General features: G+C 45.4%; 2 protein-coding genes across 2 annotated transcripts; one reads left to right on the top strand and one right to left on the bottom strand.

The window, feature by feature from the left end:
• The first annotated feature begins 19,446 nt into the window (after window positions 1–19,446).
• On the top strand, window positions 19,447–25,035 carry LOC136541356 (casein kinase II subunit alpha). The gene is made up of 10 exons (XM_066533202.1): window positions 19,447–19,947; window positions 21,886–22,015; window positions 22,173–22,367; window positions 22,706–22,863; window positions 23,304–23,394; window positions 23,510–23,575; window positions 23,910–23,992; window positions 24,092–24,155; window positions 24,244–24,312; window positions 24,648–25,035. The coding sequence occupies exons 1-10, from the start codon at window positions 19,862–19,864 to the stop codon at window positions 24,702–24,704; spliced, it is 999 nt and encodes a 332-aa protein (XP_066389299.1). The 5' UTR covers window positions 19,447–19,861; the 3' UTR covers window positions 24,705–25,035.
• A 1,335-nt stretch (window positions 25,036–26,370) lies between these two features.
• LOC136544961 (uncharacterized protein At2g23090-like) lies at window positions 26,371–27,863 on the bottom strand. The gene is made up of 3 exons (XM_066537018.1): window positions 27,672–27,863; window positions 27,518–27,554; window positions 26,371–26,775 (listed from the first exon to the last, which is right to left on the bottom strand). Exons 1-3 carry the CDS (start codon window positions 27,746–27,748, stop codon window positions 26,656–26,658), a joined length of 234 nt encoding a protein of 77 aa, XP_066393115.1. The 5' UTR covers window positions 27,749–27,863; the 3' UTR covers window positions 26,371–26,655.
• Window positions 27,864–72,089: the final 44,226 nt, after the last annotated feature.

The raw sequence follows: 72,089 nt of genomic DNA, 5'->3' as shown, positions 1-72,089 counted from the left end.
CTTTGCGCATGGACTGCTACCGATGAGTGGCGGCTGCCCGGCAATGAGGACGTGCCATCGCCTCCTGAAGGCTATGTTGTGTCCTTCGCTCACTTCCACGAGCGGGGATTCGCCACCCCCGCCCACAAGTTCCTTTGGGGGTTGCTAAATTACTACAACGTGGAGCTGCAGCACCTTACTCCTAATGGGAACCAGCACATTGCGGCGTTCGTCGCCCTATGTGAGGGGTTCTTGGGGATTTGTCCCCACTTTGACCTGTGGTGGCAGTTCTTTGCCGTCACCCTCTTGAAGAAGCGGAAGAAGAGGCAAGAGCTGAACGTGCCGATGGGATGCGCCGGCATCTAGCTCCACAACAACTGGGTCAACGAGTACCCACCGATGCGTCTGTCAACCTCCAACAAGGGATGGCATTCGTATTGGTTCTACGTCAGGAGCAACGCGGCCACCCCCTTGTCAGAGTTCACCGGGCGCCTCATCGAAGAGGTCCCAGAATCATGGAGGAAGTGGGGGTTCTAGGGAAAGATAAGAAGAAAATCTAGGACCATCTCACTGCTGTCCGAATCCTGAAGGAGAGGGGCGTGAAGGGGTCGGGGATCATTAGCGCCTATCACACGCGGAGGGTGGCGGCGCTGATGAAGCATGCACTTCCCCTACACATGATGGCGCCCGGGATGTCACTCGAGGGGACGGTTCTCCCTGAGGGAGCGCTCTCTCCCTCCGAAGTAGCACAGCGCATCAAGGAGGCGATGGAGCCTTCGCGGGACGACACCAGCGCCGTTCTTGATTTTGTGTATCCGGTGCCGGGGCATCCCCCAATGCGGCCAAAATCGGGGTACATTGACTTCGTAAGTTCTTTTCCCCCGTGCCTCCTTTTTAATTGAACTCCCAACCCCTTGATGCTGATATTGAGATAGGGGAACCAGCCAAAGAGACTCGTCTTTATGGATTGCCCGGTCCCGCTGCCGAAGGACCTGCTTGTGGCGGCAACAAATCGCACCACCACCGAGTGGCAGAAGAAGGCCAAGGAGGATGAGAGCAGGAAGAAGCAATAGAAGTTGTGGGCATGGGAGCGGGGTGAGGAGACAGACAGTGATGACACCGATGATGACAACGATGAGGATGATGAGGTAGTTGCCGACCCTGAGTGGGATGACCTGGTGAGTGAGGCTACGCTAACAGGTACATACTCGTCCGTGCAGGGGCCTTTCCCATTCCACGTAGGGGAAAGCATGTCTGCGGGGCCGGTGGAGATGTGCCGAACCGTCGGCCTACCCCAGGAGATAGCAGGAGTGTGTGGGTCTACCACCGTGCCTAAGGTGCCAGCATAGGGGGTGGCCCCATCGCCACACCTCAAGAGCTATCAGGGGTGGGTGGATCTATCACCACGCCTGAGGTGTCGGTGGAGGGGGGTGGCTCTACTGCCGTGCCCCCGGAGGCAAGGGAGGTGGATCCCTCTGTCCAGGGGTAGGGGGTGGGCTCAAAACAGTCCTGCCCCAATGAGGTAGAGCAGAGGCCTGGGGGTTCGTCCCTCAAACATCTCCACCGCCCAACAGCGCCAACATAAGTCACCAGCTTCTCTGTTTTCTCTGTTTTTCTCTATTTTTGCCTGTTGTCATCGTGACTCATGCCTTTTGTTTCTTCTATAGCATTAGGAGATGGGTAAGACGGGGCACTTCTTTAGCGCTGGCGCCCAAGAAGAGCATCGCCATTTAGGCAAGGCGGGGGCCATCACCTGACATCGCTCCTGTTTTGGGCGAGAGCGGAGCCGGCGTCGCAGCATCATCGGTCGGTCAGGCTCTGCTCGTGGTGGTGCCCATGCCCTCGGCGAGTCAAGTGGTCAGCGAGGCTGAGGGGGCACCCTTGGAGGTTGCCACGCAACCGGCAATGGAAGCAATTCCGCTGTCGATGTCGGAGCGGACGGAGCTGCCGGCCGCACTCGTTGCGTCGACCATTGTGGGCGTGGCACAGCTGGACGAGGTCCCACCGACAGAGGTGGAGGTGATGGTGGCTATGATGGATGGGTCGCAGCCAGAAGCTACGGTGGCGATGCCTGAGGTAACAGCGCATTCCGTGCTACCGATACCCAAGAGACGACGCCCGTCATGGGCAGGATGGAGGGAGTCATGGCCGAGGGACCCTCAGACACCATGGTGGTTGCCGAGGAGACCAGCATGGAGTTGTCCTTGGTCCTAACACTGGGGGGCAGCCACCTGCCCTGGTGGGATAAGCCCCTGCTCTAGTGGGTGAGTCCACGGGACCCATCGTCGGAATTCTTCACCCTCGATGATGCCACCGAGGGCATGGAGCAGGAGAGTCTCAACGAGGGGATCACGGTCATGCTGGAAGCTCTAAACCAGGCCTGGGGCGCCCTGCAAGACATCATCGTTCCCACCGGACGGGTATTCACTTAGTCTTGCCTCTCGCTCTCTTCTTTCTTCATCTATTTTTGTTTTCTGACCACCGTCTTTTTCCAGTCTCTTATTGCTCGTAGCAGGGAGAAATCCTAGTTCCTTCATGAACATAAGGTGAATTAGGACCACCTCGTTAATGAGGCATGGCTACATAGGGATGTGACCGCCTAGCTCCGACAGAGGGTGGCCGAGTTGACTCCCCTTGTCGTGGAGGCGGACAATCTTCGACGGCTGGAGGCTGAGGCCCATCGGGACGTGGAGAACATGGAGAAGTCCTTTGATGAACTATCTGAGAGGGCACAATGGAATGAGGAGGAGGCCGCCAGAGTGCAGAAGGAGCGGGACGAGCTGCTCCAGCGGGATGCCGAGACCCGCCAGCGGATCATCGACCTCCTAGCCGAGGCCGAGAAGGAGCGGGATCTCAGGCTAGGAGCCGAGGAGAGGTCTATGGCCCTTGAGCAGAGGGTGAAACTAGACACCAAGGCGGTCGCCTAGCTATGCAAGGAGCGAGACGAGCTATGCCATACTGCAGAGAGGCTCCGCTCGGAGCGTGGTGCAGCCCGTGGGGAGCGTGACTAGGCCATCTGAGAGCCCAATAAGGCGCTGCAGAGGATCAGCTCCCTCTAGGCCGAGCTTGGGACCGCGAAAGCCTAGAAGCTGGAGGCTGAGGGCGCTGCTACTGGACTGGCCATGGATCTCACCGAGGTGAGGAGTCTTCTTCAGGAGAAGAGCGACGAGCTTGATGTCCTAAAGGTTGCCCTTGACGTAATCTACGACAACCTACAGGTGGTGCAGGTAGAGGGGACCAGCTCGCTCGTGGCCCATGCTGTAGATATCACGGCGCTGGTGCGCCAGCTAGAGAAGGAAGCTCTTTGCTCAGGGATCACCCAAGCCTTCGCCATTGCCCGCTCGCATTACGATGAAAGCATCGATTTGGAGGTGATGAGCCTCGGTTTCGCTCCTGGCTATGAAGCCTACAAGCTGGATGAAATAGAAGTGGCGATGGCTCCTCTTGCAGAAACCCTGGCGAGCAAAGTTGAAGACATGGTTCTCCCCCTAGAGGGGTAGTTAGTCGAATGGGTTTGATGGATATTATCTGTAATCTGTGGACGAGTGTCGGCACTTTTGTATCTTAAAAATAGATTCGTAATTTTGTTTTGTTAAACAAGTTCATAATTTCATTTTGTTTGATTGAACTTGCTGTCTTCCCTTTTTGTATTCGAAAAGAAAGGCTTGTGCAATCCAACCCTTCCGTTCATTAAGACCGTAGGGCCCGAGGTGTGTAAGAGGGAAACTTCGATTATGCTGGTGAGCAAAGTTACCGTAGCCATTGGAGCGTGGGTTTTTTACCGTCTGACCAGGCATGCTCGTTTATTCGTTCCCACAAACCTTGCCACTAAAGGAAGAGGTCCAACGCAGCGACTGTTTTGAAAAAAGGGGGTATTTATACCTTTATCAGCCCCCGAGTGAGATCCGACCCCTTATGGTTGCTGGAGTCGAATGTCACTGGAGACCGAAGAGAGGATAACAAAACTACTCTTGTATTCACATGTATCCCTTCCTTAGGATTTTAGCTATCGTTCTACGACCGTGCGTTCAGTCTCCTTGCAAGTCCAACCTTCCCTAAGCCCCCGCGCGTGGCGGGGATTTAGTCAAGGGTTGGCTCGTTTTTATGACTGTTGCCCTATCCATGGTTTTCGCAACCAGAGGGGTTGAGGCGACGTCACTTGCCTCGATGGCTCGAGTGACACACTTAATGAGCTCGCTAACGGGGATGCTCGAATGGAATCCGGTCCCATCGCTCGTGATAGGGTCGGCAAAGCCCTCAGGTGGCATTCCGTTACTCCTTAACCCGCCTTTCAATAGATTCCCCCTCAATGGGGATTGTATGGGCTCGGCTAGAGGCTGGATTGAACGAGAAGGTTGAGATGACCCTATCCGCCTCTAAGCTGGTTGGGCAAGGGCTGCTGAGGCTCATTTGCATTTTCTCCCCTAGCTCTTGTTCAACGTGAGGCGGCCTTAGGCCCTTCGTGGGTCGGCCTTCGAACCTCGGTCTCTCAATCTAGGATCGGGTGGCTCGAGCCCCCAAGCCCCTTGTGATTTGATAGGGGTCGACCGTATTTCACGCGTCACCCATCCTCGGTTTCCCCAACCAAAGGGCCTAAGCTAACGACCCTTGCATCGATGGCTCGAGTGTTGCGCTCAATGAGCTCGCTAATGGGAACGTTCGAGTGGAATCTAGGTCCGTCATTTGCTGACGGGGTCGGTAGAGCACTCATGTGGCATTCCACTACTTCTTAACCCACCTCCTAGGAGATGCCCAAGCTGTTCGATAGGCTTGGGTGGCCTGTTGGCTTCTCCTCGATGGAGATTCTGTGGGTTTGGCTCGGGGTTAGAATAGAACAAGAAAGGTTGAGATGTCCCTGTTCGCTTATGAGCAGGGTCAGGCAAGGCCGCTGGGGCTCATCTCAGTTTTTCACCCCTAGCTCTGTTTGACCTGAGGCAGCCTCAAGCCTTTCATGGGCCAGCCTTCGAACCTTGGTCAGTTGCCGCTCATGTCGAATGAGGCGACTACCGCTTCATGACGCGACGCGAAGCGTTGAGATGCAGGAATCGCTTATGCAACGCTTGGATATATGGGATGAATGTACAATATAATGGAAATGAAGGCGAGGGTCAGTGAAGTTACCTTGGTGGCATGAGTGACGGGGAGCTCTTACCGGACATGTCCGTGCGGGGTTATGGTCCAACGTTCGTGACGGGACCGGTGTAACTTGCACGAGCATCACAATTTTTTGTTTTTGTCTCTCGGCGGCGATCCAAGCCGTTTGATCGACTTGGGTGACCTGAAACCTTCTCCTTGAAGGAGATTCCATAGGTAGACCCCTCCGAACCCTTCTGGAGAAGGTGGATGCTAAAGCTTGGGGTGCGGGGACAAAGAATTCGATCACGCTTGTGAACAAAAACGCCGTAGCCGCTGGGGCATAGGGTCTAGCGGTTTGACCAGTTTTGCTCAAAGTTTACACCCGCACATCATGCCTCTGGTTTTTAAACATAAGGAGGGGTCATGCAAAGAGAATGTCTAAACGACATTTGGAGTCGTAGGTCGCCGATCCCCCAAAGATCATGAGGCAGTCATCCGGTGTTGGAAAGCTGTTGTCCTTGTCTTCGGCATCGTCCACGGTGGGGGCAGGGTCCTTTCCGTGTTCTCCTTTGTTGGAGCCTTCGGACAAGAACCACCGCATGAGGCTGTAGTCCTTGTACAGATGCTTAACCGGGAAGGCATGGTTCGGGCATGGCCCCTCAAGTAATTTTTTCAAAATGGTTCAGAGTACCCTCCGTGGGCTTCCGACCACCCTTGCGGTCAACAGCGGCCATGAGCGAGTCCTCGCGCCGTTGCTTCTTGTTTTTCCTTTTGGCAGAAAGATTGGAGGCACCTTCACTGGCGCCCTTGTTCCGCCTTACCTTGCCATCAAGACGATCGAAGATCGCTTCGACCACCTCTTCTCCTGAGGCATGGCTGGTGGCAATGTCTAGGAGTTCCTTGGTGGTTCACGGGCCCTTGTGTTCTAGCTTATGAACCAGAGACTCACAGGTAGTCCCGGATAGGAAAGCTCCTATAACGTCGGCGTCGGCGACGTTAGGTAGCTCGTTGCACTGTCGGGAGAAGCACCGGATGTACCCGTGGAGGGTCTCACCGGCCTTTTGATGATAGTTTTTGAAGTCCCATGGGTTCCCAGGGAGCTTGTATATGCCCTGGAAGTTCCCCACAAAGATCTCCTTCAGATCCGCCCAACTCTGGATTGCGTTGGACAGTAGGTGTTCCAACCATGCTCGTGCTGAATCAGCTAAGAACAGTGGAAGGTTGCTAATAATTAAGTCGTCATTATCTGCACCACCGGCTTGGCAGGCAAGCCGATAGTCTTCGAGCCATAATCCGGGGTTTGTTTCCCCAGAGTACTTTGGGATATTAGTCGGTGGTCGGTACCTCGGTGGGAAAGCAGCGTTGAGGATGTGACGGCCGAAGGCCTGAGGGCCTGGTAGGCCAGGGCTCGGGCTTCGGTCGTCGCTGCTGTCGTAGCGTCTACAGCGATGAGGATGATAGTCACGGTGGGCTCCTTCTCTCGGGTCACCGTAGGTACGTCTACGGGCATCGAGGGTGCTGCGTGCGTCGCAATTGCGACCGAGACACTGATGTACCGGGACCACGGCACGCTGCTTGCCACCCTATGGTGCCTGGTGGACCGACGCGTCCCTACCGGGACGCCCGGAGAGCGTGCGTTGGCTGGCGTCGAGCTCGCATCGCCGAGACAACAAGCTCTCTGCCTGTTGTGCCGCCGCATGTTCGAGCAGCGTGTGAATCTCGTGGTGAGCCCGACGATCCTCGGGCGTTGTGGCCTCTAGGACGCCATGGAGCAAGGCCACCGTGGCGGTGATGTTCTAGCTTGCCCGGGTGAAGCGAGGGAGGGCTTCATCGTCGGTGATGATCCTCCGGTTCACATCATGGGCCATGGCGCGTGCGCGCCCACCGTCTCTACGGTGCTCGATCTCCCGATCAAGCTCTATGCATTCCTGCTCAAGCTGGAGTCATGCATCCTCGATCTCCTGGTGTCGGGCTTTCTGCTGCTCCACCCCATGCGAGGTGGGGCCGCTATCTCCCCTTCGGCCTCATTGCTGAGGTTGTCTGCCAGGGTAGCCTCCTCCTCAGGGACGCTTTCGACGTGTCCCTCGGGGTACCCGTCATAAAGCATTCCCGGGAGGGGTGATGGCTCCCCCTACTGGAGTCAGAGCCAGAGGATGACCCGGCTCCTCTACGAGGAGGTTGTGGAGAGATTCCATGACGTGTTTGATCACCCCCACGAACTCGTTGTTCACGGGCGACAGGACCATGTGTCGTGCCACAAGGTGGCTAACGGTCGCCGCAGCATTGCGGAGACTGAACAGAAGCGCTGTCAGGGCGCTCCGTATGTGGTATTCCGGAGAGAGAGGTTTTCCTCTAGCGAGCCACACCATGTCGTTGGTGTCGGAAAAGGTGAGGCAGCACTGGTCTTCCCTGAATGGCTAGGGTCCCAGGGAGACATCGAGCTAGCGCTCAAACCTCTCATAGTTGAGGCCGATGGAGGGGAGAGGTTGGATGGCGGCGTGAGCCAATGCCAACTCTCCTCCCACCATGACGATGAAGTCCAGGTCACCGAAGTGCACATGTGCGCCCGGGACCCAGCTGATTCTGTGGCTAGCCATCTGTGGCCTGATGTTAACGTTGGAACGTGCAAAGGTCCCCTACCTGGCACGACAACTGTAGGTGTTTTGAGTAAGTACCAACTAGTAAATTTGTATTTGTTGTGCGTTAGGCCCGGATGGTGTGCTAAAAGACACAAGGTTTATACTGGTTCGGGCAGAATGTCCCTACGTCTAGTTTGCTGTTGCTGCTCGTGTTATTAGCACTGAAAGATTCGTAGTAGGGGGTACAAACGGTCGAGAGAGGGACATGTCCCAAGTCTCTGATGGAAAGGTCGAACGGGTGCTGAGAGCTCAGTTGCTGCTCAGCCGTGTGTTATGTGGTGCGTGGTGTGTTGAATCAATCCGTCCCCTTAGTGGGGTGCCCTGCCCTCCCTTTTATAGATCAAAGGGGGGCAGGGATTACAGATGGGAGAAAGAAGAAAAACCAGAGGCAGAGAAAGTCCTTTGAAGGTACCGGGTCTTTCTTTTCCTTTGAGCCTGCCCTGCTGACATGGCAGACGGTGTTAGGGATAGCACGTTCGCTGATCCTAATAGGGCCGTGCTCTGGCTTCGTTCAACAAGAGGTTACGTCCCATCCCACTCCGGCGGGCGGCGCGGCATGCTAGGACACCGAGCCACGACCCTACGGGGAGTAGATGGCATAGAGGCCCCACGTTTGTACTGTAGATGACATAAGTTTCCTCCTGGACCGTAGTGGTTGTCGTATGTTCCCGTCAGAATTCGTGTCCGAGGGCAAATGCCGGCGCCCATAACACTGACTATTTGGGCTCTAACATGCCTGGAAGGGCTTAAAGCGCCCGTCTAGTCATATCCTGGTGGTACTTCCCTGCAGGCATGCAGGGTATGGTCCTCGGTATTGCGGTTGACTTGAGTGCCCCGCCTTATCTGCACGCGTAGTTATGAAAGAGTAGCGCATAGACGTCGGGCGAGGCGGAGTCTGCCCCTAGACATCGGGCGAGGCGGAGCCAGCCCTCGGACGTCGGGCGAGGCGGAGTCTACCCTTGGACGTCGAGCGAGGCGGAGCCTACCCCTGGACGTCGGGCGAGGCGGAGCCCAGCCCTCGGACGTTGGGCGAGGCGGAGCCAGCCCTCAGTTGTCGGGCGAGGTGGAGTCTGCCCCCAGACGTCGGGCGAGGTGGAGTCTGCCCGCAGACATCGGGCGAGGCGGAGTCTGCCCCTGGACGTCGGGCGAGGCGGAGCCCAGCCCCTGGACGTCGGGCGAGGTGGAGCCTGCCCCCAGACGTCGGGCGAGGCAGAGCCAGCCCTCAGTCGTCGGGCGAAGCGGAGTCTGCCCCCAGACGTCGGGCGAGGCGGAGTCCAGCCCTCGAGGTCGGGCGAGGTGGAGCCAGCCCTCAGGGGTCGGGCCTCAGTCGTTTGGGCAAGAAGTGTAGTTGTGTTCTTGTCTATTCGGAAGCATCAACGTTTGATGGTTATTAGCTCCTCATCTTTGGGTACCCCAGCATTCGGTCCCCGACAGTTTTACTATGCACTTAGATATGCACTATACCTAAATATTTAATAAAAGTGAGAATTACAAAGCGTCTTGTACTATAATTTGAGATAGAGAATTTTTTTCTTACCTTTCACTTATATAAACCGAGCGCACTTCTCTTCTAATATATCTACATATATCTCTAATAATATTAAAAGATAAATTTCCTCCATCTGTCAATATTTTTTGCCTATGACATGTGGGCCCCAGTACACAAAACGTGCATCCATGTGTATTTTTTTCCTTTTTTGTTTCCCCACTATACAACAACATTACTTAAAGCTATGTTTAGTGAATTTGATACATTATTCATTCCCTTGTTTGTTTTAACAAGTTCCTGTAGTGCAGCCTCAACCTGTGACCTGTCTCTGGTTTCTACTTGAGGCCCGTAGCCTAGCCCAAGGAGTGCATCGGAGCCTCGGAGGAGGCCTGGCCTGGCCTGGTCTGCTAGAAATGCAAATGAACCCCGTTTTCCAGCAAGTCAGGCTGCGCAACACCGCTGCTGCGCATACTGATGGATCACGTCATCTCTCAGCAGTCAGCACGGGTCTGGCATTGGATTAAAATATAGTATATGCAGATTTTTTTAATAAAGGAATATAACATTTTGGCTTCCATTATTCGTAAATGATTAAGGCCCCGTTTGACAGAGCTTCACTTCACTAGTGAAGCCATTTTTTTGGCTTCAGCTCCACGAACAGCTCCACCGGTGGAGCTGAAGCAGTTTTGGTAAACCATTTGGCAAAATGGCTTCCCTGTAAGAGCATGTTTTTAGGGGCCTGAAGGAGGAGCCGGGAGAAGCCACTTTTTTTTTGGCTCCATCCCACCCCAAATCACTGTGAGAGCATGTTTTTAGGGGCTTCACCAGTGAAGCTATTTCACTTTACCCCGTTTGGCAGAAAACGGCTCCAAACGGCTCCTGAAGCCGGTTGAGAAGCCCTGCCAAATGGGGCCTAAGTGTGTAGCCGTTTATAACAAACTTACGGTGCTTATACCATACTTCAGCATACGGTGATACTCCGGTCTTTCTAAAATTTACCCTCTAGATCATCATTTAGACATTCGTTCGAGTAAAAATCGTTTTCTATATCTTTGTACCCTCAATGTGCTCTCCGTCTAGAGAGTCATTCTCGCTCTTTATCTTTGGCTAGCGAGAAATTCGAAATATAGAATGTCTATATTTGGAGATCCAATTAAAAAGAGTGTTGAAGGATATTTTTTTACTAAAATTTCTATTCCTATAAATTAGAAAGGATATAAAGAGTCTCTTAAGTTTCTCTAAGTTAAGGTAGAAAAGAAAGGAACAAGACTTAAATCCCTGTCCTAATCCGCATTTGTCATCCAAACTTGCTACACATTTTCAAACATTATGGCCAGCAAGCGAATCTCTTCCCTAGTAAGACAACACGTGAATATCTTGCACAAGTTTGAAGCTTGACTGTACAAGAGGTTGGGGTTGCATAAACCCGCCGACGTCGCCCGCCTGAAAATCCAAGCAAAGTTTACACCTGAAGATTAGTGGGTAGGAGGGCTATGGAGTGCTATGACAACACCTAGGAGAGGAGCCAAAACTGAGACAAGGGAGAGGTGCTAAGTAGATTGTCGACCTTGGCATGATCGAATACATGTTAAAAATCAGGTATAAATGGAGCTACATTAAACAACAAAAGCAGCATATATAGAAAGTTTTGTGCTTTGGGCCGGTGCTGCAGCCCCAGCCACCATCATGTCTTTGCCCCTGACAACGTACACCTCCAAGAAGAGAAACGACACCCTGAAGGGTGTCACAGTTGTCGAGACCGATAGGAAACTATTGAGGCTTTCGCTAGCACCTCCACTGTAACCACCAACAACCCACACGCATAAGCACTCCACCACCAATACCTCAGTAGTTCCAGCACGTCATGGGGGGCCATGGTGTAGCCACTCTAGAGCACCACGATGAGTCATTGTACACAATGCCCGCCACTAGAGAAGCCATCGTGTGATGCCTATGCACCATGCACCACCGAGCAGAACTTGGCTCAAGAACCTTGGATCTGGCGGCCCCAAGATTGGCTCCATCTTTGTCCAAACCACACGACACAGATGGGGGAGTGTGGTAAATTCAACCTGTTGGAGTTGTTCCAAATTCACTCCAGGATATAGGCCGGGCTTCTGACGGAGCGAAGCGGAGGCTCATCGCCGGAGGCTTGGGCCGGAGCGTAGCGGAGTCTGAAGCCAGCCCATCAGGTCTCGCCCCTGTGCTCGGGGGGTGCGGGGGGCGGAGCCCCCCCCCCCCCCCCCCCCCCCCCCGCGGTACGGTACGGTATATACACCCTTGCTAGGGTTTCGTGGAGACTTGATTCTCTTGTAAGCTGCCATAGGCGTATAACCCAAAACTCTTGAGATAGTGAGATTGTTGCTGGCTGGTGCCCGTGGTTTTTCCCCTTCACATCGGAGGGGTTTTCCACGTTAAATCGTGTGTCTCCTCTGTGGCTTGATTCTTTACTTCATATTCCTATACGTCGTTCATAACAAGTGGTACCGGAGCTTTGGTTGCTGTTAGGGTTCATGACGACATCGATAAAGTTCGATCTTCCGCTGCTGAACTACGACATGCGGTTCTTGCTATGGCAAGTCAAGATGCGGGAGATTCTAGCGCAGACTCATGACTATGATGAGGCGCTGGATAGTTTCGGAAAGAGGAAGGCCGAGTGGACTCCAGAAGAGATCCGCAAGGATCAGAAGGCGCTCGCCCTAATTCAGTTGCATCTTCATAATGATATTTTGCAGGAGTGTCTAAAAGAGAAAACTGCTGCAGAACTATGGCTGAAACTGGAATCGATCTGTATGTCCAAGGATCTAACCAGTAAGATGCAGATGAAGATGAAGCTGTTCACCCCGAAGATGAAGGAGGAGGATTTAGTGATGAGCCACATCGCTGAATTCAAGAAGATCGTCGCCGACCTAGTGTCGATGGAGGTGAAGTATGATGATGAGGACTTAGGTCTTTTACTGCTATGTTCTTTGCCAAATTCGTATGCAAATTTTCGTGACACCATACTTTTGAGCCGTGATGAACTAACCCTAAAGGAAGTTTATGAGGCTCTCCAGTCTAGGGAGAAGATGAGAGGCATGGTGCAGAATGACGGGACGTCGTCCTCCAAGGGCGATGCTTTGCATGTGAGAGGCAGAACTGAAAACAGATCCTCCAATGATGACAATGATGGTAGAAAGAACTACGAAAGGAGAGGCCATTCAAAGTCCAAGCCGCATGGTAATAAAAAGTTCTGTGTTTATTGCAAGCTGACAAATCATAATGTTGAGGATTGCAGAAAAGTACAGAATAAGGAGAAGAGGAAAAACAAGTCGGCTGGTAAGGTCTCTGTTGCTGCTGCTACGTCTGATGATGATTCTGGAGATTGTTTGGTAGTTTTTGCTGGTTGTGTTGCTGGTCATGATGAATGGATTCTCGATTCTGCATGTTCATTTCATATTTGCACTAACAGAAATTAGTTTAGCTCGTATAAGCCTGTGCAGAAAGGGGATGTTGTGCGGATGGGAGATGATAACCCGTGTGACATTATGGGGATTGGATCAGTTCAGATCAAGACTGATGATGGCATGACACGCACGCTGAAAAACGTCAGGTATATACCAGGGATGTCTAGAAATCTTATCTCATTGAGCACGCTTGATGCAGAAGGTTACAAATATTCCGGTTCAGATGGCGTTCTGAAGGTATCAAAAGGTTCTCTTGTTTGCTTGAAAGGTGATCTTAATTCTGCAAAGTTATATGTCCTTAGAGGGTGTACTTTACCTAGTTCTGATTCCGCTGTTGCTGCTGTTATTAATGATGAACCTAGTAAAACTAACCTTTGGCATATGCGTTTGGGACATATGAGTCACCATGGTATGGCAGAATTGATGAAGAGAAACCTACTGGATGGCTGCACTTCGAGTAAAATAAAGTTTTGTGAGCATTGTATTTTCGGGAAGCATAAAAGGGTACATTTCAACACTTCTGTTCACACCACTAAAGGTACTCTTGATTATGTTCATGCTGATTTATGGGGTCCTTCCCGTAAGTCCTCACTTGGTGGTGCTCGTTACATACTTACAATTATTGATGATTACTCTAGAAGGGTTTGGCCTTATTTTCTGAAACAGAAAGATGATACTTTTGCTGCTTTTAAGGACTGGAAAGTAATGATAGAAAGGCAAACTGAAAGGAAGGTAAAATTGCTTCGTACTGATAATGGTGGAGAATTTTGTTCGCGTGAATTTAATGATTATTGCAGATCGGAAGGCATTGTTAGGCATCACACCATACCCCATACTCCACAACAGAATGGTGTGGCCAAACACATGAACAGAACCATCATGTCCAAGGCCCGTTGCATGCTGTCTAATGCCAGGATGAGCAAGCATTTTTGGGCTGAAGCTGCTAATACTGCTTGTTACTTGATAAATAGGTCACCTTCTATTCCACTAAATAAAAGAACTCCCATTGAGGTATGGTCTGGTACGCCTGCTGATTATTCACAGTTGAAAGTTTTTGGATGCACTGCTTATGCTCATGTTGATAATGGAAAATTAGAGCCTAGAGCTGTTAAGTGTCTTTTCCTTGGTTATAGTTCGGGAGTCAAAGGCTATAAATTGTGGAATCCTGAAATAGGAAAGACTTTTATGAGTAGGAGTGTTGTTTTCAATGAATCTGTGATGTTTACTGACAGTTTGCCCTCAGATCATGTTCCAGAAAAAGAGCTGCAGCATATGCGCATGCAGGTGGAGCATGTTGATGATGATACAGGTGTGGAGGTGGAGCCTGTTGATGAGCATGGTGACCATGATAATGATGTTGCTGAGGATGATGCTCATGATGATGTTCAGCAAACTCTTCCTATTTTGTAGTTAGAGGAGGATTTACCTATTGCTCAACGCAAGTCAAAAAGGACAATTGCACCTCCTAAGCGTCTTATTGAAGAGTGTAATTTGTCTTACTATGCTTTGAGTTATGCTGAACAGGTGGAGAATGTTCATGAGCCAGCAACCTATAAAGAAGCTATTCGTTGTGGTGATACTGAGAATTGGATTTCTGCTATGCATGAGGAGATGCAGTCTCTTGAGAAGAACAGTACATGGGAGATTGTACCTTTGCCTAAGAATAAGAAGACCATCATCTGCAAATGGATCTTCAAGAGAAAGGAGGGTTTATCTCCAAGCGAGCCTCCAAAGTATAAAGCAAGGTTAGTTGCTAAAGGCTACAGTCAAATTCCGGGTGTTGACTACAATGATGTGTTCTCTCCAGTGGTAAAACACAGTTCAATTCATACTTTCCTTAGTATTGTTGCTTCATATGATCTTGAGCTTGAGCAGTTAGATGTGAAGACTGCGTTTTTGCATGGAGAGCTTGAGGAGGACATATACATGGACCAACCAGAAGGGTTCATAGTGCCTGGCAAGGAAAAATATGTGTGCAAGTTGAAGAGATCCTTGTATGGTTTGAAACAGTCCCCTCGTCAGTGGAACAAGAGGTTTGATTCATTTATGTTAGCACACAGTTTTAAAAGATCTAAGTATGATAGCTGTGTTTACATCAAGCATGTTAATGGATCACCTATATATTTGCTGTATATGTTGATGATATGCTGATTGCTGCCAAGAGTAAGATTGAAATCACTAAGTTAAAGAAGCTATTGAGTAGTGGTTTTGATATGAAAGATCTTGGTAGTGCTAAGAAAATTCTTGGTATGGAAATTAGTAGAGATAGAAAATCTGGTTTGCTATTTCTTAGTCAACAAAATTATATCAAGAAAGTTCTTCAACGTTTCAACATGCAAAATGCTAAGGCTGTTAGTACCCCTATTGCACCTCACTTTAAGTTATCAGCTGCTCAGTGTTCTAGTACAGATGCAGAGATTGAATACATGTCAAGGGTTCCTTATTCTAGTGCTGTTGGGTCTTTGATGTATGCCATGGTTTGCTCTCGTCCAGATTTGTCATATGCTATGAGTCTTGTTAGTAGATATATGTCTAATCCTGACAAAGAACATTGGAGGGCAGTTCAGTGGATTTTCAGTTACCTCAGAGGCACAGCAGATTCCTGTTTAAAGTTTGGAAGAACTGATAAGGGTCTTATTGGCTATGTGGATTCTGATTATGCTGCTGATCTGGACAGGCGAAGATCACTTACAGGTTATGTGTTTACTGTTGGCAGTTGTGCTGTGAGTTGGAGGGCTACTTTACAGTCAGTTGTTGCTTTGTCTACTACTAAAGCAGAATATATGGCTATTTGTGAAGCGTGCAAAGAATTAATTTGGCTGAAAGGTTTATACGCTGAGCTTTGTGGAGTTGAATCTTGCATAAGTTTGCACTGTGACAGTCAAAGTGCAATTTACCTCACTAAAGATTAGATGTTCCATGAGAGAACTAAGCACATAGATATCAAGTATCATTTTGTGCGTGATGTGATTGAAGAAGGTAAGCTGAAGGTATGCAAGATTAGTACTCATGATAATCCTGCTGATATGATGACAAAGCCTGTTTCTGTTGCTAAGTTTGAGCTGTGCTCAAGCTTAGTTGGTTTAATTGGATAGTCCAAGAGACTATTGTTGGCACCAGTGATTTTTCTATCTTTGTTATGTTCAGGATGAAGGGTTGATTTATGATACAAGATGAATTTGTCTCAAGGTGGAGTTTTGTTGGAGTTGTTCCAAATTCACTCCAGGATATAGGCCGGGCTTTCTGACGGAGCAAAGCGGAGGTCCGTCGCCGGAGGCTTGGGCCGGAGCGTAGCGGAGTCTGAAGCCGGCCCATCAGGTCTCGCCCCTGTGCTCGGGGGGTGCGGGGGGCGGAGCCCCCCGCTGTACGGTACGGTATATACACCCTTGCTAGGGTTTCGTGGAGACTTAATTCTCTTGTAAGCCGCCATAGGCGTGTAACCCAAAACTCTTGAGATAGTGAGATTGTTGCTGGCTGGTGCCCGTGGTTTTTCCCCTTCACATCGGAGGGGTTTTCCACGTTAAATCGTGTGTCTCCTCTGTGGCTTGATTCTTTACTTCATATTCCTATACGTCGTTCATAACACAACCATCAAGGCGCCGGATAACCACGAATGACATGAATCAGAGTCACTCCAGCAGCACCTCCCACGCGAATAAATCGGCGTAGGATGGCATGAGGGGCACAAAACCTTCACAACTGCCTCCGAAGAGTTGATGTCGTAAGCCCACAAGAAGAAAATGTGAATCACTCGCAACACTTAAGGTCCTGTTTGGTAGGGTTTCAACTCTTTCTAAAAGGGCCCCGGCTTTGACTCCTCATGTGGAGCAGTTTCTCTGGTGAAGCTAGAGCCGTTTAGAAAATATTTGGCAAAAATGGCTCGAGAGGTAGCTTTGTAATAATTTGTAGTAGGTTTGTGAGGAGCCAGAAGAAGTTTTTTTACTCCAGCTTCTCTATAAAAAAATGGCTCCAGCTCCTCTAGGCTAGGAGCCGTTTTTAATGCTTGTTTGGCTAGGAGGAGTTGGAAAAAGCTGCCTTATTTGTTCTTTTCATGGCACACAGTCACTCCACATGATCTGGGAGCATTGGATTTGGACATGGTGATGCCGAATACGACAATATTGAAGAATAAATATGTGTATAATTAAAAATAAAATCTAGAAGTTAAAGGTTGGTGGATTTAAGAGCACAAGTAGCATCACTATCTCTCGCCAGTTTAGGCACACTAAGGCCCCTGTTTGTTTCAGCTTCTTGAGAGCTTTTGGACTTAGCTTTGGGGCAGCTTTTGCCTTGTGGGAGTTTTGTGGCTTTTGGAAGGTTTCAAGCTTCCAGAAAGCCCAAACAAACAGGCCCTAACAGGCTAACACTCACGTAACCTTTTACATGGAACCACTGCACATGAGTGGTAGCATTGGTTTTGGACACGTTGGTGCCGAATACAACAGTACTGAAGTATTAAAAATGTGTATAAAAATAAAATCTAGAAGTTAAAGGTCGGTGGATTTGAGAGCACAAGCAACATCCCTATGCCTGGCCAGTTTAGGCACACTAACAGTCTAACACTCACGTAACTTTTTATCTATGCACATGTGTGACACATGTATCTATGATAATTTTTTATAAAAGAAAATAAAGGAACAACGCTAATGGAGCATATGCAACCGTAATTATAATAATTGTATAAATTTTGTGTCCCACAAGTTATAATGGTAAAATCTGTTAAGAACCGATCAAAAGCCTGTGATCTTCTCCCACAGATCAACAAGAAGACATGGATCAATGACCATGACGAATCATGTAAATCACTGACGACAAGGCACGCATCCTTTGGGAAATAGGCTCAACTGCCCTCCTTGCCAAGGTGACGTTTCAATGTTTCATTGTGCATTCAAACCCGAGATCAATCAATGGAAAACGCAACTCCACCTTTATCCTTGTTCTCTTTACTAATTAATTACTAGTAGAAACAAAGAAATCAATCCTTTTTCCGACACACAAAGACGGCGAAGCTCGGGAGGTTCCATGTAAGGGCCTGTTTGGCCGGATTCTCCTTAGGTCCGGCTCCCGCACTGTAGTGCATTGTAGCGCGGAGCCAGGAGAGCCCAGAAATGCAGCTCCGCCTGTTCCTTGTGTTCCCTAGACACAGCTAAGGAGGAGCGGGAGCCCCTTTTTTGAAGCTACAGTAGCACACAGTCCTACAGAGTTTAGGAGGAGCCGGAGCCACTGGGCAAGGAGGCCTACCAAAGACACACTAAATCTTGGGCTCCTTTTCCTAAAAACTCCACTATTCAGGACACGCTCACAAGAAAGAGGTAAAATTTGTTCAAAATTTGGTGCTTACTGCTCCTGTAACAAAGGATTCTAGAATGGTAAGGCTAGCGCTAGGACGTCCGGCCTCAGGCCTGCGTCTAGATGCAGCTCCCGCGCCCTCGTGCCCGCCTCGCATCCCACGCGCTCCATCCCATTCCCAGCCAGCGCCAGCGGCTGGAACCGTAGCCCGCGCCCCGCACGGCAAAACCGGGCCCTCGCGTCTACACGGCGGAACCGCAACCCATGCCCACCTGCTCCGCTTGTGGGTGCGCGTTGTGGAGGTGTCTGCAGGCCTCATGCGCCGGCACGTGAACCACGACGGTGCACCAACAACAAGCAGGCGGACAACGACATGTAACATAAGATCTACTTTTAAAACATCTAGATGAAACATTTATAACATAAGTCTGAAAAACAGATGAAACACTTGAAATATGTGTTTGAAACATGTGTGTATATCCATTGCAACATGTGCAACACCAGATCAATTTTTGAAACATCTAGATAAAATATTTAAAACAAACGTCTAAAACACTTGAAACATATGCTTGCGACATGCATATATTGCCATTACAACATATACAACATCCTAGATCCACTTTTGCAACATTCAGATAAAACACTTGAAACATAAGTTGGAAAACGCCTGAAACACTTCAAACACGACGTCACCGGCAACCATGACCTACCTGGTGGGGGACTGCGGTAACTAGTGAGCTTAGTTCCGGAGAAAACGTTGAGAACAAACAGCCCAACGTACGCAGGCCTCCCTTTCCTGCCGTGGAAGACGAAGTCCAGAACGTCGGTGACCTCCTCCTGGTGGCGCCAGGGTGGTGGTGGCATGGTGCCCTTCATGGCCACGACGAGCGAGGTGGATGGGGGCGTGCCGGTGGATATGGGCGATGCGCGGGATGGTGGCACGGCGTGGTAGGGGGAAGGGCGTTGCGTGCGTGGGAGACGGTCGTGCACTGGGGAAAGGGGACGGTGCGATGGCGGATACGCAGTGATGCCCCGACAACCAGAGTGCGTTAGTGAAAAGCATGCCTAGGCTGTCCGCTGCGCAGTCCACGAAGACGGCGTCCGGATTGGGGTAGACGCCCGTGGAGTACCTATAGTGATGCTAAAAAAAGCTCCAAGAGGGGGAAAAAGGTGCATACGGTTGACACTTGACAGTGATCCGCCAACCCTAGCCAAGCCTGAACATTTCTTCTTCGCAAGAGATCGCCATCTCAGCCTTGTTTAGATTCCAAGTTTTTTCACTCTCTCTCCATCACATCAAATCTTTGGACACATGCATGGAGTATTAAATGTAGATAAAAAAAATAACTAATTACACAGTTTGATTGTAAATTACGAGACGAATCTTTTGAGCCTAATTAGACCATAATTAAATAATAATTATCAAATACAAACGAAAGTGCTACCGTGCCGAATACTCATTCCTAGCCGCGAACTAAACAAGGCCCTCGTTGGTCGGCCGGAAATGAGCTCGACAGGTTGTCAGCGAGCGAGAAGAGATATCAGATATCTGATCTCCTCTGGCTCCGGTGCGGTGAGGACCCCATCCCCGCCGGCGGACAAAAGCTGCATGGACCCACCCCCGCCGCCTGGCACAGGAAGAGGGCCCACACGTCATCCAATCTGACCACAGCATCTTACGTGTCCGCCCACCGCGCTATATCACCAAAACTTTTTTTTTCCCCTCGGAAGAGAAAAGGAGATTCCTCTCCCCCTCCCTCCCCTTCCCCGGTTCCCCCTCCCCCATCGTCGAAACCCTAGCCCCGTCTCGCCGCCGGCGGTGGTGGCAGCCTCAGCACCGGCACACAGCCCGCCGTACCACTCCTCGCACGCTCCCTCCCGGTTCCGTCGCCCCCCGATCGGTCGTCGGCTAGGTAGCCGCCGGATCCGGATCGGCCGGCGACATGTCGAAGGCTAGGGTCTACGCCGAAGTCAACGTGCTGCGCCCCAAGGAGTACTGGGACTACGAGGCGCTCACCGTTCAATGGGGGTATGTCCTCTCCTCCCCTCCCTCGCTAGCTCGCGAGCTCTCCTCTCGCGTCCTCCGCACCTCGCGCGCGTAACCCTAGCTCAAGCACCGGTTTCGCCGTGGTAAGAGCGTGTCCGTATGGCGAATCGTTTGGTCTCTTCGTAAGGCTGGGCTCGGTAATCGGTATATTGTTCAGGTGGGACTCCAAGATTGATTGTCCCCGTGCTTAGCTTGGATTGGGTAGTGTCGTTTGTTTGGTGCACATGTTCTGTAATTCTGTTGGGTAACTGGCATGGTTATGAGCTAGTAGTTAGTTAGGCTGCTCTCCCTGATGATTGCTCCTGTCAATCCTGCCGTTTTATGATACTTTGATGTCACCATCCTTCCACCGATTATTATGACTCAAAGCTTTAATTATGAGCTACAAGGCATTTAAGAGCAATTCAGTGGAAGCTTCGTCACATGCTTGTGTTCTGAATGTATTGATTTCCTCATTTATTTCATCGGGAAGCTGAGTTAGTTTGTTGATTTTGTGTGACGGCATTTTCCTTAGTTTCGTATTTTGTCGATTGAGTTGGCTGGTATTGAATTTGTAAACCGTTGTTTGGGTTTGCAGTCAAGTTTTGCTATTAGTAACATAGTTCCCGAACCATTTATGGTTATTAACGTTCTCAATCTTGTTTGGTCGGTTTGTAAGGTTGGGCTCGGTATAGTGTTCAGGTGGAGTTGCAGGATGTTACTGCCCCCATGCTTAGCTTGATTGGGTAGTGTCATTTGTTTGGTGCACATGTTCCATAATTTTGTTGAGCAACTGGTTGGCCATGAGCTAGTTAGTTAGGCTGCTCCCCCTGATAACATAAATGCTCATTAATTACTCCTGCTAATCCTTCTGTTTTGTGCTACCTCGATGTCACCATTCGGCCACTGATTATTAGGACTTGTAGTGGTAATTATGAGCTAAGAAGTATTTGAGAGCAATTTAATGGAAGCTTCGTCGCATGCTTATGTTCTGAATGTATTGCTTTCCTCATTTTCCTTCATCGAGAAGCTGAGTTAGTTTAGTGATTTTGCGAGACGGCATTTTCCTTAACTTAGTTTCTCAGTTTTGTCGATTGATTTGGCAGGAATTGAATTTGTAACATGTTTGGAGTGGTAGTCGATTTCTGTTGTTATTAACTTTGTTCTGGAGCGATATATGGTTATGTCCTATGAGTTATCGAGTCTAATGATTCATTGTAGTCTTAAATGTGAAACAACAATTCAAGGCAACTATGTCTATCCCGCCAATCTACAACTCTTTTTCGGCTCCAGTCAACCACTCAGTAGAGCTACGTGCAATAAATAAAATCCAGTTGATGCATGGAATCTACTGCAATACCCATGGTTTCTAGATTACAAAATGTGCTTAGCTATAGCTAAAAGTTGGTTTAAGATTGTAATCAATACGATATTTACAATGTCCACAGAGCTTCGCTGTTGTCTATTTGACTGTTGTATCAATGCAATTAGTCATTGAGCGTGGCCTGATTTATCATTGCTTTGATATTCATGCGTACTTAACAGAATTGGAGTCTGAAATAGCTATATGTAGAATAGGCGTGGGGGTATGCCAAATATGCAAGGAAATATCACACTTAGATGTCAAGTACTGGTGTTTTCTCTTCTCTCTGCATCTTCCAAGTCCCAGATGCTGAAGATAAACCCTGTGCCCAAAGAAACTAAACGATTTTGTTTTGTCACATAGTTTTTTAGCGCTTTGGGCATTTATGCCTCATAATGATAGCTCTATTTTCGCCCTGCAGTTTTCTTCTTTAAATCATTTTGTTATTACTCGTAGTCCTTTGGACAGCCATGCTGTGACTGACAACTTTAAATCTTTCTCTCTTACTATTGTGCAGTTATATTTTCCCAACCCATTAAATTTTGGATTTCTGACAAGTACCATATCTCTTTGATCAGTGAGCAGGATGACTATGAAGTTGTTAGGAAAGTTGGGAGAGGAAAATACAGTGAAGTCTTTGAGGGTATTAATGTTAACAATAATGAGAAATGCATCATTAAAATCCTCAAGCCTGTGAAGAAAAAGAAGGTAGACCATGAATCCTATTGCCTGCAATTTGTAACTTGTTATCCCCTGAACCTAAGTGATGACAGGCTACTGTTTTCATTCCGCACCTGTTTAAATTTCATAATTTCAGTGACAATTTTCATCTCATTTTTAACCTACGCCTCTCGTGCTGGTGCAGATCAAAAGAGAAATTAAAATTCTTCAGAATCTTTGTGGAGGCCCTAACATTGTGAAGCTCCTTGATATTGTTAGAGATCAGCATTCAAAAACACCCAGTTTGATCTTTGAGTATGTCAATAACACAGATTTCAAAGTGTTGTACCCAACACTAACAGATTATGACATTCGATATTACATCTACGAGTTACTCAAGGTAAATTCTCATCTTGTTATTTCTGTGTTAGCATCTAGAATATTTTCTTCTTTAAAGAAGTCTTGGTAACCCAACTTGCTTTGGACTAAAAAGGCTTGGCTGTTGCTGTTGAAATCTTGGCAATTTCAAATCATTGGTATCTATCAATTTTTAAGTTCTGGTGTCCAAATAGGTTTCTGTCTGTGCATTTTGAAGGCATGTTATATGCTTGCAAGGAAATGATAACTCCTGCTCATATGTAACTAATGACCACACCAAGTTACTGCTGATCTAGTCATCAACTAATTATCAGGGAATTTGACTATGATTGCCTAACTGTTTCTGTTTTCTGGATACAGGCATTAGATTACTGCCATTCACAAGGTATTATGCACCGAGATGTGAAGCCCCACAATGTTATGATAGATCACGAGCTTCGGAAACTCCGGCTGATAGATTGGGGCCTTGCTGAATTCTATCATCCTGGCAAGGAATATAATGTCCGTGTTGCCTCCAGGTAGCTGCAGATATATACTATAAATTTTCATTGTTGGTTCACGGTTAATGACCTTTGAAGTGTGGAATTCTGAAGTGGTAGTTAGTGAAACTATAATATACTTTGTCACTATTTATTTTGTTTCTGCTTCTGCCCTTATTTTGAATCCAAATTTCAGTTGATTTGAACTCACATTTGTGACTTGTGGTTTGTTCCTGTAGCTTGTTTATTCAGCAACCATATAAATAAAGAGCATTCTGATAAATGGTATTTATATTTTAACTGCACTATAGCCTTCTGTTGTCACATATTAAGTTGCCAGAATGAATGAATGCTTTTTCTACAGTGAATCATATGGCTTACTTGACATGTCTCTAGAGCATAAGTTTCCATGTTTTCTCTGTGGCAGCCCTCAGCCCCTCACTATTTTCTTTTTCAACATTTTTTCAACTGGAATTCAGGTACTTCAAGGGGCCTGAGCTTCTTGTTGACTTGCAAGATTATGATTACTCTTTGGACATGTGGAGTCTGGGCTGCATGTTTGCTGGAATGGTATTTACCCACATGACTATTCTACCTATTGCTGCCATATCCTCCTTTAGTATTTATGATGATTTCCTTATAGACAACCAATACTAATTTGTTGATCATATGATGCTGATTGCAGATTTTTCGTAAGGAACCATTTTTCTACGGCCATGACAACCATGATCAACTTGTTAAGATAGCCAAGGTTGATATTCAGTCTATTTGTTCTTTGCAATGAACTAATCAACTAGCTATGTTGCTTACATTTCCTACGTCATGTAGCAGAGATTTCATTTTTATCTACTGCAACTGCAATCTGCTTAATTTAGTTATTTTCTCTTTAGTAAGAACTTGCATATGTACTTGATGCTATGTTGTTGGTTATATCTGCTGTACTTGATGCTATGTTGTTAGCTATATCTGCTGTACTTGATGCTATGTTGTTGGCTACATATGCTGTTATACTGTGCATGGCATGAGACCATTTAGGTTTGTTAAATGCCTCTCTGCTAATTATTGTTACATCCATTTATTATCAGGTACTTGGAACAGATGGGCTGAATGCTTATTTGAACAAGTACAGAATTGAGCTTGACCCTCAGCTGGAAGCCCTTGTTGGAAGGTAGAGTATGCCGCTGCTCACCAGACTTTTGATGGAAGATATGTAATCATTTATGTGGATTGCATTTACACTCTTCTTTTTTGCCTTTTTGGGATGCAGGCATAGCAGGAAACCCTGGTCAAAGTTTATTAATGCAGATAACCAACACCTAGTGTCTCCTGAGGTGTTTGCTAATGCCCTTGCATTTTAAATAGATCTAACTCATTTGATAGTGCTTAACTCTAACAGGATTCCTTTGTTTATATCTGTAGGCCATAGATTTCCTCGACAAGCTTTTGCGTTATGATCATCAGGACAGGCTTACTGCACGTGAAGCTATGGTAAGTTTCCCTGTGCTAATTTTGGTGACATGTAATTTGACACACAAATTAAAATGGCTGCTCATTATTGCTAAATATTTGGTGTAAAGTATACATTTTACTAGTGCATATCTCCATCTCTGAACAAAAGAACTCTGGTCTTCACCATATCCTGATTGATGTGCATGCTGTTTTGGTGATTGATGCGCATCAATGCATGCTGTTTTGCTTAAGCGCGTTTGAGAACTAGAGTTTTATTCATGTTGAAAGGTTTTAGCCCATACTTACTTGGAGGTGTAGATTGCGATGCCTTGTCTTATTCTCTTATAATAATGGATGCTTTTATATTCTTGCAGGCACACCCATACTTCCAACAAGTGAGAGCTGCAGAGAACAGCAGGACGCGAGCATGACAGGCAAGTGCAAAGACTGGTGCTAACCGTTGATCAGATCAGCTGCTCTTGATGGAGCCATGCTCTTATCAGTGACTTGCTTCAGTCAGATGTATGAGATGAATAGTGGTTGGGGGTTTACTTGGCAAAAAACAAAAAAATAGCTATAGAGCCTGTTATACCCTTATACCGCGTCGAGAATAGACTGAATTATTCAGGTTGTGAGCTTTGGGACGTGATTGTGAACAATGATTATTCATGTAAGATGTTTGTCATAAAAGGTTGTCTGTTGGCTGATTGTACTGTTGTACTGTTGAGCTTGTAAAGAATATCCCATCCTTTGTTTGGAATCCGTCAAGTTCTTGAGGGCTATTTTCTCGTATTATCTTTGGAAACATCGTGTTTGAGGTTTCCTTCTAACCCTAGGAAGGTTGAGACGAGAAAATGAAGATGCCTTCCAAAGTTTGGCTTCACTGAACTGAATTGTGATTTGTCTGAATGCCTGTGACTGTGTGACATACTGCAACCTTACAAATACAGTTTGGATTTATGCATGCTAAAATGGAGAGCCCAAGAATCCATGATTGTTGTACATCAAACCCTAGGAAGTTTTTTTTTTCTTCTTCGACTAAACCCTAGGAAGGTTGAGACGAGAAAAAGAAGATAAAAAGGACAGCCCGAGTGCCGGAGGCTACCACATGAGTAGGGTCTGGGGAAGGAAAAAACCGAGCCAATCCTTCCCTTGCAAAATATGTGGAGAGGCTGCTTTGAATCCGCGAAAATTTGGCCTCACTAAACTTGTGAGTTGTAACTTGTCTGAATGCCTGTGACATACTGCAACCTTACAAATACAGTCTGGATTTATGCATGCTAAAATGGAGAGCCCAAGAATCCATGATTGTTGTACATCAAACCCTACGAAGGTTGAGATGAGAATTAAGTCACAAACACAAGCCGGAGTTACATGCCACAATTCCGACGGGTGTGTATCTGTGACTTTGTTTGGCTAACAAATGTGTGACCTTATTATAAGATCTACTAGCAAAGGTAAAAGCAAACTCCATAGAGGCAAGCCTAAACTCATTTATCTCGGAGAGGATCGGTGCAATGATAGACCGCTGCGTCTCCCGCTTTTCCCATAACTGAATGAGCTCCAAACAATCAGTTTCAAAATGAATTTGGCTTCACTGAACTTGTAAGTTGTGACTTGCCTGAATGCCTGTGACATACTACAACCTTACATATACAATCAGGATTTATGCATGCTAAAATGGAGAGCCCAAGAATCCATGATTTTTGTACATCAGACCGGAGATAAATGAATAAATTAGGGGAGGGAGGGGGAGGGGGGGTGGCCTCTTGACGTTTCTCCCATTTATTTCCATACATTTCGCACACTCCTTTCTTAATGAAATGACACGTAGTTCTAAGTTCAAGAAAAAAAAACACAGATAATTGGCGCCCTGTAAGCTCCCAAATTCACACCTAAGAACACAGGGAAAAGGAAAAAAAAGAGATAAATGGCAGTTCTACGTTGTTCGAGGAAGAAAAAACAGAGATAAATGGCTCCATGTAAGGTCCCAAATTCACACTTAAGAACACATGGAAAAGAAAGAAAAAAACAGAGATAAATGGCTCCCTGTAAGGTCCCAGATTCACACCAAAGAACACAGGGAAAAGAAAATACTGAGCAAGCACAGGCAGGCATCACAAATCCACACAGAATTAATGTTCTTAGCCCATACAGAATTAATGTTTTTAGCACAACAGGCTGACAGCGATTACATTACATATTTAGATGCGGCAACACAACCGAAAGCAACTGCAGCAGCAGCTGAGACCCATTGACACAAAGTATATGGCAACCAGTCACTGATGAAGACGACAGTACTTGGTGGATGATGACAGTTTTCTCTCTTTGTTGAGCGAGCATATGCCCCTTGTCTGAGGCATATGCTACTGCTGCTGCTTACTAATTCTTGAGGTGGGGGAAGCACTGGTAGAGGTCGTTCTTGGGATGCCTTGCCTCAGCATGCTCTTTGCACTTGGCCTCGGAGGTGGTGCAGATGAAAGTCTGCATGCAGATCTTGCACTGCGTTCAGATGGAAGCATGGTTAGTACATTTCGAAATTGGATGCAAGCATTGTTCAGATGACCAACTGACAACTGAAATACCAGAAGACAAACATTGCTAGGGTGTAAATGAATTTTTCACCCCAACAAAAATCTGGGTACATACATTTGGCCAATGAGAGAAATGACAGCTATTAAGGCGTAGTAATTTGCGCAGCTGGTAGCACCACAATGTTGTCAAGAAAGAGGTACCACTACCACCAGAACAGAGAAGCAAAAAAAAGGTTTCAGCAGTGATTCTCTTCTCTCTCCAGAGTCCGAACTGATGGAGCACAAGGATACGATTTTCGCTTTCCCGTTACGCTATGGGAGCTAATCGAAGTTGGGCTAGAACAGCTGGTGCGGGGAGTTTGCTGATGTTCCTGAACAAGAGTGCCACACTAGCCCATTGATTAGACTTGTCGTCGCTAAATTTAAGAAAAATGAGGCGTGATGGTGGTTTAAGTTGGACAATTGTAGCGATGAGGCTGTATCCTCTCCTAATCACTGCGCTGCAGGTGCAGCAGCAGCCAATTTGAACCCACTGTTAGGAGATCTAGTATGAGCTACAAGCAAGAGGAAGTAATGGAATTGGGAGGAAAAGGAAGCAGCAGGCGGCCTGCAAGTAAAAGTGTGGGTGCACAGAGCTGAATTCGGTGACAGACAGATCGGGGACGCGGAGAAGCAAGAGGGGAGGGAGGGGGGAAGGCACGCATACGCACCTGGATGTTCATGGCCTTCTTGTTGGCCTCCAGCTGGCTGCCTGCAAGTAAGTACGGAGAGGAAATCGATGGAATCAGACGAGACGGCGAGCAAGGAAGGACAGGCAGGGAGGGGGAATCGGGGCGGGGCGATTGAAGAGATGGATGGATACACGTGCCTTTGGCGCCCTTGTTCTTCTCGGCGTTCCTCTCCCGCGCCATCTTGGACTTCTGGCCGTTGCCGCCGCCCATGGCTGAAGCTCAAGCCCTGCAAGAGAAGGAGGAGAAGAAAGAGGGACGACAAGAGCCGCTGAGTCGGGGGTGCGAGTGCGGGTGGTTGATTGGGTGCGGACGGACGCCAACGCGTTTATTCAAGTCCTCCGTCCCTTATATTTTCAAAATAAAAAAAAAAGTTTTCCATTAGTTCCCCTTTTTCCTCAGATTATTTATTATTATATTAAGTCAAAAAAGTTTTGAATACTCCATCTATCCCAAATTATAAGTCATTCTAAAAATCCTGAAGAGTCAAAGCGTCTCAAATTTGACCAATATTATAAAAAAATTATAAGTCATTCTAAAAATCCTGAAGAGTCAAAGCGTCTCAAATTTGACCAATATTATAGAAAAAATTACAAAGATTTATGACATCAAATAGATATACTATGAAAATATAATTAGTGAAGAACTTAATGATACTTAGTTGGTATCATAAATATTATTACATTATTATATAAATTTGTTCAAACTTGAGATGTTTTGACTCTCTAAGATTTTTATAATAACTTATAATTTGAGATGGAAGTAGTATGACTAACGGCGTGTTCGTTTCGGCTGAAACGATCGTGGATTATTTACTGCTGGCTGGTTTAACTAGTTTGATGTGAGAGAGAAATACTGTTCCAGCTTATAATCCACGATCGTATAAGCCTAGCCTAACAAACTGTAAGTTTATATATATATATATATATAAAAGCAAAAATTCATGCTACATTAATGTTATATAGGGGGAAATCTAAATGTTAATACTACAATTTCGCATAAACTTAGTTCATCAATTTAAAAGGTTTGGCACGGTTTATAAGATTCTATAATTGTACGTACTTCTTTTTTCTTTGGATTGGATGTACATACATCTACAATACAATGGGGAAAAAAGGAAATGAGGAGGAGGCGGGGGCAGGTCGGCGTTGGGCGTTGCCGACAGACCCGCCGTGCGGTGTGCGGTGTGCGGTGTGCCGTGCCGTGGGATCGCCGGATCGGGAATGGATTCCGCGCTTCGGCGCGACGCAAACGCAGCCGGCCAGGATTGACCTCTTCACCCAAGTCATAACAAATGCGGCCCACGTCTCTCTCTCTCTCTCTCTCTCCCGGGCCCATCCACCATCGGCCACGCGTCCTGTCCACGTTTTCCCACGCCAGGGGCCACCGTTGACAGCATAGCAGTCCACTCACCGTCCACTTTGTTTCCTCTCTTCTCCTCGCATCTCTCAATCTCAAATTCTCAATTTCAGGTCTTCTTTAGAGAGACTAAAGTTTAAAGATATCATGTCAAGACGTTACATGAAAGTGTTCGGATAGTAATAATAAAACAAATTATAGAAGTCCTCGATACTCCGCGAGACAAATTTATTAAGCCTAATTAATCCACCATTAGCATATTTTTCACGTTATCACCACGGTAAGTATATCCTACTCTCCCAAGTTGGACGGTTGGTAGTCTAGGATATTGGTCTAACGGCATTCAGATTTCACAAATATTAGCCTTCGCATTGGGGTTTCATCAAGCTACTCTTCAATACAACGGTCACTAGTGCTCTTCACCGACCATTAGACTATCAACTTGACTTTCGGCAGCCATCAAACCTCTCAACCCTCAAGACACTAACACTTTGCCTCTCTTTTTTTCAGGTTGTATCATTTAACAATTTTATGCTTTTATAATACACAATTAGTCGAGACTTACTCATTCAAGCTAACCTTCACAGAAAACTAATCCTTTTTACAATTAATACTACAAACCATACGTATACCTATGCAGGTTGTTGAATGGCAGCCTTTGCTAGCCATCCGAAACTATGATCCTCTCATTTGAGGGCATTATTCTTTATGTGCAGAGTTTACCTTCTACACAAGCACAACCATCATTTTTGCAGGGTCCACGATATATTTAACCATTTTATTATGTTTATGCAAATGCATTCATCTACATCATTACACACACATTACATAATGCATCACGTTCCATGGCCTGAGCCAAAACAAAGTGGGCTAAGGCTCCAAACTAGAAGAAATCCAGAAAATACATGGCCACCCGGGCCAACCGAAAATCTAAAAGAAGTCTTGAAAATACACGGGCACCAAAGCTTGAAAAGCCCCGAAGCTGCTCAGGCACTAGGATGCGAAGCTAAAGCCTTCACACTACCCTCATAAATTATATTATTATATGAAATATGACTAACCATCTTTTACAACACGTAGAAAAGCCACTGCCTTTTTTAGCCTAAAAAAACTGATAACAAGTTGAGTATTTGATGAAGCTACAACACTCAAATTAAGTACATGGAAATGCACCCTCCCAACTTAGGCGCATTTTCATGTGACTTCTCCGTCCTTCGGCAAAAGGAACTTCACGACATCTTCGGCGCCTCCGCCAACACTTCAACATGAGGGACTACACCGTATCGACATCTTTGGTGTCTACACCAACATCGCCTTCGCCAACACTTTGGCAGGAGCAGCTTTGTCAACACCTTCAGTGAATAAACAATGATTCGCCTCCGCCAAACACTTTGGCGGGAGGAGCTTTGCCACATCTTTGACTTCTACACCAACATAGTTCCCAACAACACTTTTTTAGGAGGGTCTTAACCATCATATCCGGTGAACCACAATGACTCGTCTCTAACAACACTTCGACAAGAGGGGCTTCGTCATCATCTTTGCCCATTGCAATGAATCGAGAGCCTTCGTCAACACCCTCGACATCAAAACCTGTGATGACTTGCCTTCATTGCCTTGCTTGAAGGGTTATGTCAAGTTGTTGGGGTTATGACCCTAGGGTGTCTCAAGGCACCGATTAGTTGGCAGGCCACGCGACCCATGACTCATAGGATTAACAATGACCCAAACAACCGAGGCCCAGCTAGGATGAGCACGCCAAACCAACGCCTAGCCATGACCCCTTCTCCTGCATCAGCCACACGGAAGATGCGCGACCTCTCTCTCGTCATGACTCCCGGACAGGACAGGGAGAGGACGAGCATAGCTTAGGATGCTTGCTCTAACAGGAGTAGGCGTGCCGCGCTGACCCACATAGGGACCGGTGTGACAGCGGTCACCTTGGTCCGGTCAGACACCATCCCTGTGCCACGCCGCTCCAACAAGACAACACCGCATAGTGGTGGCAACGGGCACGAAACCCACCGTTCGAATACGGACCGATAGGACACGCATACGATCCCACCTACTATGGGATGGGGATCCATGACAAGGGTCACGGCCTAGAGACCTCCTCGACAGGTGGGGCGCCCTAACCCTAATGATCGGGATCATGGCCCTCAGCCCCATGAAGCGACCAGGCAAGAAACGACCTAGGGCGGCTACCTACTATGGGTATGACACCCCGGGGAACCTGGAGACAACTTCAAAGACCATGACAAATGCCGCATTGTGTAGGACAGCTGACGAACTATCACCATGGCTATAGTGCTGCCACGATCAGCACAGTAGCACCACATCAGACTCTGTCGCGACGTGGCCACAAGACCATGACGACAGCCATGCCCGGGCGAACACCAGAAGACGATGTAGCTTGCAAGCCAAGTTAGATAGGACCTCCCTTAGGCTCACGACCCTTCGGTCGGGAGAACCTCCTCTTTGTAACAAGCCCTAGCCCCGAACTCTATATAAGGGAAGCCAGGACACCCATCACGGGGGAGATCTAACATTTTTTCCATCCTCTACCATTCACCATAGCAGTAGGCCCTTGGAGCTTCTCTTTGGGCTGCCCCTCGCCTAGCATAGGTTCTAGTACATCTTTCGCCATTCTTACTCCCCCATTGTAAAAACTTCAGAGCATTAAAGCGAGGAACACACACTCGATCATCTCTAAGACTGGACGTAGGGCTTCGGCCTAAACCAATGTAAATTCTCATGTCTATTGGATGCTATCATCGTCTTTCTAGAGCAGCGCAATAATCGTATAAGTTTACTAGTCCGGTTTATGAAACACCGATAGTTGGTGCGCTAGGTAGGGGACAGTCGCACACTCTCGTGTGATTAAGGAAGGAAGCGTTGGCTCCTTGCACCGTCGGTGAACTCACTAGTTGAACAGCCCACGACGGTCACATCCACCGTGAAAACTATTGGTTCATCGGCACCAAAGGGCTAGCGCCCGCGTCCGCCATCAGCCACAGTCTAGACCTCCACCATGGAAATCTAAGTTCTGTGGTCCGTGGTGAACACACTCCTAGAACTGCCCTCGGGGGCTGCATCCCAGAGACCACCTACCTAGAGGGCCGGTACCCTCGCTCGTCGCAAGCCGTGTCCAAGTTTCCCATCCGAGAAACCAAAGGACCATGACTCACGACGAACTCGTCCAAGGAATGGCCTCGACCAGCCACATCCTTCTAGGGAACCACTGGTTAACCACACCAAGGGGCCGGCGTCCGCGTTCACCCTTGGCCATGGCCCAGACCTCACCTCAGGAATCTAGGTCCCATGGCCTATGGCGGGCGCACTCTCGGAATTGCCCACGGGGGCTACATCCTAGGGTTCACCTACGTAGGAAGCCTAGGGCCCTCTCTCATCACTAGCCAGGGCCAAGACATCCACCCAGGGAGATAGACGGCCATGGCTCATGGCAACCTCACCCAAGGAATGGCCAGTGCTGGCCACATCCTTCTAGGGAGCCACGAGATCACCCAAACCAATGGGGCAACGCCTGTCGTCAGCGTATACCCAGTCCAGACTCGACGCATGGCAAAGCCAGACCCTAAGCCATAGTCATGCCCTAGATAGTGTCTCCACCACCAGCAGAACATAGTGAGCTAGGGCACACATGAACAATGAAGCCGCCCACCACCGCACGGCGTCGTTGCTAGTGATCAAGGGACGAGCCTACGTGACGCCGCGCATGGTCAAGCCCAAAACCAGGGTTTCATCCCGCAAGGCAGATACATCACCCAACACGCCTTAGCAAGTTGTCAGCTGCCACTTGGAGGCACGTGCATCCAGAGAGGAGGCCCCCCTGAGCACACTGCGCGCCACGCTGAGCGAGTCAAACCACGTCACGCTCAGGATCTACTTCCGTAGCGATAGGTCGCGTCAACCCTTCGTCGAGGGCACACACCACACTCAAAGGTGAGGACACGACAATCGTGATGTCGTCACGACATGAGGGCCTAAGCATCAGCGCACGTGAGCCCTCCTGGCTAGAAGCTATAGTGGACTGGACACGAAGAAGACACACTCGGGGGCTCATGGGCCCGTCGAGAATGTCAAGCTGGCAGAGGCCGACCCAAAGCCAGCCAAAAGGCCGACCCACACCGACTACAACCATTCCAACCGCTAAAGAAGCGTCCTCATCAGCTGGTGGCCCAGAGATTGCAGCGACCCCATCATGAACAAGCGCCCGGGGGCTCGACGAGCTCCAAACTACGGCAACTGGTTCGTCAACAACTTCTGGTACACCGGTCAGTAATGTTATCTCTAGCTCTAGCCTCTCTACCCAAACACGTCTACATACACATGTAGGCTTGCCCCCAGCTTCAACAAACCGCGACCAACTCGCGGGGCAAACCACGAAACAGCGCGCTCGAGCCCCCCATTCTAGAGCCACTTAGATCATCAAGTGACCCAATCTGGCTCGCACCAGCAGCTAGACACGAGTCACTTGTGGAGGCCACACACGAGGGCGCATATACACGTCCCATGATGTAGCACTGCTTGTCACCGTCCCAGTGACCCTTTCCCAAGCGTCTTCTGACCACTAGTCGGGTAAGTCTTGCGAGTATATTGTGTACTCAGGGTTTATTTTACCCCTATTGTAGGTGCAGCCTGAGGAGTAGCTCTTGTGTGGAGGATTTTTCTGGTGGGCATAGATGGATCCTTGTATTATTTTCGCTAGATGTTTATTTTCTTTCCGCTGTCTAATTATCGCATTCTGAACTCTGGTATTGTAATAAATAATTTCCAAGAACTCTTGTTGTATGAAATGGACTAAGTATTGTAAGCTCGTACTCATTATTGGATTCTGAATGTAAAACATGGATTGTTTTGAGTTCTCCCTTAGGGTGTGCTCAATGGAACAGTCCGAGGCAGCTCACTTTTGAGGTGCTTAGTGTCTAGTGAAAGATGAGCGCCTCTGAAGACAGGTTATTCCAGGTGGTTCTACCACACGAGCCACCGAATCTGATGCCTCCGATTCATAGAGAAGGAACCCATCCGTATAACCACGGAGGCCATGGGGCCAAAAGGTCCAAAATCCGACGCACCATCACCCGAGTCGATGTAGGCGAGTTATCTAACACTCAGATCGAGTACTCGGCCTGGCTCACCCCCTCAGCAGGTGTAAGCGGTGGTGATTCATTCACTATCGACCCTGCCCCTCTAGAGTTAGGGGGGTATTCGGGGGGAGGGGGTCACCAGTCTTATCCTAAAACCTCTGATACTCAATGTCACGTAAATCTCCCAATACCCGAACGAGCTCGAAGTACCTTATTTCAGCGGATGTGTGCCCCTTCGGGGGAAACTAGAAAAATTGTTGGCCCATGGCTGTAACCAAAGTATGAGCTCCTAGAATCTAGAAAAAAGAGTTTTATGACGTGCCCCCACTGGCCAGGCTTAACCTTGCCGCTTCCTTTTAGTGATAGCGGACGTTCACTCATTTTACCGTTACCAACTCGAAGAGTAATAAATGCAACTACCGATAGCTGCTCACATGTTCATTACTCACCCACAGTGGTGCCCATGTTGGGACACTATTATATTGGCCTTAGGGCTCTAGGACAATGTCCTCACTCTTCCGCTAATGAGGTTTATGAAAATTCGAATCACGTTACTCGATGGATCTCGAAGAAAAACATGACACCCTTAGTGCTCGACCTACAACAGGTCACCCTAAAAATCAACTTGCTTAGTGACGCATGGGCGATGGAAGTGCACCTACCCCATCCTCATTATTGTTTTATGACTAGGACTTAATGATGCGCAACCACTATTTACATGTCGGGATACGTCGGGAACCAACTTCTCGAGTATAGCGGTATTTTTTACCCTAGCATGGCATCCACGATGTCCTAGGAGCTATGCTTCCGGTTATCAGGTACACCACCCGATCGCGACATTAACAACGTCCCATGGGCTACGCCCAGGAAACTACATTTCCTGATATGGGGTGCACCACCCAAGCCAGGCACTTATAGCTGCTATGGAACAACGTTCCTTGATGTATGGTGTACCACCGCCTCACTCGATGCTTGAAGAAGATTCTTGCTACCCGAGAATGCTCTTAGTACTCGAACAGTAACATACTAGCTCCCCAATACTTGCAAATATCCAAGCGCACTGCTTAGAGCTTTGGCATCCGAATATGCTCACTATGTACTTACAGTACGCAGAACTTACAGGGTACACCACGACGTCCTGAGGGCTTGAAGCTACATGCTAGCTTATCATTAAGTCCAACGGGGGCTACTATTAGAGATATGGGCTAGGGGTACCTGCACCACCTGTATATATGACTACCACCAAGCTATTAGCCCAGCAGCCATCGAAGAGTAAGCCCACAAGGGCTGACGCAATCAACCGACATGGGGATCAAGGCAGACTAAAGCGGGTGTATCTGGAGGATAGCTAGGATCAATCTATTGCACATATCGTGTAACAAACTAGGAACACATTCTGCTAGCCCGATCGCCCTCCCTATAACCCTACCTTCCTGCCTACATAAAGGAGGGTAGGGACCTTGGGCACGGGATCCAATCTTCCACATATTCCATCTACCTCGTAGCTAGGAGCAATAGCCCTGTAATTGAGCATACACATACAAGAGTAGTCGTACCACTAGAGTAGGGTTTAGCGCACATGATGCCTCGAACCAGTATAAATCTCTGTGTCTCGTGTGCTACCATCTGATTCCATCTACGCGATCAGGTTGTTGGATATTGCCGGAGCAAAACAATATGACAATATAGACATGTAAAGGTGGTTTTGCTTTGGTCATCAAGATGGATCGGTATCTAGTGATAACCTGAATATCCATCAAGGAAATAGAAGGAGTGATTTGCTAGTCGCTCCAACATTTCGTCAATGAAGGGCAATGGAAAATGACCCTTCTTTGTTGCCTTGCTCAGTTTTCGGTAATCAATACACATCCGCCATCCTATGATGGTTGTTTGGGGGATTAGTTCATTCTTTTCATTTTTAACAATAGTCATGCCTCCCTTTTTAGGCACAACTTGAATAGGGCTTACCCACTCATTGTATGGAACGGGATAGATAATCCCGGCATGCAAGAGTTTTGGAACCTCTTTCTTAACAACCTCTCTCATCACATTATTAAGCCTACGTTGTGGATCCCTAAAAGGTATGGAATCATGATCTATAGGGATGCAATGGGTGCAAAGAGCAAGGCTAGTTCCCTTAAGGTCTTGGAGCGAGTAGCTAAATACAGAGTGATGCTTTTCTTAGACAGTTCACAAGTGGAGAGATTCTTCCTAAGAAAGTTTATCACTTATGATCATAGGAGAGTCCTGATCATTATTGAGAAAAGCATATCTAAGACCAGAAGGCAGGGGTTTAAGTTCAATGGCGGGCTTAGGTGGTTCTAGCAACTCATCTAAGGGTTCAGGTTCTATGGAACTTTCATCTTCCCCTTCGATGAAGAACTGGGCATCATCTTCAAGGTTGGGTTCGATCAAGTCTTCAAGAGATGCAACCTTAACCTCGTCCATCGGGTCTTGCTCGGGAATCGGCTCAGTCTCAACATTTAGAGAGTGAGTGATAGGTAGAGAAAGTCTAAAGTTTTTCCCGAGGCTAATTTTCAATTTCCCTGTTTGTCCTTCTTGAATGAGTCTTTCAATTGGTTGTCCTATCAATAGATCGAACTCCATGATATCAAAGATATAAAAACTCAAATGAACCATGGTTCCTTTTACCTAGATAGGGAGGACATAAAGTATCCCCAAACTAGGGAGAATGTGTCCTGAAAGACTTTTCAACAACTTTGTTGTTGGGGTCAATGGCATGTCTTTTAATAAATCATGAGCAAAGGATGCAGACATGATATTAACACCCACAACTGGATTGTAAAGAGCATCAAAAGGAGCTTTGTTAATTTGGCAACGAATGGAAATAGAAGGTGAATCTAGACGAATCACATCAGAGGAAAGTTCTGATTCTTCTAACCATTCGTTGCTTATTATGGATACTAGCTCTTTCATAGTCTTTTTAAGGAAAGCGTCCTTAGAAGGGTCAAGAGTTTCTTCATGGAATGATGATTTCCTAGGCTTCTAGAGTCTCCTCATGGTATGATAATTCGAGGTATTTCTGTATTCGGTAAAAAGTTCTTCCTCGAATTCAAGAATAAAATCCAAAATAGGAGTTTCCTCCTTTTCTGGTGGTTTGGGATTTGGGATAGCTGAAGTTGGTGATGTGTTTGGCAAAAGCTCTGGTTCAGCTATTTGGGATTCCTTCTCTAGCGGCTCCTCTTCTACTTCTTTAGGGGTGCTCTCTAAGACCTTAGTAAGAATGCTTCTCCTCGAATTGGCGGAGACATGCAAAAACAATCCTCCTAAAACTATATCAAGATACTTTAAAGTTTCCCTATCAAGACCCATATAAAAGTGTTGAAGGATGGGTCTTGAATGGCAAAGTTAGGGCCAGTATTAATAGGAGCATTAAAATAATCCCATGCCATGCCTAGAGATTCTTTTTCTTCTTGTTTAAAAGATAGAACCTTCTAAACGAAGGTTGACTACTCTAGAGATGAGAGAATAAGGCTTCCCAATCTCCTTGCCTACTCCCTATGGTTTACTTGTACCAATGTTTAGCTCTTCCCTTCAAAGAGAAAGGAAAAAGCTTCCATCGTAAGGTTTCATTTGACATGCCTGCAATGCGTAGGCATGCACAGGTTTGCTCAAACTCATTTAACTGAGAGTATTGGTTTTCATCATCTTTGCTCAAAAAAGATTGATCCCAGACCATGTTGATTAAACACGGCCGCAGCTCATAGCCAGGTGGTAGGATAGGCTTTGAAGATTCTAGTGGCTCTAGGCGTGCGCTCGTAGGTGTGGCATATTGGTAGATAGGAGTGGATTCTAAATCCATGGTAAAAGAAAAGAATAAAAGAATAAAAGATAAAAGAATAATGATACAAGGTTAAGCTAGGTTTGAAGTTAACTCAGCAACCGCTTTCTCGGTAATGGTGCCATAAATGCTTGTTGGTATATATTAACGCACATAGAATAATCCGCAAGTGTACGGATACCGATGTAGCACTTCACCGAAAAGTATTCCAGAATAACAAACTCAAGGAAATGTGTGTGAGATTAACTAAGTCTAACTTAACCCAGAGTAGCAACAAGACTTAAGATAACATGAATATAGAGGAGATCGCTAAGGTCTTCTAGTTCTAAATTCGGTAAGTTATGTCTTCTACTATTCAATTCTGGGGATATTACTAAGGAAAACATAGGCAAAGTATGTTTCATATAGTAATAAGGTCCTGCTCAGCCTACAAACAGGAGGTGGACTACAAAGGATTCAACGAGGCTATAAGAGTCACCCTCGTGAGCTACCACCGATCTAGAATGTAGGGTACATCCAGGAGTAACCGAGTCTAAGCACAACGCTTACAGTACGAATACTACTTTAACCCAGGAGCGACAAGGATTAAAGTACTCAAAAGAGTCACAAACCTAAAGAACAATATAAACAAGATGCTTACTTGAATCAAAATTTGATTACTAGAGAAATCTCAGAAGCAAGCTCATGAGAACTTGATCCTGCCAAGGTACAAGCCATAGAGAGAGGACCAACAGGCCGACACTTCTTCCAAACTCTTCCCTCACACTCTATCTCTCTATTTTTAATGCAAGACTAGATCCTATCTTGGAGGACTAATCTTCTCTTGATTGCTAGCTCTGATCCTGGTAGGGATATGAATTAGGGTTTCTAGATTTTAGAACTCAGGACCATTGCCTTTAGGTGGGGGTGCAGGGAGATATATATAGGGGGGTACATCAATTCTAGACCCTCGGATAAAACCGACTTAAAACAACGGCGTAGATGCAATTCTTATGGCGGTGGAGAACCGACATAGCAAGGAGGGGCTGACGTGTGGGCCCATAGGCTGGCCAGCCCCACATGTTAGTGGCTCAAGGTTTGCTTTGATGATTTGTCTTCTAGAGTCTTCCCATGTAAGTATCGTCGCGGATAAACGTGATTTCCTTTAACGAATAGGTCCTTGACGGTTTTTTGATTAAATTATGCTAAAAACACAGATTCACCAAATCTTGTGAAAATTGTCAGTTTAAACCCCTAAGTCTATGTAGGTAATCCATTTTATTCATTTATGCAAGGTATATTGACGGTTTATGATGAATGTTAACTACCGTCAACAAGGTCCTAGAGGTAGAGATCTGCACGCCGAGCGAAGCCAGCAAGCCAAGTCATAGAAGTGCATGAAGGAGTGTCTTCAAGTGAAGCCTCAGGCAAGAAGGTTTGGGAGACAAAGATCTGCACACCAAGAAGATCTTGGAGAAGAAACTGAAAAAGTCCCAGAGGCAAAAGAACTATGCACCGAGTGAAGCCAACGGACCTAATCATGGAAGCAGTAAGGGAGATGAAATACAAAGATGAAGGTATCGAGAAGATCAACATCAAGGCACTTAGAGTTAGAAGCTTTGGAAGTTAGCACATATATAGACTAGAGTCATGCGTGTGCTCTTTTCTCCATGCCCTTTTTCCCACAGGATTTTTGGGATGGAGTTTTTAGTGAGGCGCACATGTGTAGGTTGCCTAGGGTGATCCTTGCGACCAGGGTTTGAGTTGTATTTGTGCCTCTTGTTGTATGAGCATATACTAGGTCATGTAGTACTAGACATAACCTAGTAGTTGAGGGGCTACTGTTGAGGGAGCCCATGTAGTATATGGGCCAAGACTTCCCTTTGAAGAGGCCCAAATAAGTGTTAGTGTAGCGGCACATGAAATCCAACCGTAGCAAGGGGTCTCATGTAAATTGAAAGGTCCTTGTTTGGTTTTGGTAATTGAGTGACAACCTAGGTGGACTAATTGTGTTTATGTGAGATACACAGGTGATTAGTCCACAGGTACATGTGTGTGAGCAACATATGCCATGAAGGTGAAAATGGCTTGGAGATGTTGCAAAGCTCACACATGTGATGATGAAGGAGCTTAAATGCACATGAGACATGACATTGAGTCATGTGATCAAGGTGGAGAAGATCAAGACATGACTTGGCTTGATGGACCGGTTGCAAGCGTGAAGGGCAAGTCGAAGGCTTTGGAGTGATGGACCGCGTGGCGGTGAAGCTTGAGCAAGACTTGGCGCCGATGGACGATGGCAACGGTGAAGAGCAAGTAGAGTCAAGATCGATGAACCAATATGATCATGTGATGATATGAAGTGGATCATATCATTGTTGATCGTGTTGGTGCATGTGTTGCATCGACATTGAAGGAGATGAAATGGAATGCGCAAGGCAAAGGTATAACCTAGGGCATTTCATTTCACCGGTCATAGGTGTGTAGAGAAGTTTATGACCGGGTTTAGGATAGATGGCCGTACTATCAAGAGGGGCAAACTTGTTTGCATATCGGTCATCTAGTGCCACTCGAGTGATCTAACTTTGCATTGTCGCTAGGATCGAGTGGCGTGGCAAGTTGAGTGGCTAACATCCTTTGGGAAATGATTGTGAAAATGCTAACACACATACACATGGTGGTGTACACTTGGTGGTGTTGGCACATTTACAAAGGAGGTGGTGTTTGCAGGGGTGAGATGGGTTTGGGTCCCTCTCTCCCTCCCGCCGAGCTTGTTCGGCGGGATTCGGCGCTTTCGGGAAAATGGAATGTCTATTTTCTATTGCGCCGGATGCAAATTCTTGTGGTTAGCACACTTGAGCAAGGGTGAAGAGAATGGAAAAGATGCTGGCGTCGGTCAACTGACCGGACGCTGGATCTGAATGCACCGGACGCTGGCAGGCTGCGTCCGGTCGCGCTGTCGTGAAGTGTAGCAGTAGCTGGAGAGTGACCGGACGCTGGCTGCGTCCGATCGCGTTCGACCGGACGCGTCCGGTCATGCTCGGGAGCTTACTGGAAACGACCGGACGCTGAGGGTCCAGCGTCCGGTCAGTTGAAGTGCTGTGTCCGGTCGGCAGATGACCGTTGGGATCGGAAGATGACCGTTGAACGCAGGGGACACGTGGCGAGTATCGCGTGACCGGACGCTGAGGTCCAGCGTCCGGTCGATTGGACCGGAGCGTCCGGTCGGCCTGAGTTTTGCCCAGTGAAGGGGTAACGGCTCTATTTGCCCATGGGGTTATAAATAGAGGCCATGGCCGGCCTTGGGCCGATAGCTGAGCACACTAGAGCCTTGGTGGCTTGTGTAGTAGTGCTTGGGAGCCCTCCATCTCACACATACATGATAGTGTTCATCCGATAGTGTGAGAGAGCGATTCTAGTGCGAGTGCATCGTGAGGTTGCATCGAGTGGCACTAGGTGATCGTGTTGCAAGCCGGTGGTGCTTGTTACTCTTGGAGGTTGCCACCTCCTAGACGGCTAGGTGGTGGTCTCCGTCGAAGCGCGCAAGAAGCTTGTGCGGCGCTCCGGAGAAGTGCTTGTGAGGGGTACTTGTGCTCGCCCCGCGGGAGCCGCGAAGAGCAACTCTAGTAAAGCGAGACGCGAAGGGCGACAAGTGGTCCGGCCGGGTCAAGTGCTAGAGCTTGTGGTAAGCACTCCATGTGGGAGAGTGTGACTTGCGAGTCACCACTAGCAAGAGGACCGGCGGCAACCTTGAAGCTTGTCTCAACGGGGACTAGCGTGTTGGCAAACACGTGAACCTCGGGAGAAAAATCATCGTGTCAACTTTGTTCTTCCTGTTGGTTTGCAACCCCCTTACACAAGCTTGTAATTACTTTCACATACATTGTGCTTGTGTAGCTGCTCTTGTAATTAGTTAGCTTGTGTAGCTCACTAGTTACCTTCTAGCTTGTGTAGCATAGAAGTAGCTCCCTTGAGTGGCTAATTTGGTTTTAGTAACCTTGTTAGTCACATTGCTTAGTTTGTGTAGCTAAGTATTTGTGCTCTCTAATTAGGCATTGGTTGCCTTGTTATTGAGCTTTGCTAGTGAGCTTAGTTGGCTTTGTGCTTTTGCTTACTAGCATGTGTAGGAGCTCCCTTGTTGCTTAAAGTACTAGTGGCATAGGTTTGTGTGACCTTGCTTCTAGAATTGGTTAGGAGAGCTCTAGCTAGCCCGGCACCTTAGTTGCATAATTAGTATCTTTGCAAGGTGCTAGTGAACATACATAGAGGGGTGTAGTCTTGGCTAGACCGATTGTTTTTATTCCGCACTTATATCGGTTAGCCGACGCGATCAATTTTAGAAAAGACTATTCACCCCCCTCTAGTCCGCCATCTCGACCCTTCATAAATAACCATTGCCTATATCTAGAGCCCTAGGGAATGAGGGCAAGGGATTCTCACATCCCATTCATTTCAACTTGTTCAAAACCGTAGTGTGTCCTCTCTCTACCATTGAGCTCTCTCCCCTCTCTCCTATTCGGAACCCTAGTTCCAACGTCCTTATTTTTTGTTTCTCCATAAATTTGGTCATGATATCATGATGTATAGTTTGAAAAGCAAGTTTTACATTCTCACGAAGCTATTAGCATAGAAAACCAAAAAACTAAAGTGTCAAATCAATAGTTGTGTATACTAGATAGGAGCTAGCAAATGAATATATTTCCAAACTTGCATATTTTTGTTTGTCCGGATATCTATCTATATATAATATAAAGTTACATCATCCTATTGTCATGATGTCTACTCTAGTCATTTTGTACAAGATACACAAAGAGATACTCTATTCCCATCGAATCCAACTCATTGATAACGTGCATCGCCTAATGCAGAAAGTGAAAGACCATCAACTGTGCTGAGTAGATCATCTCTGTAAGATCAGCACGTTCAAACAATTCGCTAGGAACATAGTTGTTGCCATGGTATATTCACTAAAGGAAGGTGTTGGATTGAACTCTGGCATCGTAGTCAGATGGGAAGTGGTTGAGACTAAGAACAATGCAGTAGGCGGCAGGCCTTATCCACTACATCTACAAGGCGCTGATATAGTTGGAACTATAGATACATGCGATTGTGGATAGGAACCAATGGAATGGTTGAAGATACATAGTTGCATTGCAAATCTCTCTACCATCATCAAGAGCAGACCCGCCTCCCACTTGATCAGCTATCGGATCCGTGATCCTGATGAAAGAAATGAAATCGTACGCATTTGCAAGAAACAACAGCGGTAGGGATCGATTGAGACAATAACCAAGGAACGAAAAGAATCTTGGTCGTGGGTCAAGAAACACTCTTAGCCTCCTGCCCTAACAGCGACGATGGAAAATGTGTTATATTTTTTTTTGGTAATGTCGATGGTTATCTAGCTTGGCTCTCCACGGATACATGTTATATAGAGGCAAAAGCACCTAGGAGGATGAGAACAGCTTTCATATAGCTTGGAGTACAACTAGCTCAACTCTAACTAACCAAATCTACTTGGTTAGTTGAGCTATATCTAAGCAACAAAAGAAAAGCATCTAGATGCATACCCATATATATGTTTCATATCAAATATTAACAACTCTAATATCCTCCCTTAATCTCAACTTGATTCTCTGACCAAGTTTAGATTACCATTTCAAATCTTCAAATTGTTTTGCTACTGGAAGAGCTTTGGTAAAGCCATCTGCTAATTGGTCTTTTGAAGGAACAAGCTGAACATGCAATTGTTTCTTGGCAACTCTTTCTCGAATAAAATGGAATCTATCTCAATGTGTTTTGCTCTAGCATGAACACATCATTATATAGCTGATAAATAAGTGGCTCCCAAATTGTCACACCACAAACATGGTACTGACCAAGGCTAACTCTAAGTTTAGCTAACAAAGACTACCTAAATTACCTCGGTAGTAGCATTTTCCATAGATTTATATTCTGGTTTAGTACTTGAACATGATACAATGGGCTATTTTTTAGCACTCCATGATATTAAATTAGGACAAAAACATAGCGAAACCTCTGGTAGATCTCCTATCATCAACATTACTTGCCCAATCAGCGTAAGAAAATACACTCACTAAAGTTGAACTCGATCGATTTATCTTAACTCCAACTCCAATTGTACCCTTGACATATGTTGGTATTGACATACTTTATTAACTGAAAAGGATAAATCAGTACGAGTGAGAGTAAGATACTATAGTGCACCTACTATACTCCTGTATCTAGTGTTGCTGTTTGAATCAAGCGGATCTCCATCAAGTCTTGATAGGCGTTCTCACACTGGTAGGGGTGTCGGACATGGTTTACAATCTACCATCCCGATCTTCTTTAATATATCAAGAGCATATTTTGATTGAGAAAGATGAATACCATCTTCGGTTGTCTTCAATTAAATTTCTAGAAAGAAGCTCAAATGTCCCAAGATCCTTCATAGCAAAATCAGATCTCAAATCTTTAAGAAGGGCCAATATAGATTAGCTTTATAAAAAGATATAGAGATTAATCCAACATACATGTAAACAATGTCTTTTGTCCTCTTTCCATTGGGGTCAATAGCTTTATTTGTTTTGGCCAAAAGCTACGTGTTGTTGTTTGACACACCCCTTGACAGCACTATGTACAATTGGCAATGAGAGAACATGAAAAGACCCGCATTAGGTATAGTCTGACCTTGGGGTTTATTTATGCTCGAATAAATAACATTCTCTAACAACTCATCCTCTCTTTAATATGTTTGGACCCGCTCCAGCCCATAGGAAATCACCAGTCATATTTAGCATACCTATCCCTACAATCAAATACATTGTCCCAAGGACCCCGTATTCTAGGAGCCCAAGTTATGCCTTTCAAAATTAGTTCCTCTAGAAGTTCTGATTTGACTATTTCGTTCCGTTTTCAAACTCCAGTTCCTTTTATATGGCATCCCTAATCAAAGAGAGAACAATATCCATTTCAAAATATTTTTAACGGATTCTTGGTTTGGACCGTTGAAGTAATGACACTCGATTATTATCTACCCAATTGCAATCTTTTTTTTGATTGGTAAGGATTGCACCATAGCACCTTTTAGTAATAGGCCATTAACTATATCTAGAGAAGAATCATTCTTCTCGCCGCTCATGATTTTGGTTACACATGATGCTGTGTGGTTGTACCAATTCCTATGTCTCTCGGTGCTTCTTGAGCTTTTGCCTTTTGGGCCATCGGCCATGCATATGCCAGATTCATTAGTCTTTGTTTGGTTGTACTTCAATCCACCCCAATCCACATGTGTTGGAGGGTGTTGGAGTGGACTAGAGTGCAGCCAAATGACAAAGCCTTTAGGAATTACTACTAGTACCTATCTAATACCCGACGATTGTGTTTATTATGTGGTTTTGGCTTTGTTGGTCGTGGCATTCCAGTAGCAGTAATTATCTTGTGCAAGTAGGCTTCCTTTAATTATACATGCAGTCATGGTTTTGAAGACCGATTTCTCCCATGAATAAATTGGGTCGACTCTATTTCTCTCTAAGGGTTACTTTGGCAGCAGGGGATCCCGGAGGGTTCCCCGCGACTTCCCTAGGCCGAGAAACCACGGGGCGACTTTCCCCACGCTAATCTGCCGCACTCTTTGGAAGCACACCCACGCGGGGACAGAAGCCCATTTCCCTTCGTTTTCCATGCGGAAGAAATCCACGAGTCATGAGGCCGGGAGCGTTTCCCCTTCCCTGACCCCCATTGCTCGCATTATCCTTTCTGAAAAGGCTAGCATTATCTTATTGGCTTTTCTTTTCCTTGGTTTTTGAAGGAAGGGGCTAAGAAGAATTTCCCTGCTACTGCTTCAGTTTTCAATTCCAGAAAACAACATGATCTATCAATGAGTAAGCCGGTTCTTAGCCCCTTGCTTTATGAATCTTAATGTTTCATTTTAGATTGTTTTTTAATTTAACCGAATTTAGCCCCTTCAATTTCCTCATAGCAATCTTATCCATTTGTCATTGGTGTTTCCAGCAGTTTATACAGAAGCAGTGTTCACAGCCTTTCATTATGGCATTGACATCACCCACAAAACATTTACCTTAATTGTAATATATTTTTAAGGAGCCCATTATGTGCATAAGCTTTCAGATTAGCTGACAGAGGAAATTAGATTGCGCTGGAGTCAGTTAGTCAGTCACCATTAGTATAGCATTATTTAATTAAACTCTATGGATTGATCAATTTTTCTAGATTGTGACAGAGTTTAGGCATCAAACTGTTAACTGATCAATTTTTCCCTTTTGGGCAATACTTGATCTATCGATTGGCTGTCAGTTACAAGTCATCAATGTGTTTGGCTTGATATTTCTAGAGACTGGGTTGGTCAAAAATTCTTTTTTAATCATTTTCTATATATGATAGATCATCATGATTGGTTTATTGCCTTGCAGTGCACATCATATGTATATAGCACAACTGTTGACGATCACCAATAGAAGGATCAAGGATGCTGACTAAACTTAAATTCAGTTGTAGGTTTTGCTTTTTAATAGCAGTCTGCAGTCTTTAGATTCTTCTAGTAATCATCACTTTTGAATCAGGTAGAAGAATAGAAGAGATGCATGTAAGAGGCCACAGTTTTGCTTGGGTAAGTTTCTGACAAGATAACAGTGGTGTGAAGAGTCATGTATTCCTGAATTTTTTTGAGCATCTTTATGTTCATTTTTTTTTGCTTTCCAAAGCCTGTTTAATTTGCACTTTATCATGAGTCCATGACCTGCAAGATATATGTTTCTATTTTTTTTTCTTGTGAGCATGCTTTCATCGATCAGGGGAATACCTCATTGGTAAATGACGTTAGTATGGTTTCTTGTTTTGTTTACATGCTGAGATTTTCTGCTTTAACAGGACATGTCAATTTGATAACAATTGGTCACTATTTTCAGCTTAACTAATAATTTTTTTTTTGTCCAGCGGGTCTCACGTGATAGATTATGCATGACAGATTAATGATTATTTCACTAACAATTTTTTTGGTTCGCAACAGCCAACAGGCAGCACCAGAAGGTCGGCAACATCTTGGTATTTGAAACTGGAGGTCAACCTAAAAGCTAAAGACACGTGCAATTGCTGGAAATAACTTGCAAATGTATTCATATAAGTTATTAAAGTTTGTGCTGCCTTCTTAAGTTAGCATTAGAACTAAATTAGGAACAAAGTTGTATTTATTCGGCTGAGATGTTACTCATCGGTTCATCTAGAGCTACTCTCTCCGTCCATGAATAAATCAATTCCTACAGTTGTCTTTAAGTAACCTTTTTAAATTAGATCAAATTTATATAAAAGAGTTATAAGAATCGTGACACTGAATTAGTATTATTAGTTACTATGAAATATATTTTTATAATGTGCTCATTTGGTTTTATAATTTTTTCTATAAATTCAGTCAAATATTAAAAAAATTAACTTAAAACAATTCTAGGAATTGATGTATTCAGGATGGGCCGATGGGGGAGTATTTTCAATAGTTATATGGACGTTTGTATAAATTTGATTAAGGAAAGATGTTTTAAAATATCAGCATATTTTGTATGTTCATTTCTTTTTTGTTTTAGAATATTTTTGTGAACTTATTGAGTTTTTATTTGGAGTTCAGAACATTGTGCAATTTATAGATTACAACAAGCAAACTCAATCAGTACAGTTCTACTATGTTAGCCTAACACATAAGCACAAGCGGCTTGAGATTTACATAGACAGGCGGACGTAACACACCCTGGTCTCTTTTGGTCTTGCTTCCAAACGGCGTCAGGGAAGGGAGAACGAGGAGGGGGAACGGCCCCAGGGAAATGGCAAGCTGCATAAATCCCTGTGGGGGGTTAACTACCCATGGCAAATCTGCCCCCTTGTTCCCAAAGTAGCCCTAATAGGTTGTAGGATCTTCCTCCCCTTTGGAGGATTCTTACAAATTAATCATCACATAGAGTAAATTAATCACATGTACCGATAGCAGGTTATGGTCACATATGAAAACAGAATGCTGACCAAACACAGATACTGAAATGAAACAACACCTCGCAGTATTTATTTAGGATGGATCCTGCGTGGCTCCCTCTCTACCGCGCCTCCCACCGACCTTCCTCTCCACCATCGTCGCTCCCGCACCGCCGCGGCATGCTCCTCCACGAACGCATCGCCGCGGCGCGCTCGTCGCGCGAGGCCACACCACCCGACTGCTGTTGTCGCCTCCACCGCGGGCACCGTGTGTGCCCTATCACCGAGGGCCGCACAGCCACCCGCCCGCTGCCATCCTCCTTCTCCACTACGATCGCATAGCTGGGATCCTGCTGTGCCGTGCTCCACCCGCTTGACTGCCATGTTTTGCTGAAAGCGCAAGTTGCAAGCTTATGTTTCGAGTATTTTGGATGTTTCAGATGTATGTTGCAAGTGTTTCAGATGGATGTTGCAAAAGTAGATCGGGATGTTGCATATGTTGCAATGGTTGTACACGTATGTTGCAAAGGTCTGTTACCAATGTTTCATCTGTGTTTTCCGGATGCATGTTGCAAGTGTGTTTATCCAGATGTTGCATATGTTTTACACATACGTTGCATGTGTTTTATCTAGATGTTGTGTATGGTTGCAATGGTTTTCAAGTGTTTTCAGGTGTTTTTTCAAGTGTTTTAGAAGTATGTGTAAAAAGGATCTACTAAATGCATCTAGTTGTTCTAAAGAATTAAAACGTTCGGTTATTAATGGAATTCCTTGTCGGCTTTCCGTGAAATACTCGTTTGGTCGAGGACTTCCAAACGAGTATTTCACGGAAAGCCGACAAGGAATGGTTTGACCGTCTTTGCTGACAGTCTCGACAGCTGGCGCGGAGTCGTAGCCTCAAGCTATACATGGAATGGTTTGACCGTGTCTTCTGGGACTGGGGACATGCATCCATGCATGCATGTTTCCTGTTTGTTCATAGGCTTTTTTGGCTGGCTCTTGCCCCTGTTTTGCATGCATGTGTTTTGTGTGGCACTGCATATCTATATATCCTGTTTGGAGAAGACGCAGAAGCTGCATGCAAATGCAATCAGGCGTGTATGGCACTGCAAAGACAATGCAATTAGGGATGAACAAAAAGCTCGCTGAGCTGATTTGGTGGCTCGTTTCAAAAATATTATGATTAATTAAGCCCATTTTTTTAAAATAAAAAAGAATTGATTCTGAGTGACTTTCGACTTGGGCTCTATTATGATTAAACTCAATTTCTTTTAAAATAAAAGTGAGTTGATTTAGAGTGGCCTTCCACTTCGGCTCGGTTCCAAGCTTGGTCTCAAACAATTCAGGAGACCACATTAAATAAGATCATGTGAATTTTGAAAAAAAAAGTTCAAAAAAGTATAGTTGGCTTGTTATATAGACCCATAAATGCAATGCTGGGACTTGGGCCGTGGGCATGTCAAAACAATGGGGTCCCAACTTCTGGGCTTCTGGCCCAAGGATAATTGGAGACGGCAAAGCCGAAAGCGCGGGGCATAGGCCTGGGCCTAAGTTTTCACAAACATTTTTCTAAAGTATTAGCACTCTTTTCTCAGCGCCACTCGATCCTAACACGTATGCAAAGTTAGATTGCTCAAGTGGCACTAGATGACCTATATGCAAACAAGTTTGCCCCTCTTAATAGTATGGCTATCTATCCTAAACCCGGTCATCAACTTCTCTACACGCCTTATGACTGGTGAAATGAAATGCCTAGGTTATACCTTTGCCTTGCGCATTCCATTCCAACTCCTTTGATGTTTATGCAACACATGCACCAGCATGATCGACAATGATATGATCCACTCCATATCATCATGTGACCGTATTGGTTCATCGATCTTGACTTCACTTGCTCTTCACCGTTGCCTCAGTCCATCGGTGCCAAGTCATCACTCAACTTGCCCTTTACACTTGCAACTGGTCCTTCGAGCCAAGTCTTGTCTTGATCTTATCCACCTTGATCACAAGACTCGATGTCATGTCTCATATGCAATGAGCTCCTTCATCACATGTGTGAGCTTTGCAACATCTCCAAGCCATTTTCACCTCCATGGCATATGTTGCTCACACACACGTACCTGTGGACTAATCACCAGTTCATCGCTGCTGCTCGTGTTACTAGCACCAAAAGTTTGTAGTACGGGTTACAAACAGGCGAGAGAGGGATATGTCCCAAGTCTCTGGTGGGAAGAATGAACGGGTGCTGAGAGCTCGATCACTACTCAGTCGTGCGCTCGTGTGTTTGTTATCTCGTGGTTTGGGGTTCGATGGGTTCATTGGTCAAATCGGGTTTGGCCTGAATCGATCCCCCTCATGGGGCACCCTGCTTTCCCTTTTATAGGCCAAGGGAAAGCATGGGTTACAGCAGAGGAAAGGAGAAAAACGAGAGAGAGTCGAAGGCCTTTATGATAGCCAGGTCCTTCTTATCCTTCATGTGGGTCCCATCGACCCTATAGATGTCAACAGGGATGGCTCCACATCGTGGCCCTGTCCGTCACTGGTGCCAAGTGCAGGCGTCATCTGCCGGTCATGGCGCTCCACTCTGTCCTGGCGAATGTCGTGGTGAACTAACGTACCTATCAGTGTTCGTACGAGGGTTAGGCAGAACAACATAGGTACGCCTGACGCTGTTCCTGATGTGAATCCTCAGGTATGGCCTATCGTGGCCGCGAGTTACATCGAGGCATGTCGGTCTCTTCCCTGGTGTCAGAGATTTGACCCAGGCCCATACACTTGGACCTAGAGTGGTTGGCAGCGGCATGGATCTCCGTCGGGCGAGACGGAGCCTGCGGCCTCAGGGTCGGGTGAGACGGAGCCCTCCCCAAGAGGCTGGGTGAGGCGGAGCCCGTGGCCTTAGGGTCAGGCGAGGCAGAGTACTCTCCCAGAGGACGGGCGAGGTAGAGCGTAAACCCAAGGGTTGGGCAAGGCGGAGCCTGTGACCTTGGGGTTGGGCGAGGTGGAGCCTAGCCCTAGAGGTCGGGCGAGGTGGAGACTGCGGCCTTAGGGTCGGGCGAGGCTGAGCCCGTGACATCGAGGTCAGGCGAGGCGAAGCCCACCCCCAAAGGTTGGGCGAGGGGGAGCCTGTGACCTTGGGGTCAGGCAAGGTGGAGCCCATGGCCTCGGTGTCGGGCGAGGTGGAGCCCACCCCTGAAGGCTCCCTAGAGGTTGGTCGAGGCAGAGCCCATGCACCTAGGGGGTGGTTGGAGCTGTAGTCTTGCTCTTGACTGCTCGGATGAATTAATGTTGATGACCATTAACCCCCTCCTCTTCGGGTACCATACTATTATTCCCCGAGCAAACAGAAGCTCACTTGATCTAGAGGTGGAGGTGGTGGAGGACGTTGGATCCGGAGGTGGAGGCTGGTGTGGGCACCGCCGCCATTGGTGAAGGGGAGAGGTGAGGCCGGTGCCATTGGTGAAGGGGAGAGGTGAGGCCGCCGCTATTGGTGAAGGGGAGAGGTCACGCCATTGGTGAATGATGGTGTGGCTAGTGCGCCACCTTCGTGGCTGCCCCATGCGCCCCGCCGTGCCCCGCCCACCGCCGAAAGGCCCCCCCGCACACACAGCTGCTGCCGGGAGAGCCCCCGCGCGCGCGGCATTCCTGCTCTCTCGCTTGAGGAGGAGGGGAAGGGTGGGGCGCCGCCGAAGACAGGAGGGGAAGGGTGGGGCACGACCGCGCGCCGTACAGGAAGGGTGTGGCTGGGAGAGAGGCCTGGGGAGAGTGAGGTAAACCTAAGTCTTGGTTATATATGAACCTGGTAGAATCATTGTTATTAGAACAGGAGCGGAGATCGAACCAGCGAGGCCGTCGGTTCATTAGTTCATTGGTCCAACCGTTTAGAACCGGTTAAACCACCGGTTCAATTGTTTTGGACCGGTTAATCGAACCGGCAACAAATACTATGAACCGGTCGGTTCACCTGGAATTGTGGGTTTTTTTGGATAACTTACGAAACCACCCCGGTTCACCGGTTCTGTAAAAAACTGATCGGTTCAATTGCTTTTTTAGCAAAACCGGTTCAATTGCTTAGATGGTCTTTTAAGTGAACCGGACCGGTGTAGGCTCTAGTTCGGTCTTTTATGCGTCCAACCACCGGTTCGGTTCGGTTCAAATAACCATGGGTAGAATAAAGGATATGGACTTTGCCTATGTGGGAGTTGGGCCACTATTTACCAAGGCGGGTCTTATAATGCGACCGCCTCGGTTAATGTATCACTTGTATAGAAACAGGCCTTACTCCCGGTTGGAAAACCCCTTCATTCCCGGTTTTCCAACCGGGAGCACCAATCTGGGACTAAAAAGGGCCCATCCTTTAGTCCCGGTTTCTCGCCCGAGACTAAAGGTGCACCTTTAGTCCCGGTTGGTAAGACCAACCGGGACTAAAGAGGCCTCCCGGCCTGGCCACGTGGGGCGGCCCTTTAGCCCCGGTTGGTATTACCAACCGGGACTAATGGTTTCCTTTTTTCTTTTTTTTGTTTCTATTTTCAATTGATGATTCGTTTTGGTTTTCGAATAGGTTTTCGAATACGCATTCTACGCTGCTAATAATATGCGTATTCTAAACGTTTATAATGTTCGAATATTTTGTACAAACTAAAGTATGAAACTAACATATATATTACATGCATATACATATAATGTACGTTATTTTATATACATATAATATGTGTATATATATATATATATTACAAATAAAGCTTGTATTGTATATTCTATCATATCCTTGGGATAACAAATTCACTCCATCTGGTTTGGCTTCCATGTTTCGTTGACGTCATTGTAGAACTCGCCGGCGGGGTTGAGGACCTGGTCATTAAGAAATCCTGCTATGGTCTCTTGAACTGCTTTCAGTTGGTCACATCGTATGACTTTTCCCTTCAACCATAGAGTCTTCAATAAAAGTTAAAGGAAAAGTATTAATATATATATATATATATATATATATATATATATATATATATATATATGTTGGTCACCTGATTACTTATATACATGAGCAATAAAAGAAATTGTAAATATATGAATATATTTATATAATGTACTTTGAGGTTCTCTTCAGGAGTTCTTTTTGAGTACGCCATGATGAACTCACAAACATAGTATCCGCAGAAGTTGTTCCCCTGTTCTTGCCTCAGAACCCACTTTTACGAGAAAAAAGATCCGGTGAATTGAAAGCATGCATGGTGTTAATTGAATTATATATATATATATATATATATATAAATGTAGCTAGTACTTACTTTGTGTGTGATTACATCTAGTGGCGCTTTGCAATGTTCCATGTGGTGTTCCTCAATGAAACTTTTCCAAACACTGCGTCCAATAAAATAAAAAATTAATTTGGCCTTTAATAATTGTTGCAGTTAAGAGATCGGGGTATATATTGTTGCTAGAGAGACCAAATTACCCTTGGATAATATCTATCATATCTTGGTACTCTGTTTGCTCTTTTCTTAACGAGTCTAAGATGCTCAACTGACTATTGACCATATCGATGACCATCAATATCCAGTGATTGCTGCATATGTTTTTATACACAAATATGATCGACATTAACTAGAGTCAACATATGTATATATGGGAGATAGCTTAGCTAGTAAGCAAATAATTGAACAAATGCCCATATGATCGGCATTAATTATTTAACACTCACTTGAAGTTGTAGGGGAATAGTATATCCTTGTTTTGTTGGTTCACTAAGAACCTCATGAGATTTTTCTCGAGTTCAGCTTTCCATCCAGGCGGGGGATCAGGGTGTTTGAATACGACATTTGGATCAACGAAACCAACATCATTATCCTGTCTCTTTCTGAATTCTGTCATCTCATATCTACATATATAAAAATATAGTGTGAGGATATATAATTTATATATATACATGTAGCTTTTTATATATACACTTTAATAGTAGAAAATAATCACACTTACAGACAATAGCAGCTAATGAGACTTTTATTGAGAGAGTCCAGGTGGCATAGTTGGTGCAATTCTCCAAACTCTACATATATAACGTCATCGCCACGGAAGTAACGTTGGTTTCTAATTCTGACAGAAACAAAGTTCTCTCCCCGTTTACACGCCGCCATGTACTACTTGTTTAGCAGGTACATTTGCGTACCCAGTTCACCTAAGGCCTAAGGGTTGTATAGACTCTTTCCATATTCAAATTTCTTCCAAGGATCTACTTTCGGAGCAGATGGTCCTTCAGCGAGCACTTGGGCAAGGTCCAAACCTGTATCCTCGTAAAACCGAACCAGTTCCTCAAAATTGACATCCGGTATGTCTAAGTTTGAACCATATTCATTACGAATGACAAGAGGGGGACTGATTATTGCGATTGTTGTCCGAGTTGTGCAACACCTTTTCCTACTCTAGTCTTTTTCTGCGCCGCCTCAAATGACTTGGTGAGAGAGCGGTCGTAGTCCAATTTTGGTCGGGTCTTTTGAGATTCCCACTTTTTCTGATCCACCTTCTTTCTTAGAAGATCTGGAGCTAGGTAGAAGTACGGTTTCTCTGGGTTCTCCCTCGCTTCTTGTTGCTTTCTTACTTTTTCGAAGAAACTTTTCACATCTTTTTGCACTGCATCCTTTAATTCATTTTCACTTTTCTTGTAAGACAGTTTTTGGGGAATAACTAGATTAGAGGAGGCTTTCTTCTTTGCCGGTTGGTGAGTCAACGGCTTCGTTTGTGGGGTGGACCTCTTAGGAGCCGTTGGAGACCTCCTTGGAGGCATTGCAGACCTCCTTGGAGGTGGCGGCGGTGGAGACCTCCTTAGAGGCGTTGGAGACTGTTGATGCAAAAGTGGATCTACAAACACAAAGGGCTAATACCCGAATCGATATCCAAAGCGTGCCAGTCGATTTGACCTATTAATCGACAAGGATGAAGATACGAGCACTTTGGTCCTGACAACAGCGATACGCCCGGAAGTCACGGCCAAGAGGTACTCACGCGGAACTCGAGAATCGTCGAAGGTCGCACTGAAGCAATGCAACTCGCCGAATCAATGAGAACTCATAAAAAGGGAAAATATGCAAATTGACGAAGTCGCCGAAAAGTAAGTAGATGCAAATAGGAGTAAAAATTGGTTTTGATATTGATTGAGATATTTTTTTACATTGCCCCTCACTCTATATTTATACCCTGATCTAAAGAGACATAACCAAACACAACTAGGACACCAAGCCCATATCTAAGGAAACACGTGACTCTTACATGAATCATACTAACAAATATAGAAAAGGAAATCAACTCCTATCTATTTCCCTGTCCGCCTCAATTACGATGGAAATCTCACCGTCCTCCTTTCCATCGGCATACTCCCTGTTTCATCAGCAGTAGTCTTCAAGCCTTCCTTCATCGGCATCGACAATAACATTTCCAACCTTATCGGCAACACCCGAGTCTAAATCGACCTTTCCATCGATCACCACCATTCATCGGCAACCATCTTTACAAGCTGATTTTCATCGGCTGTTAGCGTACACAGTAACTTTCCTCTACCGATTAGCCCACTCTGATCATTTTGACACGTGCAAAAAACGGTGTCAACACATGCCCCCTAATTTCGGAGTATAAAACCATTAATGCTCCAAAATTTACTCCAGATAACGTTTGCCTTCGCCCAATTACCGTAACTCATCCTTCAAACCACAACTTGATCTGTTATCAAATCTAATCAAATCTAATCCTGATTCACGCACCTCAGTAAATATCGCACAATTGCCAACCACTCTTGCCTTGATTATGGTTAAGATACCGAAACAATAATCCATCGGCAAGATCCTAACATAATAATGCCGCCACTTTCAGAATTAAAATATCCTGTACCGATATCCCTTCCAAGTCATGATTACTTGCCATCAAATCATCTGTACAATCCCTTGATTATCGTGTGAACAGTTACCATATCCATCTGAACCACCTTGACCTATATGCGCGCGGTATAGAGATAAGTCCAAAATACCCCTACTCCAAGCGGCTTATAAATAGATTTCTCTGGAACACTCGTCTTCTACCCTTAGACCCTAATCTTTGACATTCTCTCTTTCCGGCGGCGACTCCGACGAACAACTGCGCGACCTCAACCAACAAGAACTTTTCTCCAGCGTCAACCTCGAGAGTCCGGCTTGTGCCCCCTTCTACCTCAAGATAATGGCAATCAACTTCGACGTCCCTGCGGTTCGTTCCACTTCCATTACCTTTTACCTCGATTCCTCTGGTCTTTGCGAGTTCATACAGTTGATAATTTTTCTTTTCTTTTGTTCTTCGGATCTTCTAAACTTAGGAACTGTGCAACAAATTAGTTATTCCAACCGATCAGCCACATGTCCAATGCCTAGGACCAATGGGTAACCCAGATCCAACCGATCTGATTAATGCAGAAGTCAATAGAATCCCCTTCAGAGCCCAAAATTTCTCTCTGAATTTATGGAAAGATACATTCCGATCTTGGCCCAAAACCACCAAAGGGTGGAAAGATTGGTACCTAAGGGTCAATAGGTCGATGCAAGTATACTGGGTAGAACGGAAGCTAGACCAATGCATTAGGCTATCTATTGCCGATATGCAAAAGAATGAATCAATGATGATTGCAGCTGCTTACTTCTGGTCAGACACAACAGACACTTTTATGTTTGGACATGGCCCAGCTACTCCCACACTTGCCGATGTCCACATGCTCACTGGCTTGGATATTTCAACTGCCGATGAAGGCTCCATCTATGGCAGAAAATCTGAATATAGGGTGAATACCCGCAACATCGGTGGTTGGATGGGATACATTCAAGAATGCCAGAAGACCGGGACAATTAACCAGAGGGAACATGCCACATTCTTGAATATGTGGTTAGAAAAATTTATCTTCTGTGGTCGATCAGTAGGACCAACCAACGCCTTCTCCCCGTAGCTGAACTTTTGGCTAATGGTGTAAGGTTCCCTCTTGGCCGATACCTTCTGAGCTCCACTTATCATCTTCTTCATCAAGTGTCTCAGAAACTTTTGCTTGGCGAACCCATCGGCAACTTAGGAGGCCCGTGGTGGTTTATTAACATGTGGCTGAATGCCCATATGCACAAACGTTTGCAATGGGACTTCTTTGCCCAACAATTCCCATGAGAAATTGCTGAAGACCATGTGCTTGGGGACGAGGAATTGGCAACACGCTCACCCCTCAATTTTGGTGAAGCCATAATTGTCCTTCCTGGAACAGAGGCCAATGAAGACCAGATCGGCAGATTCTTCCAAAGCTTCTACAATGGTCTTTCTCGTGATCATAGGGCCTGGGTACCGTATATTGACGAAGAAAACAGATTCCCCCTTCTTTTCAACTTTGCCGATGACACTCTGAATCAGGATAATGAACTCATGATGGCCATCATTACTCCTAGGGCAATTCCAGTAAACACATTTGGTAGCTGGAAAAACACCAACATCACGTATGAATTTTACAACCCATCGGTAGTATCCCGTCAATTGGCTTTTGGGCAACTGCCAATCAAACTTTGTTTTGCCGATGTGATCAAACCCAGAGAAACAATCACCTGCGGAACAGATTGGAACAAGGTAGTGCGACTCTCCCCCGATGCCGATACTACAGATGTCGATATATCCATCTAGACGCCAGTATCTTTCATCACCGAATCATATAAGCAATGGTGGCGAGAGTGGAAGGAACAACTGTTTGCAACATCTGCTCACACATATCGGCACATGATCGACCCTGAATACGCCATCCCCGATGACGCAGTAAGTTTCTTTTAACTCCCTTCTGCTTTTTCCTTTCATATATCGGTAACTGACTTTCTCATGACAGGTTAACAACCCAGCACCATCTATGAGCAAAAGTGGGAAACCCTTCGATCTTCAGCCTGTTTCCCCGATATCACCGATCGGCTACAACGCCCCTACCTTAGCTACTTTGACTCACCAGAAGACCCGTGCCAAGACCATCACCTCCAAGTCCAAATTGGCTACAGCTAGGGCCACTCCATTGGCTGCTGCTACAACCCTGATCAAAGCATTCAAGGTAACAACCCTGTTTATTTCTACTCATGCCGATCACAAACTGTATTAACATTAATCATCAGGGTGTAAGAGCTGCTGCTGGATCGTCATCGGCAATTCCTCCGATATCAAGCACCACTACTTCTAACAAACCTTCAGAGGTATTCCTTTGATTTTACATTTTATCTATTAAATATCATACCTTACACTTGTTTTGCAGCAACAAATGGGTACATCGGCAAGCATACCAGATGTCCAAGCTCCACAACCAACAAGTGCCGATGCCCCCCAGCCAACTGTTGCTGAAGCTCAAGCAAAGCGCAAAGCCTTAACAGATGCCGAGGCATAGCCAAAACGACAGAAGTCCATGCCGATCCCCACATCTGCCCCAATGTCTGCAATTCGGCCAGAATTAGTCAATGCAACTAAGCAAGCAGTTAATCCTCCTGTACAGGACACACCATCGGTCATCATACCCTAGGAGTCAACCACCGATGAGGCCATAGAGGATATCCCATTGGCAAGCTCAGCCGATCCTCCACATGGCATACTGGCTGCTTCCTCCAGCCAAGTATAGGAAATTACCTTGAAACAGGTAAGCCGATTGACCTAGTCGATTTATAATATTCATACTTATCCTCAACTAACCTCCTTTTCTTTTCCTCAGGAACAAGACTCCCCAAACAGCCTATTTTCCTTCGCCATTGACGTTTCTGACGATGATGGAGAGGAAACAAGTTCTTCCCTTGCACTGGGAACAATATCGGCAGAAATTAAGTCCAAATTGGAAGCTCTCCTAAACTTGTTGCAGCAAGATACCGCCCAACTGGTAGATGATTCGGACCCCGCAAAGGCAATTTTTAAAACAATTCGTGGCCAGGTCCCTGCCGATGTTGAAGAAGTACTCTTCCCAGCAGCCCATTTAGAAAGCCGCCAACTGCAATATCAACGGGCTGCTCAACACATTGCCGATAGAGCAGCTCAGGCTCAACTCAAAGAAGAGATGCTTCAACTGAAACAAATTGCCGATGAGAAGCACAAGGGCATCGGCAACTTGCAGACTTCGGGCGCTGAACTTAAGCAGAAAATCTTAGATTTATCGGCAAAGAAGATGGCTCTGTTGGCTGAACTGAAAGAAGTCGAGGCAGCCTTAACTCATGCTCAACAAGAAGAAAGCCAACTACCCAATGCCATCAAGGCCCTTCAGCAAGAAAGAGACATCCAGGCTCATAAAGCCTTGGCCATGAAGAAAAAACTCAAGCCTGTGGAGGGTGCTGCCGATGAAGACATCAAAGAAATGAAGGAAGCCGACCAGATTCGCCTGCGTGCGATATTGGCTATCCAATCCCTGTTAAACTTGTAAATCTTGTCTATTGCATCGGCACTTTATGAGATATTGGCATCCTTGTATAATTCTAGCCGATAGGACTGTTATCGGCACTTATACTTTTATGCATCCATCCAGATACTAGGGTAATATTTCTTTAAATATTTTCCATTTAATGCTCTGGAAAACACAACCCCTTCGAGGGTTTCTAGAATATATGCGTTACCAGGAACAGACTGATTTATCCGATATGGACCTTCCCAATTAGGAGACCACTTTCCAAACTTAGAACTTTTAGTTCCAATCGGTAAAATCAATTTCCAGACCAGATCTCCATCGGTAAACTCCTTTACCTTCACCTTCTTGTCATACCATCTGGCTACTCTTTTCTTATTTTCTTCGATGCTAACTAAAGCCCTTAACCGATGACCCGCTACATCTTCCAACTCATCCTTCATAAGAGTATCATAATCATCGGCTGTCAGCTGATTTTGAGAACATATTCGCCTAGAGCCAGTTTTAATTTCCCAAGGCAATACTGCGTCGTGTCCATATACTAACTGATAAGGCGTCACTTTGGTTGCACCATGATATGACATCCGATATGACCACAAAGCTTCATTTAATACTGTATGCCACCTCTTAGGATTTTCTTCAATTTTGCGCTTAATGAGTTTGATGATCCCTTTGTTAGAAGCCTCAGCCTGACCATTAGCTTGAGCATAATATGGAGAAGAATTTAAAACTTTAATTCCCATACCTACAGCAAACTCATCAAATTCCCCTGATGTAAACATAGTGCCCTGATCGGTAGTGATAGTCTAAGGAATACCAAATTGGTAAACAATATGCTCTTTCACAAAATCGATCATATTAGCCGATGTCACCTTTTTAAAGGAATTGCTTCAACCCATTTTGTGAAATAATCGGTAGCAACCAGAATAAATTTATGTCCTTTGCTCGATGGCGGATAAATCTGACCAATGAGATCAATAGCCCATCTCCGGAACGGCCAAGGTTTGATTATAGGGTTCATAGCTGATGCAGGCGCTCTTTGAATATTACCAAACTTTTGACACCCCTGACATCCTTTAAAATATTTAAAACAATCTTCAAGAATAGTCGGCCAATAGTATCCATTCCTTCTGATCATCCACTTCATCTTGAAAGCCGATTGATGCGCCCCACACACTCCTTCATGAATCTCACCCATCAAGCTTTTTGATTCATCACTGCTAACACATCTAAGTAAAACTCCATCTATAGTTCGATAATATAATTCATCATCGAGGAGCACATACTTGGTAGCTTGGAACCTTATACGTCTTTCAACCTTTTTATATGGATCCTTTAAATAATCGATAATCTCCTTCCTCCAGTCATTGGTATCAACTGCCGATGTTAGCACTTCTTGAATAGGCTGATACCCTGAAGCATGCTGAGCTAGTCGATTAGCCTCCTCATTATGCAATCGAGAAATATGTTCAAGACAAAAATCTCTAAATCCTTTCAACAATTGCAAACACCTTTCATAATACGAAATCAAAACTTTACTTCGGCATTCATAAATCCCAACCAATTGATTTATAACTAGCATAGAATCACCAAAGATTTCAATAGTATCGGCACGTATCTCCTTCAGCAATTCTAACCCTTTTATCAAGGCTTGGTATTCAGCCTGATTGTTTGTCGATGTAGCAACAATCGGTAATGAAAACTCATACTTCCTTCCTTGAGGTGAAATCAGCACAATGCCGATACCTGCTCCTCCACCACATGTGGACCCATCGAAGAAAAGTGTCCAAGGAGCAACCTCCAGAGAGTCCACTGTATTACAATGCTGAGTAACAAAATCAGCCATAACTTGCCCCTTAACTGCCTTAGTTGATTCGTAACGTAGTTCAAATTCTGATAATGCTAAAATCCACTTGCCGATTCTACCACTTAATATCGGCATCAACAGCATATACTTGACTACGTCGTCTTTGCACATGACCGTACATTCGGCAGATAACAAATAATGTCTTAATTTGACACAAGAAAAGTATAAACACAGACATAATTTTTCGATGGCCGAATACCTTGTCTCAGCATCCACTAATCTTCTGCTCAAATAATAAATAACACGTTCTTTCCCTTCAAATTCTTGAATAAGAGCTGAACCGATAACGGTATCATCAGTTGACAAATACAACCTGAAAGGTTTCCCGTGTTGAGGTGGAACTAGCACTAGAGGATTTGTTAAATATTTCTTAATTTCATCTAGGGCTAACTGCTGCTCAGCTCCCCATATAAATTCCTGATCGGCTTTCAATTTAAGTAATGGACTGAAAGCCTTGATCCTACCCGACAGATTAGATATGAATCTTCTGATGAAATTAATCTTACCAATCAAAGATTGTAATTCAGTTTTATTGGCAGGAGCAACCACCTTGTTAATTGCATCAATAGACTTCCTACTGATTTTGATGCCCCGCTGATGCACCATAAAACCCAAGAACTGACCTGCCGATACACCAAACGCACATTTATTAGGATTCATCTTCAATCCATGCTTCCTTGTGCACTCTAGTATCTTTCGTAGATCGACTAGATATTTTGTGATATCTCCAGACTTAATTACTACATCATCAATGTAGATCTCCACTAATGTGCCAATGTATTCATGAAAAATAAAGTTCATAGCTCTTTAATAAGTAGCACCGGCATTTTTCAAACCAAACGTTATGACTATCCACTCAAACAGCCCTACATGACCTAGACATCTAAAAGCAGTCTTGGGAATATCTTCTTCAGCCATGAATATTTGATTGTAACCTGCATTACCATCCATGAAGCTGATAATTTGATGTCCGGCTGCAGCATCAATCAACAAATTAGCAATCGGCATTGGATAGCCATCCATCGGTGTGGCTTTGTTGAGATTCCTGAAATCAATACAAACACGAAGTTTTCCATTTTTCTTATAAACAGGAACCACATTAGAGATCCACTCTGCATATCGACACTGTCGAATAAACTTTGCCTCAATTAATTTAGTTATTTCGGCCTTAATGTCAGGAAGTATATTAGGGTTGCATCGGCGCGCTGGCTGCTGATGTGGCCGAAATCTAGATTTGATAGGTAACCGATGTTCAACTATCGATCGGTCTAATCCAGGCATCTCAGTATAATCCCAAGCAAAACAATCTTTATACTCTTTTAACAAATCAGTCATTTGCTACTTACACTTGGAATCTAACTTAGCACTAATAAAAGTAGGTCTTGGCCTATCGCCATCACCAATATCTACTTCTACTAAATCATCTGCCGATGTGAACCCTTGACCTAATTTTCCATCATCGGCAAACCTATCCATTAAAATTCTTCTTCAGAACCGACTGCTTGGATCGGTGGAATTTCATAGTCAGCAACTCTAAGGAACTCTTTTTCCCAAACTTCTCCTAATATGCATTTAGTTCGCTCATAAGTATCTGATTCTGCCGATGCGATGATATAAGAAGAATCACCAGGAACAACCTCAATCTTATCCCCAATCCACTGTACGAGGCATTGATGCATTGTAGAAGGAACACAACAATTAGCATGAATCCAATCCCTCCCTAGAAGCAGATTATATGCACCCTTGCCATTAATAACAAAGAACGCCGTCGGCAAGATTTTGTTGCCGATGGTCAATTCAACGCATACTGCCCCTTTAGCCGGTGACACATTGCCTTCAAAATCCTTCAGCATCATATCGGTTTTGGTCAAGTCTTGATCTCCCTTACCAAGTTTCCGATACATCACATAAGGCATAATATTAATCGCAGCCCCTCCGTCAATGAGTATCTTAGATACAGGCTGCCCATCAACTCTGCCTTTCACAAACAAAGCCTTAAGATGCTGTCTTTCGTCATCGGTAGGTTTCTCAAAAACAGCCATCATTGGATCTAGTGTCAACTGAGCTACTTGATCAGAGAGAACAACTTCTTCCTCATTATCATATAGTGCCAAGAACTCCATCGGCAACATGAATACCATATTAACATCTGTCGATGGACTCTTATTTTTGTGTTTTACCTGCCACTGCTGATGACCGATCCTCTCATTGGAGGAATTTTCCTCTCGGTATAGATCCTCCTGATGCTCACGTTGCATCCTCCTTTTCTGTGTCTTTGTAAGACCCTCCGGGCACCATCGAGGAAACTTGGTTTTCTAAACCGCCTGATAGCAGGTCCTAGTTGATTCTACACGGCGTATATTAGGGTCCCTGTAAAATATTTCTTCATCGGGAACTCTTGCGTTTGCCATCTCCTCAAGCTCCTCTTGATTCCTTGGAAAATATCCAGCGCGTTTACCAAGCCTCTCATGTACACTAAGTCTGCCCCCCAGCCGATCATGCACTGATGCTCTACCTCTGATCGACTCATTGATAACTAAACCTTGACTGCCAGGTTGAAACCTCCTTTCTGACCGATTGACTCCATAATAACCATTGCACTCAGGGCAATTTTCAACAGTTGGCAATTTAATGCCTTCTTCCCAGCAATGGATGAAAAATGGACACCTCCAATGATCTTTATGCCGATGCCATTCTTCCCGACGTCTCTCTTCTTGATGCTGTTGATATCAGTCATTTCGCTGACACCAACTCTCCTGCTGCCTTCGATGAGTAATCACAATGCCAGGTCGAGGAGGATTTTTGGAACTACTGCTTTCTCCCAGCAAACCCTTACTTTTTGCATCATCGGTAGTTATCCGATGTTGGGGATCCACTGATGCATTTTTCTCAGCAGCCTCTGACGTCAATACCTTGGTCTTCCCTCTGGCCTCCAACATATTTGCTGGAAAAGGGTGTTGATCAATTTTCATCGGCTTCTGGGCCTTGGAAGTACCAAACTTAATTCTCCCAGATTCAATAGCCGATTGTAACTGTTGCCTGAACACCTTGCACTCATTTGTACTGTGTGAAGTTGCATTGTGCCATTTGCAGTACAAGATCTTCTTCAACTCTTCTGCCGATGGGATCACATGATTAGGTGACAGCTTAATTTGGCCCTCTTGAAGCAGAAGATCAAATATCTTGTCAGCCTTGGTGATATCAAAGGTAAACTTTTCTGGCTCTTTTTGACCAAAGGGACAAGATATCGGCTTTTTATTCTTAACCCACTCAGCTAAGCCGATAACTGGTTCTTCATCAGAATCAGAATCTCCTACTTCTTTAACAAATGATACTTTTTTACTCCAATTCTTTTTAGGTTCAAAAACCCTAGTATCTTGATCAGAGATCCTTTGCATGAGATGACTGAGGCTTTCAAACTCCTGAGAAGCATATCTATCTTTGAGATGTGGCAATAACCCATAGAAAGCCAAATCGGCAAGCTGCCGATCATCCAGCACCAGACTGTAGCACTTATTTTTTACATCTCATAGCCTTTGCACAAAGCTCTCTACCGATTCATCATTACGCTGTCTCAATTTTACTAAATCGGTAAGCTTCTTTTCATGGATTCCAGCAAAGAAATACTTATGAAATTATTTTTCTAGATCGACCCAAGTAATAATAGAATTTGGTGGTAATGAAATGAACCATGTAAATGCCGATCCAGACAAAGATGATGAAAATAATCGAACTCTGAATTCATCTCTGCTGGCTGCCTCTCCACATTGAATAATGAAGCAATTGACGTGTTCCATTGTTGATGTATCATCTTGCCCAGAGAATTTAGTGAAATCTGGTACCTTGTACCGATTTGGGAGAGGAATTAAATCATATGCAGGAGGGTATGGAGTCCGATAAGAATAAGTATTGACCTTGAGCTTTATCCCAAACTGATCCTTCATAATTTCTGCTATCTTATCGGCCCAAAAAGCATCAGCTTCCTGCTGACGAACTGGCTGAATTTCTACGGGAGGTGCCTGCAGATATCCCTCCACATATCTTTGTGGCCCACGATCTCCAGCAATCGGCATATTTGCCGTTACTTGTGGTCCATTAACCTATTGGAAAGGATTCATCGGCTGAGCTGTCGATGCTTGATTCTGGAAACCAGCTTGCATATGACCTTGTTGATTCCCTGGAACCTGCTGATTTTGCTGAACTGTATGTTGAACAGGTAACTGTCCTGACCAACCATTATTAGAACTCATCGGTACAAAACTTATCGATGGCTGGTAATTTGCTGACATTGTTGGATAATTATAACCAGCTTGAGGCATGAACTGAACCCCAGTTTGACTCATAGCAGGGGCTTTCTGCTGCATCAGCAGTAAGCTTGCCGATGGACTTGAATTGGGTGTTTGAACCAAAGGCATCTGGAAACCTCCTGGAGTTGGTTGCACAGTAGTTGCTGTGGCATATTGAGGCACTTGAGCCATCGACGAAATAGCCGATGGTATAGGAGCTTTTCCTACTGCATCAAACACTTGAGGCAACCCAGGATTGAAAGCAGATGACTCCAGAGGCATACCATATCCCCACCAATTAGCAGGGATCTAGCTATTCTGAGACACAGGGCCTGACATAGCTGATGCCGATAGATCTGTATTAAGCTGAATTTGTCCTGGTAGTACCGGATCTGATCGTATCGGTGTAGATTGAATATTAGGTAAGCCTGCCGATACTGGAGGGGAAGTAACTTCTGTACCCGCAATGGCCGAGGGAGCCGATGGAGTATTGACAGATGCTTGCTCTGGTTGGTGATAGGCAGGCCCAACGTAATGCGGTGCCGCTTGTCCTTCTTTGAGAGTTCGAACCATAGCATTATGAACAGTATTGGACAGCACATTGGAATGATTAATCAAAGCATGATTTACTGCAGAATTAACCATCTCTTGAAGTTTACCAGGATTGGAGTCAAAGGTAACCTGCCGAGGCAACGGCAAATCTTGCTTCTAGATGACTTGTCCACTCTTGTTCAGGCTAAACGATTTTAGACAAAGCTGCTTGTATTCTTCTACAGCCTTTTCCATAGCTTGCCTCCGCTCTTCCTTAAGATCTTCTTCTGATACCGCGATAATGTTCTCTGAATTAATCTCGGAATTGAACATATTGATCGGATTGATTGGTCCCACCGGGCGTGCCAAAAGATGTGTTGATGCAAAAGTGGATCTGCAAACACAAAGGGCTAATACCCGAATCGATATCCAAAGCGTGCCAGTCGATTTGACCTGTTAATCGACAAGGATGAAGATACGAGCACTTTGGTCCTGACAACAGCGATACGCCCGGAAGTCACAGCCAAGAGGTACTCATGCGGAACTCAAGAATCGTCGAAGGTCGCGCTGAAGCAATGCAACTCGCTGAATCAATGAGAACTCATAAAAAGGGAAAATATGCAAATTGACGAAGTCGCCGAAAAGTAAGTAGATGCAAATAGGAGTAAAAATTGGTTTTGATATTGATTGAGATATTTTTTTTACATTGCCCCTCACTCTATATTTATACCCTGATCTAAAGAGACATAACCAAACACAACTAGGACACCAAGCCCATATCTAAGGAAACACGTGACTCTTACATGAATCATACTAACAAATATAGAAAAGGAAATCAACTCCTATCTATTTCCCTGTCCGCCTCAATTACAATGGAAATCTCACCGTCCTTCTTTCCATCGGCATACTCTCTGTTTCATCGGCAGTAGTCTTCAAGCCTTCCTTCATCGGCATTGACAATAACATTTCCAACCTTATCGGCAACACCCGAGTCTAAATCGACCTTTCCATCGATCACCACCATTCATCGGCAACCATCTTTACAAGCTGATTTTCATCGGCTGTTAGCGTACACAGTAACTTTCCTCTGCCGATTAGCCCACTCTAATCATTTTGACACGTGCAAAAAACGGTGTCAACAGAGACCTCCTTGGAGGTGGCGATGGTGGTGGCATTGCATAATCATTGCCCGGAGCTCTATGATGATCTGGAGATTGAATAATTAGACTTTGTTTGGCGGAGGCCCTGCTGTGTGATTACAAAAAAGAATAATTAGGTATAAGAAATTGTTATTATTAATCATGCATGTCAATAGAAAATTTGTGAAAAAATTGTTCCGTTCACTTTTGTCCGCACCTATTGTCTGGAAGTTGAGGAAGCGGCGGTGGACTAGACCCCAGGAATAATGATGTAGCGCTTGCGCCATAGTATGAATGTCTTCTCTGCTTCTCCTAGAGTCTTCTCCCCATCACCACCTGGAATGTCAAGAGGCAGATCACTAAAACCTTTGTTAACTCTATCCACTGAGACGCGAACATATCCAGGTGGTATTATTGCCCCATGGATTCTTGGTGTCTTGGTTCGATTTGAAGGAGAAAAAACACCGAGAGCCACCATGATTGTGGCATTCTCTCTTGGAATATGTAGCTCACATGATGTAAACGGTGCAGTGTTGTCATCCACGGGGAAACGAAGCATTGCGTCATCCTGATTTGGCAACTCCGTGGAAGCGCAACTGCTTTTCAACTGATTAGGGGGGCTAATATTAATGTTGATTCCTAGATCTGATACCTACCTTTGGGCACTCATTGCTATTTGCACTTGCTTTATGATTTCGTCCTGCATTCTAGCTTGCATGTCTTTTTTGCGCTCCTATGCTTGAAGCAACGCCTCCCGTGACTCACGAACCAATTCCTCCAACCTGCTGATCCGCGCTGCATCCTCATCCTTCCTTCTCTGCCGGCTTCTGTAGGTACCTTTGTTGTTAGGGAAATCATGCTCCCAAGAAATGTTCCGTCCTAAACCTCTCGTTCGGCCACTGTGTTCAGCGGTCCCGAGGGCATACGTCAGTTCATCCTTCTCTCTATTGGGCCTAAACGCACCAATAGTTTTAGCTTGTAGAGCATAAGAAAATCTTTGTGTTGCTCTTTCGAGTTTTTGGCCATAAACCATCTTCCTGGTCTCTAGGTCCAGTCTTCCCCCATGAGTGAAAAACCAATTCTTCGCGCGTTTAGTCCAATTGAGTGATTCTGGTGTGATACCCTTGGCAAGAATGTCCACTTCTATTTTTCCCACTTGCGAATGGCAGTCACGTAGCCACCTGATCTCATTCCATGGTGGTATACCTTCTGTTGGGCATTGTCTTGGTTCCTTCTCACTCGTTCCTCACCCTCTTCCGATGTCTTGTACTATACAAAATCATTCCAGTAGGGCCTCAACTTCATGAGCGGGCCACTAGTATTAAAATTGGGCGTTAGGTTCTTCTTGACATATTTTGTATATAGGGATTTCTTCCAAGTCTGAAATTGTGTGGCCATCTTCTTCATAGCCCACTTTTGAACTTGTTCCTTCAATTCATCATCGTTGATAGCATCATAATCATCCGCTTGCAACGTGAAATGTTGAAGGATATCATCCCAAATTAAATTCTTATCAAGATCAGAGACAAAACTAACATGAGGCTCGTTGATCTTTTGCTTCCATTCATGGGCACTGATTGGAAGTCTGTCCCTTACAAGGCACCCACAGTGTTGCACGAATTTCTTTGCATGTGGACCAAGTGGTTCGCCTGTCTTGATATTGAATTCCAATATTATGTAGCGCCCCTCCAATGGCTTTTTCAGGCCTCAAATTTTTTTTGCTTTTCGCCGTTGTGGTCGTCGATCCAGAGGGCTACGTATAAAAAAGAATAAATCAATATCATGTGTACAAATATAGATGATAGATATTCAAATATATATATATAATATTCAAATATATATATAAATATATATACCTCGCTAGTATTTTCTTGCACCATATTTTCTTGGTTATCTTCAAGAGCCAGGTATTGACTCCCGTCATCTACATTCTGCTGGTCACCATCGGCAAATTGAGTGCCGGTGCTGATAATATTCATCATTTCTTCATCCATGTTGTCTCTCGGGGCAGCCATCTAGCTTTTACACCACCAGATATATCTATAAAAAATAAAAACTATATCTATAAAATGAACTCCTGAAGGACGTGCCACCTCAAGGATAGTAACATTTGTAAAAACCATTTCTATATCTGTACTAGTGATAGAATCTAGCATAAGCCTTATTTAAGTGCCTAGCTTGTTTGAAGGGGATATCTTAACTGACAAAGTTTAAAGGTTTCCATAGCGTTTAACACTACTCTGCTTGCCGAGAAGGTTGCTAGTGTTGTGTCGTTGATATTTTTCATGGCCGTGGCCATGGTCATTGTGTTCTCGTCTTTTACTACGGCAGGTAAGTAATTCACATGATATTTTCGCAGGTTAAAAGAAGAATGGGAGTGTACACACATAATAATCGTTTATCATTTATATTTATATATATACTACATTTGGGTACGGTGATTGATAGACTACTGCGACGATATCGGGACGTGTGAATAAATAACCATCCATACTAGTTGACCTTGCTTACGTGATTATCTCGGCAAGCATTTCTCCACCGGACGGCACCGTGCTTGGCTACAGAAGAGCTTCGATTCTACGATGGTTCGCAAGTTCAACTAGTACGGATTTTCTATAATTTTCTAACTAGTCGTCATAAGCTACCGCGCAAAAAGGAGAAAACGACGAGACACCGAGCCGCGCCCGTGCTCCACTGAGCTCGATGGCTCAGCGCAAAATCGCATTACAAGATTGCCGGCACGATGGCTCGGCACACGCATCCATCCGATTACAAAAGGTTGGAGCAATTAATCCATCATAAATGGATTATATATGGTGGCAGCGGTGGCTCACATCCAAGGTCTCAAACGCGAGGTCTAGGTCCTGCAGCCAAAAAACATGTTAGAGACTTAGACTTTACTAAAAACATGTTACATAAGTATGCACCAATTGCAAAGGCTAGAAAATAATTATCTATTTTTCTAATGCAAGCTAGAAGTGCATGTATAATTTTGTTTCAAAATAAATCCAATAACTATGAGTAAGGACAGACAAAAAAGCACAAAATATAGCTAATCACATCGATTTTAAATGAGTACTCAGAAATAAAAAAACTAATCCATATTACTACTCCAATTCCTCTTCTAGCAGCCTAAATATCAAATCCTTGATGAGAACTCACAGCGAGATGAGGAATTGTGATGAGCGATTGCGCTCACTGCTGCTCTTCGGTAGAAAAGGCCATCATTATTGATATGCTTTTCTCTTGCTTCTAAATATAATATCTAGCTCTACAAAAAAAAGGATGGCAAGGAGACCCAACAGAACCCCGACAACGGCATCATCAAGGGAATATCAACCCTACACTACTGAATCTAGCCAATACTAGTACAATGATGAACACTAGCGAGCCAGCTGGATGATGCTATTAATTCTCATGATCTGGAACACTAGTACTATTGTTGCGGATTAAACCAGGAGGAAGCACTAATCATTGGTCAAAGTGACGGCATTTCCTTTTTTCTATCAGCTCATCTAAAAACTCATAACTTTTATATATGAACTTAGATGAAGTTAAAAGATATATGAAAGTTGTAGAGAAACAAAAGGTCGGTTCCTCAATTTACCGTATCCAAATCTACCCAATACTAGGAAGAAGATGAACACTAGGCGAATGAGAGGCCAGTTCTGCTCTCGATCAGGTGCCGATGAGGCCACTGGAGCAGAGGGGACGGATGATGAATCGAAGCGATACATTCATTGAGCAACGACACTGAACGAGTTGGCCATACAGTAGCAAGAGAGTGCAGAGGAAGAGGGAGACTGGGCCAAACCTAGAGAAGACGTGTCGTAATAGAGATGTTGTGGCCTCCTGTGGATCTTGGAGAAGACTACTTGGGGACGAGGTGGGCCAGGGATGAGGACGACGCGAGGCGTGCGCTGGCCGGCCGGATAAGAAGCGTGCGTGCGCGTGGGGCCGGTGACAGTGTATGCGCGTGACAAGGCAAGGCTAGGGTGGTCACCTGGGTGTGGCAGCGCTGCTGGATTGGATCGTTCTGGTGGAGAAGATGAGGCGACGGAGAAGAAGGTGGCGGAGACAGAGAGGAAGAGAACTAGAGAAGGGAGAAGGGGACGGTTTATAAAAGGGGACCGTTAGTCCCGAGTGAAGCCAGGGCCCGGGACTAAATGTTCTTTAGTCCCGGTTTATGGTTAGAACCGGGACTAAAGGTCTGACCTTTAGTCCTAGGTGTAGCCACGGCCCGGGAGTAAAGGGGATTTTGGCGGGCCACGAAAACACAGCCCATCTTTAGTAGTCCCGGATGATGGTTAAAACCGGGACTAAATGTCTACCCTTTAGTCCTAGGTGGTTGGTCCACCCGGGAGTAAAGGTGGGATGCAGTTTGGCTCCCCGCCAGTTTGTAGAAGTTTTTCCTTTTTTATATATTTCTTTTATATAAATATGCAGAGAGTTGTTAATTGCCTAGTAAATAAAATATTAGCAAAAAAATTATAAAAAATTTTCCGGGACCTGGTTTTGCATTATTGTACATAAGGAAAATCTATGACCTAAACTTTTTTATTTTACCGTATAAATAATAATCATAATTTTCATCATGCAAAAATGTACTACTTAATTAAAATCATTAAAACTATTGCTTTTCGACAGAAAATTAGTTTTCACATCTTATTGACGTTGATCATTTGTTTTTTCATCACACATTCTCCACAGGAAATCTACCGCCAAGCAGAAAATTCATTTAAATCGTAGAAAATATGAATACACGACAGAAATATGAATACGCTATATATATCAAGCGGGCACAGTAGCGAACTTCTTCTTAACGTATATCCCTTGGTTATGATCGCACCGTAACCATAGAGTGTCCTCATCATTTAGCTGGATGCTTGGGTCTTTGTTCACTGTGAAGGGTGGAATTCGGTCATTCTTTTCATAATCTTCTGATATGTCTGACTTGTCTTCAATTCCGATGATGTTTCTTTTCCTTGAAAGAACTATGTGGCGCTTTGACTCATTGATTGGGTCATTGTTATTTTTCCCTCTTTGGTTTTGTAGACATGTCCTTGACATAGAACACCTGATTCACATCCTTGGCAAGGACGAACGATTCGTCTTT

The sequence above is a fragment of the Miscanthus floridulus genome, chromosome 3 (genome assembly GCF_019320115.1).
Source record: "Miscanthus floridulus cultivar M001 chromosome 3, ASM1932011v1, whole genome shotgun sequence".
In the NCBI taxonomy this organism is placed as follows: Eukaryota; Viridiplantae; Streptophyta; class Magnoliopsida; order Poales; family Poaceae; genus Miscanthus; species Miscanthus floridulus.
The sequence above is the reverse complement of the archived record's forward strand: the minus strand, read 5'-3'. Positions and strand labels throughout refer to the sequence as shown.

What these genes read in the sequence shown, in the direction of transcription:
- LOC136541356 (XM_066533202.1), top strand. Translation starts at nt 19,862, where the DNA reads ATGTCGAAGGCTAGGGTCTACGCCGAAGTCAACGTGCTGCGCCCCAAG. An exon ending in ACATCTACGAGTTACTCAAG is followed by an intron (nt 22,368 to 22,705) that starts GTAAATTCTCAT and finishes TTCTGGATACAG; the next exon opens with GCATTAGATTACTGCCATTC. An exon ending in AACTTGTTAAGATAGCCAAG is followed by an intron (nt 23,576 to 23,909) that starts GTTGATATTCAG and finishes ATTTATTATCAG; the next exon opens with GTACTTGGAACAGATGGGCT.
- LOC136544961 (XM_066537018.1), bottom strand. Translation starts at nt 27,748, where the DNA reads ATGGGCGGCGGCAACGGCCAGAAGTCCAAGATGGCGCGGGAGAGGAAC. An exon ending in AACAAGGGCGCCAAAGGCAC is followed by an intron (nt 27,555 to 27,671) that starts GTGTATCCATCC and finishes ACTTGCAGGCAG; the next exon opens with CCAGCTGGAGGCCAACAAGA. An exon ending in AGAAGGCCATGAACATCCAG is followed by an intron (nt 26,776 to 27,517) that starts GTGCGTATGCGT and finishes ATCTGAACGCAG; the next exon opens with TGCAAGATCTGCATGCAGAC.